The 72,089-nt window shown below is 38.5% G+C and overlaps 3 protein-coding genes and 3 pseudogenes across 5 annotated transcripts in view; 4 read left to right on the forward strand and 2 right to left on the reverse strand.

Annotated features, from left to right (window-relative positions):
• Positions 1-12,262: 12,262 nt before the first annotated feature.
• LOC114310596 (putative L-type lectin-domain containing receptor kinase V.1) lies at positions 12,263-14,294 on the reverse strand (annotated as a pseudogene). The gene has a single exon (XR_014341733.1). The product of XR_014341733.1 is annotated as a putative L-type lectin-domain containing receptor kinase V.1 (transcript).
• Positions 14,295-26,789: 12,495 nt separating this feature from the next.
• On the forward strand, positions 26,790-29,100 carry LOC145800987 (L-type lectin-domain containing receptor kinase V.9 pseudogene; annotated as a pseudogene). The gene has a single exon (XR_014341732.1). The product of XR_014341732.1 is annotated as an L-type lectin-domain containing receptor kinase V.9 pseudogene (transcript).
• A 15,002-nt stretch (positions 29,101-44,102) lies between these two features.
• LOC145800191 (uncharacterized) lies at positions 44,103-44,639 on the reverse strand. Its single transcript, XM_082889835.1, has 2 exons — positions 44,379-44,639; positions 44,103-44,249 (listed from the first exon to the last, which is right to left on the reverse strand). Exons 1-2 carry the CDS (start codon positions 44,637-44,639, stop codon positions 44,103-44,105), a joined length of 408 nt encoding a protein of 135 aa, XP_082745961.1.
• Positions 44,640-62,890: 18,251 nt separating this feature from the next.
• LOC145800192 (uncharacterized) lies at positions 62,891-63,522 on the forward strand. The gene is made up of 2 exons (XM_082889836.1): positions 62,891-62,967; positions 63,075-63,522. Exons 1-2 carry the CDS (start codon positions 62,891-62,893, stop codon positions 63,520-63,522), a joined length of 525 nt encoding a protein of 174 aa, XP_082745962.1.
• Positions 63,523-68,168: 4,646 nt separating this feature from the next.
• LOC145800193 (secreted RxLR effector protein 161 pseudogene) lies at positions 68,169-68,837 on the forward strand (annotated as a pseudogene).
• A 320-nt stretch (positions 68,838-69,157) lies between these two features.
• Positions 69,158-72,089, forward strand: part of LOC114320343 (uncharacterized) — a 9,152-nt gene continuing 6,220 nt past the window's right edge. Inside the window, exons 1-6 of the mRNA XM_082889837.1 lie at positions 69,158-69,415; positions 69,743-69,832; positions 70,779-70,923; positions 71,041-71,151; positions 71,231-71,313; positions 71,393-71,453. Of these exons, the coding sequence (XP_082745963.1) occupies positions 69,158-69,415; positions 69,743-69,832; positions 70,779-70,923; positions 71,041-71,151; positions 71,231-71,313; positions 71,393-71,453 (748 nt within the window). The remainder of the gene's footprint in view (positions 69,416-69,742; positions 69,833-70,778; positions 70,924-71,040; positions 71,152-71,230; positions 71,314-71,392; positions 71,454-72,089) is intronic.

The following is a 72,089-nucleotide window of genomic DNA, read 5'->3' on the forward strand; positions in this document are numbered from 1 at the left end:
GTGCCCGTGTGCACGCATTTCGAGGCACCTCATTTTTATCCGCCGGCATCCGATGTGAGTGTGGCTGAGGCTCACTCATGTTGGTATAAGCCCGTTTGTCATTTCATCACATTTCATCATTGTCTCGGTTTGCGTGCCTGTGTGCACGCATTTCGAGGCACTTCATTTTCTGCCATAGGCATCCGATGTGAGTGTGGCTGAGGCTCTCTCATGTTGGTATAAGTCCATTTGTCATTTCCATGTCATTTGCATTGCGTATGCATCGCCTCGGTTTGTGTGCCCGTGTGCACGCATTTCGAGACACCTCCATTTTTATCCTACGGCATCCTATGTGAGTGTGGCTGAGGCTCACTCATGTTGTTATAAGCCCATATCATGTTTCCATGCCATTTTAGTCATTTTCATTGCATTTACCATCGCCTCGGTTTGCGTGCCCGTGTGCACGCATTTCGAGGCATCTCATTTTCATTGCATTTACCATCTCGGTTTGCGTGCCCGTGTGTACGCATTTCGAGGCATCTCATTTTCATTGCATATCATCGCCTCGATTTGCGTGCCCGTGTGCACGCATTTCGAGACACATATCATCGCCTCGGTTTGCGTGCCCGTGTGCACGCATTTCGAGACACATATCATCGCCTCAGTTTGCGTGCCCGCGTGCACGCATTTCGAGACACATATCATCGCCTCGGTTTGCGTGCCCGCGTGCACGCATTTCGAGACACATATCATCGCCTCAGTTTGCGTGCCCGTGTGTACGCATTTCGAGACACATATCATTGCCTCGGTTTGCGTGCCCGCGTGCACGTACTTCGAGACACATATCATCGTCTCGGTTTGCGTGCCCGTGTGCACTCATTTCGAGGCATCTCATTGCATAGCATTTTGTATGTTAGGATTATATCTTAGTTGCATTTCATGCATATCATGCATATTGCATTGTGTCCGGAGTAGGAGTTAGCCCGGGCACGAGAAACGAGGTACATTTCGTACTCCGAGTGACGGAATGTGTCTCAATTCCCCAGTCACCGACACTCTGGATTATCCATGATGGAGTTAGGTTTTAGCTGTAGTTTCATGTGCATTCATCCTATATTGAGTTGTGCATTTCGACTCCTCGGCCATCATGTCTCGGTATGCGTGATTGGTGGCACGAGGATCGAGACATGCATATATTTGTGCAAATACATTGCTATGCCCCTTTCCTGCTCTCTGTTGCAGCAAAACCAGGAATCAGCAACTTTCCGGGACTTGGCACGCTTTTCAAAAATAACAGGTGTAAACAGAGGCTAATTGGGGCATTCCGGTGGATTTCCGCGCAAGACAGTCCGGACATGCATCATCCACCAGAAGCAAGGCAGTCCCTGGCTTGCACGCCAGTTTATTTGCTTTCTAGTTAATTCATTAATTAATTGGAATTCTGTAATATTTTGGACTGTAATATTCTTTTATTTTGGGGACTGTAATATTCGGACTGTATTATTTATTCGGATCCTCCGAGTGAGGGCACAACTGTAATAAGTGTGCGTGAGTGTGATGTATGTCTTCCAACCCCACGTCTTTCTCCCTTTTATTTATCCGCTTATGATGGTTAGATTAGGGCATATTTCAATTAGCATACAGTATGACAGCATGTTTGCATTCATTCATCTGTATTGCATGCACCGGGCTCGGCGCATCATACTAACTGCATTGTACTTTTAATTCCAAGTTGAATACATGTTAGTTGTAGCATTTCATATGCCATCTTAGAATAGCCGAGCCTACTATAGTTGCATTTTGCATGTGTTGCATTAAGCATTTTTGTATACTTAGGATCATGCATGATTTCTAATGTAGTTCCTATTTTGGCTTGGAGTACTCGGTAAGTTCTATGCTTTAGCATCCTCGCATGCGTGTGAGTGACTGCCATGAATAGCATGCTTACCATGAGGCTATGTGCTTATGTGATATATCTGCCTGAATGCCTGTGGGTGAAGGTTGAGTTGTTTAGATTGGAATAAATCATCGACTGTTTGTTTTAAGCCCACTAGATAGTGGCAAAACCATCTTTTCTAAACCCACCTGCGGGTGGTAAAATCTGCATTTTAAGCCTACTTGCGAGTAGCAAATCATCTTTCAAATAAACAAGCATGAAATGTTTTGTTCCAATTCGGGCGATCCAGTCTATACTTATATGCTGTGTGCATCACATAGTAACCTAGGCTAATAACCGGAATAAGAACTCACAATGTTTTCAAAAATTGATATCATGGTTAGTAGAGGCCGGTCTATGACCGGGCGAGCGGGGGTGCTCACGAAGTGACCTTCCCCAATCGTACCCAAGTTCCCGAGCCGAGGCAACTTTGGTGATGACGGACACGTGGCCTTTTGGCACCGAGTCAGGGTTTCCTAAATTTCCCAAAATAAAATATTTAGGTGGCGACTCTGTATCTGGCAAAGCAGTCCATGTTTGGCACTTCTTTCAAAAATCTGTTTTCTTAAAACGATTTGCCGGATTTGGACTCTTTGGTTCAGATTTAGAACCGTGACTATAACGTCGAGTCCGAGCTGTAGCGAGGTCCCCCCGCGGGCTTGTTACAACGTGCAGCGGTTTGTCTGGCAGAATGTGGTCACGCGGTTTGGCATCCCCAAGATTTTGATCTCTGATAACGGCACCCAGTTTGACGGTCGCCTATTCAGAGGATTTTGTGAAGATCTAAAGATTGAATTCTATAACTCTACTCCGGCTTACCCGCAGTCCAATGGTCAGGCCGAGGCATCAAACAAGACCATCCTGGATGGGTTGAAGAAACGACTAGAGAAAGCAAAGGGAAAATGGGCTGAGGAGCTACCCATTGTCCTTTGGGCATACCGAACGACCCCTCCGCGATCTACCGGGGAAACTCCATTTGCTTTGGCTTATGGCATGGAGGCGGTCATACCTTTGGAACTTGGCATGCCCACCCTAAGAAGTGAAAGTTTTTAGCCCGAACTGAATACCGAGGCCATCACCCTGGAACTAGACCTAGTGGAAGAGCGTCGGGAGAAGGCCCTTATCCACGTGGCCGCCTACCAACAAGAGCTCTCAAGGAAGTACAACAAAACGGTGCACCCCAGACCGTTCAAAGTAGGTGATTGGGTTTTGAGGAAAGTTATGGGCAACACCTTGGTGCCAGGTGAAGGCAAACTAGAGGCAAATTGGGAAGGACTCTACAAGATAACCGGTCTGGCGGGCAAGGGGGCATACCACTTGGAGGATCTAGATGGTAGAGGAATACCTCGGCCATGGAATGCGGCCAACCTCAAACTGTATTATTTCTAGCTCTAGCTTTAGCTTTCTTTTTGTGCAAAGGAATTTTTTGGCTTACACTTCAGAATGTAATTCTTTTTGTCAATATATAGAAGTGTCCTCTTTGCTTTGGCATTTTGATTATTGCTTTGTTTTGAGGATTTCCAACTGAGATGATTCACTCCGATTGGAAGAGTTGATGACTTGCTCAACTTAGGATTCCCAACCGAGATGATTTATTCCGGTTGGAAGAGTTGATGACTTGCTCAACTTAAGATTCCCAACCGAGATGATTCACTCCGGTTGGAAGAGTTGATGACCTGTTCAACTTAGGATTCCCAACCGAGATGATTCACTCCAGTTGGAAGAGTTGATGACTTGCTCAACTTAGGATTCCCAACCGAGATGATTCACTCCGGTTGGAAGAGTTAATGACTTGCTCAACTTAGGAGTCCCAACCGAGATGATCTACTCCGGTTGAAAAAGTTGATGACTTGCTCAACTTAGGATTCCCAACCGAGATGATTCGTTCTGGTTGAAAGAGTTGGTGATTTGTTCAACTTTGTTGTTCCTACCGAGATAGTTATTCCGGTTGAAGAAGTTGATGTTTTGTTCAGCTTAGGTATTCTCAACTGAGATCGTTTATTCCGGTTGAGAGACTTGTTGATTTGTTCAAACTTTGTTGTTCCAACCGAGATGGTTATTCCGGTTGAAGAAGTTCAATTCTGCTACTTATACCGTGATGTAAATTCCGGTCGGATCAGTTAAGTAATGTGGGTTGCCCCGCCGAGATATCTTGTTCGGTTGAAGTTATGACGCTTAAAGACCGTACAAACACTTGTGAAATTAAAGCGTTTTCATTAAATGTGAAAGCAAGTACAAAATGAGGGGCAAAGAGCCCGGTTACATGTGCAAAAAAAAAAAAAAAAAAAAAGTGAAAAGAGAACTACACTAGGGGGGAAAGGTTGGAGAACTCGTCATCAGCTGCTTCCAGGTCAACCGGAGTTCGCTCTCTGACACTGGCCTCGGTTTCTCCGGGCTGCTCCTGGACGCGTCTCTTCTCGGCATTGACCCCGGTTTCTTGGGCAAGCTCTTCCTCGGCCTCAGCTTGTAATGCACTGAAGACGTCGTTGGCATAAGGCACGAGGTAGACCGGTAGGAAGGCAGCCGGGGGAGTGGCAAACACATCGGTGTCGGGACCTTGGCCGAGATGTTCGCAGGCTGACTTCCAGCTCGCTTTGAAATAAATATCTTGAGTAGCGAGGACCTGCTTCTTATAGCTGTCCTCGGCTTCTTTGAAGCCGGTGTTGTTGGCATCTTCGCACTCATTTTCCCCGGATGCCTTGAGCGTGTCCAGCTCGGCCCGGAGCTCCTCTCTCTTCTTCTCGGCCCCCCCAAGCTGGCCGAGCAACCTGTTGTTGTCATCATTGGCCATTTGAAGTGAGGACTTTGCTCGGCCGAGCTCGGTCTGCAGACTCTGGACTTGGCCGGCAGTGTCATTCGCCTTCTGCCGCAGTGGGTGGATTCGCTCCATGACCAGGTGCTGCTTTTGAATGGCCTGCAAGGGGAAAGCTGGATCAAATTAGAAACCGTGCAAACACTCAATAAAAATTTCAGCAAAAGATTGAGACATACCCTGGCCATAGACTTGACTGAAGACTTCACAAGCCGAGTGTCCGGAACGTGGTCGCTGCCGACCACATCGCTTGGTAGGAGCAAGGCTTTTGAGAGATCAAAGGCAAGCAGGTGCTCTTTATCACCCTTGATCGAAGCGTTCGCCAGGATGTCTTTTCCCCGGTGCCTACGCTGCGGTCGCCATGCTGGAGTTAGGTCTGCGGTTTCTGTGGGTTGCTCGGTGGTGAGCTCGGCAACCAGCTCGGCAGATGGGTCTGCGCGAGGCCTTTTGCTAGCCCGGCGAGCTTCTTGCCTGGATTGCCCGGCAGCTGGAGACGCCAAGGCAACCACAGGGCCGCCGGATTGACCGACAGCTTGGGAATGGGGAACGATGCTCGGTATCTCGCCCGAGGTCGTGGTGAGCAAGTTCTTGATGCGACTCCTTTTCGCCATCTCCTCGGCTTCAGTTAACCGGATAAACGGGACGTCTGGCAGAGTTGGGTCTCGGGGAGGAGTTGGAGCATGGAGAAAGTCTGTAACTTTACTCCGGCGTGGTGCTGAGTATTTGTAAGTTGGCACGTAGCCGAGCAATTCGTTGTAATCTCGGTGGCTGTAGCGGAGCACGGTCCGGATTGCTTCTACGTTGGGGTATTGGTAGTTTGCTTGCAAGGCTTGAATTGTTGCAAGAAGAACAGGTTAAGTGCAGAATAATAAAGTGAATTGACCGAACTAGACAGCACGGCTTACATGTGGAACCAAAGTTCTTGCTTATGAACTAGCCCGGTACCTCAGCTGTTTCATAATTGCCGGTTACCGAGAAGAAATCGTCATCGTGCAAGCCCTTGTCTGGTGTTCCGGTCACGATTTTTTCTTTGCCCGGCCTAATCTTAAGGTAATAGGCGAGGCCATCGCCGGTGTGCCCCAGGGTGTACTGCCGCAGTATCTCGGCTAAACCTAAGTTAGTGCCTAGCTGGTTGTTAAGCTTGTGCACACCGTTTATTATTCGGTAGGTGTTGATGGACACTTGAGTGGGTTCTAGCCCGGTGCGGCGCAGGAACTCAGTAATCAATGGATTAAGGGGGAAACGGAGGCCCCCTTTGATGATCGACAGCACAGTAAAGGGGCACTGCTCTCTGCCCCAAGACGTTGTCTCAATTTCTGCAAGCTCAAGAAGGACGTCGGCCGGGATGCCGTACTCTTCCCTGAACGCGGCCAGAGCAGCCGGAGTATCTACCATGAACCGAAATTTTCTCATGTACGGCTGGCCTAAGTTAGCTCGGCTTAGGAGGTTTGGCACAGTGGTGATTGGAGGTTGACCGGTCTTTGTTAACCTCGGTAATGGTCAGTTGTCCACTTGGACTCTGCAGGAAAAGGAGGGCAAGTGTAAGAGGAAGCGCGGTAGCGCGAAGCGAGCTTGACTTTAGCTCGGTCATGAAGAGTGCCAAACCACCTCGGTCGTAAAGGCTAACCAAGGAGCTCGGACACCCAAGCGGACCAGATGTTAGCCCGGTCGAGCGACCAAGTCCTTTGGTTATCCCAGTTTTTACTAAGGATGGGACAAATAGGTTCTTTGCTCGGTCTAAGCGGTTTTTTGGATCTAAGGAGGACCTGGAGCCTGGTCGTCCCTAGATCTTCAAAGTTCATCAAGAAAAATGAAGAACACCATGCAGTAAGGGGTTTGGGATGATTCTGTATGCCTAAATCCAAAAACCTAAGAAATAGGTGCCCTAAAGTGTAGAATAACAAATGTAATAGCGAAAGCTCGAGGAGACTTACCAAGATTTGGTGCAAACGCAGTTCCTTCCAACGCAAACACAGAGCAAGAACGAGAATGGAAGCTTGGCGAGGGCACGATAGCTTCGCAGTGCTTGGAATGCCAGAGAGTCAGTACGAATCAGAGGAAGAAGGAAGATGCATGTTTATAAGGGTGGTGAGGCCGCCCAAATTCAAAATTGAGGGGACGGCTGGATTGGCTGCTCGAGGACCAATAGAGGATTGACACGTGTCACCATTTATGGCAGCATTAGAACTGAAGAGACAGGAATGACAAACAAGGAGTTGAACCGGGCAAGTTTTGAACAACTAGTTCGGTCGCCGTTTTGCATACTGAGGACCGGGGAAGAATTACCCCGGTCAGGATAGGTAATCCTAGTCACGCTTCAGCGGATGGAATTAAGGGGCAATTGAGAGGGAGATTAATGGTATGGAATTGGGCCAGACAGATTTGGGCCGGACAGAGTTGTGCCAGACAGATTTGGGCCGAATAGGTGTTGGGCCGAGTTGTGTGGCCCGGCCTTGAAGGAAGCTGCTCGGTTAAGGCAGCGCGTGGATTGACCGAGCTACAAGGATCCGTGGTTACGAAGCCGGTCAGGTGAAAAGTCCAGCGCCAGGAATGGCAAGGTTGGACCGAGGTACCTGTTTGCTCAGCTGGCGGGTCGACCGCAGACAAGCGTGAGTTGTCCCGAGCTCGGCTTTGCCGAGATTCCGCCGAGTCCGGTCCTTATTTGAGCTTATCTGTTGGAGTACTTGGGCATGAAGCGCAGCATGGCAGACTATGGCCGAGATGGTATTGCCCGGCAGCCGAGCTCCCAGGAGAATGGGCAGGCAGTTGGGTTAGGTGGTGCTCAGCAAGGTTTATGCTGACAGATGGGATAGCAGTGCCACGTGTTGAGAGGGCACTGGGAGTAGATTTGGGGCGCAGAAGGTAAATAAGCATGTCTGCGGCCCCCATACGGGGGCAGATAAACATTTGGTAAAAGAAATACTTACACTAAACTCTCTCATCTCTATCTATCCCCTAGTGTGTGTTCTAACTTGACCGTCGGAGGGGTTTTCCGGCCACACACCGCTGGGTAGCTCACCGCCTTTGTGTACGCAAGTGACCGGATAGAAGCGGACCTTGGAAGAAAGGAGTACGGGCTTGCCTGAATATTTGCTCCCTGTACAATCATAAAACTAAAAAAAAAAAAAAAAATTGAGTCTAGAACATTTTACTAAATTTGGAGGCCCTATTTTTAGGCAAAAATTTTGGGACCTAAGGCACAGGCCTTACTGGCCTTAAGCCAGGGCCGGCCCTGGTTTTGGTGAAGGAAGTTCAGAAAAGAAAGAGAGAAAGAAAAATTGAGAGAGTGTAACTTGTATATATTAGAATGTGGTAGTTATATGAGTGTTAAAGTTAATTTTTTCTACTTAGGGTAGAGATGAAATCCTGACTAAGTAATTAGGGTTTATTGTATTTAATAATTTTAGTTTTGATTTGATTTGGATAAATTATATAATTTTCAGATATTTTTGTGAAATAAATATTTTATTCAAATCATGTTATACAATTATTTTATTACTGTATATTAAAATTATTAGACGAGTTATGTCTAGTAAGACAGGTCGTACATCAATCATAATTTAGTTTAATTTAGTAGTGACGGTCCGTGTTAAGTGAAGATGATTCGTGATTTTCTGATTTTAATATACAAATCTTCTTGACAATGTATTTCTGATTAACTTACATCATATTATCCAAATTAATGATTTTCTGAAAACTAATAAAATAACCCCTAATTATAAAATTAGTAGTGGATTTAAAACTCTGAGAAATTTCTTATTTTATTTTATTTATTTTATGTTCAAAACCAAACTTTTTAAATTACTTTAATTATTATTTTTTTATTAAACCGCTATATTTTGAAATAATAATTATTACTTGATTATAAATAAAATATTTTGATATGTAAATGACGATATGAATCACCTCCAAACTTAGCACACATCGTATTAACACATGTAGATAAGTCCTACGTATATATAGGCACTTACGAAGAAGCATGCTAATGCCAATTCATGATTCCAACCTATATTCTAGCCTAATTCCTTGGCTTGACCACAATCTCAAGTCAATGTTGTGTTTTATAATGTATAATGAAGTCTGTATATCAGTCAGTTAAATGATATGAAATTATTGGTAGCATTCATGGACCAAAACAACCCAAAGGAGTTTTTCTCCTTGCTAATTAATATAACATATTGTCTGTATTTTGTTTTTTTAGCATTTAATCAAATCTAAGATTTATTTATATTACTTTAGCTAAAGTTTTAGTACCTAAATTGAATAGTGCAGCACTTGAAACAGAAATTTTCAGCATATATATTATAGTTTTCAGCACTCACAGTCACTTCCAGAACTTAAACACAACATTTACAAAAAAGTCACTATTTCAGGGGAGCTTCTAGTTACACCCAATTAATATCTCATTACATCCATATGTACAACACTTACTTCATAAAATACAACTTTAACAATGCATAAAATTAGTGTAATGAGATATTTTAATTGTGTAAATAGAAGCTCCCTGTATTTCAGCTTATAAGCTATAATTTCAGCAACTAGTCAGTTTATTGTAGCTTTTGAGCACTAAATTTAACACTAAACTGTTTCAGCTTGTAAACTTTGTTCTTGCAAATATAATCAAGGTATTAACATACAAAGATTATTTCAGCATTGAACAATAATTTTGTACAGAAAATTTCTGGGCTCTTAGTTTTAAATTCACAATTTCAGCATCTACTGAAATTGTTTCAACTTTACGCTTTCAGTTCAACAATTTAGGCACTTGACCCAACTTTCAAACAAACACTAATCACCATTTAGAGAAGCTGTTATAGGTTCTGAATGATTGTTCAACAGCTAAAAATCATGGTTTTTAATCCATAGAGAAATTACAGTTTTTTTTAGCAACTTGATCATAAAAGAACAAAACACCAAAACTTTAACTTACAACAACCTCGTACTTACACACAAAACATGCACAAACCATATTATTCATCTAACCCAAACATCCACATGCTACTGTATAACAAAAGCAATCAAACAAAATAAAATAGAACCAAATATTAACCTTAGCTTTACAATTTAAAAATATAATATGAACTATTAGCAAGAACTCCTGTTAACTCAAACCAATTTCAAAGTTGAATTCCAAGCAACTACAGTTCCTTTACTCATGGCTTGGTAACATTCAAATTTCTTGGAAGTATTTAGATTTTACTCCAAAATCCAGTGGGTTGCTCAAGAATAGTCTTAACCAAAGCTTAAAGGCCCCGTTTGTTTTGGAGTTAAATAGATGGGAGGGGATTAAGATGGAGATAGAGTTATTTAGTGTTGTGTTTGTTTTGGGAGTTGGGGAGGGGATTAGGATGGGGGAGGTGATATAGATAGAGGTTAGAAGGAATTGAGATGGAGATGGTATTAGAAAAATAGTGAGGGGATTAGAATATTTTTTTTTTTTTATATATTGGGAATTTTTTTTTAAATATTAATGTTTAATTTTTTATATTTTTTATTATTTTATATAAAAATAATTAACAATTCCTACACTAACAACTATCATAAAAACAAACACAATTTTACTTAATCCCCTTACTATCAATCCCTTCACTATGAATCCTCTCAATTTTACCTCTAAAAACAAACGGGACCAAAGCATGTACCAGAACAAGGCTAAAGCCTAAGGAATTTAAAACAAAATAGGGGTTTGTGTGCACTGCCTTCACCTCTCTTGTCCAAAAATCTCATTGTCCAAAAATCCTGATAAAAGCAAAATTTTATTTTACAAAGATCCAGATTTTAAAAAAATAAATAAATAAAAAAAAATAAAAAATAAAATAAAAACTCCTTGTCCAAAAAGACTCCTAATAATAAAGGTTGGGAATAATCCTCAATTCTAATTACAAGAATAGAAGAACAAAATAAATTTTACATTAAATATGTTTTAAAACAATAATAATAATAATAATAATAATAATAATAATAATAATAAAACATATTATTGGCATATAGAAAAGGTCTCACATAAAAATTTCACCTTAGGCCTTGTCAAAGATTGGGATGCTCCTGATTGTTTTCACTGTTATGCTACAGCAACCACATCAGCGCCACCATTACCCTTATGGTAGCCACTCCCGTTACTTATAAAACCTCGAGTTGAACTGACAAACAGTGGAACAAAAGCACCATGGAAAGATGTCTGTTGTACAAAACAGGAAGGTAGGTTGGGAATAAAAAAAATGTGGAGAATTGGAACAAAGCTACGATGGCAAATGACATCTGCAACTTATTTCAACTAGCTATTCATTTGAAAGGAGAAAATTTTGGGTTTGCCAAAGGTGCCGAAAATTGTACGTGAACTCTTGAATCTTGGAAAAGCTTCTCTCTGATTATTAAATGTGTCAACTGGCAATGGTAGGACTAGATTATGCTTTCACCTTTGGTTTCATAGAGGTCCAGGTCCAATATATGGAGACAGAGTAATATACAAGACAGGCCTAGGCAGAGCCAGCTCAATCAGTTTGACCAAGGTTACTGTCTGCGGTAGCTTAGCACTGACAGTACTAGGAAACAAGGAAATAACTACTATAAAATTCCAGTTCAATTGTATATTATGCTCCTGGGATTATTATCTACTTTTATACACACTGTAACCTTTGCACATACAATGGAAACCAACTACACTGAAGCAAGCAGCCAAGTCACAGCTCATGTTATGCACAACACCATAAACCACCTGCAAGCCATAAGATAAAGCAATAACAAGGAAATAGCCTCGGATTACCAAACTAACAGGACAGGAGGATGACAAACATACAACTGATTCCAAGCAGAAAGAAACTAGGAAATTCTCATCAGAAGTTAAAAGTCCTTCTGATTTTGTCATCCTGAGAGACAGTCGGCTGCAGCTGAGAAGTGGGAAATTAAGTCAATAGTTGTAGCATTCTTGGGAAACACATAAACATATATGATCCTATCACCTCAATGAAGCTGAATATACTAATCATTGTTGATATGCATGTTGGGGTAGTGGAATTGTGAACGGGATTCAATGAGTTCAAGAAGGATATGAAAGTAATGAGAAGTGAAAATTTATATTTAGGTTCTGCAAAAAATTAATATTCAAAAGGCCTTTTTGAAAATAGAATTATCACAAGGAGAAAATTACAAAGCTTCTTGTTTCCGCCCAAAAGCCCCATATTTACAGTTTTCTGCTTTTGCATAAAAACAGAAAAAATCTTCCTACAGTTACATTTTGCTGCTGCAAACTGGATTAAAGACTGTTTTTGGGAGGCTCATGGAGAGCTTAGACAGCTGGTTCCTCGTCACCTCGTCTTTTAATTATTGCCAGAAGCTGTAGAAAAATCTGCACTTAAATTTTACTAATGTTATCAAAGTATCTGATGTTTTGATATGTTGAAAACAATGCAATTTTTTTAACATACATTGTCAATTCATGTTATAATGTTTAAAGAAGCTATTGGATATAATTAATTGGAGTCCGTAGAACAAAAGTTAAATCTCCATCAAAACAACTTCAGGCAAAGCCCAAAAAATTGCAAAAAGCAGTAGTTATTTATATGAACAAAAACTCACTGATATACTTTAGATGACAAAATCAAAATCTAGGAAATATTTCAGAACTTACAGAACAGCTGCTATTAAAAGAGATCAAGTAATGCAACGGCCTCTAGAGACGAATGGCTCTCTGATTGTTGCTGATGGAACAGAAATTAGTGGCACATCCTCTCCATTTGAGGCTTCTCCGAAATCCTGAGACCTAATAATTTCACTCAAGTTATCAGGTAGTTTAGCTTCACCTTCCAAGTATTTTATTACGACAGACATGCTCGGCCTAGCTGCAGCCACGGCATGTGAGCAAAGCAACCCCAGCTTCAACACCAACTCAGCTTCCTCAACCACATACTCAGTTCCCAGACTTTGATCAATGGCCTCAATAATGTTTCCCCTTTCCAAGCACTCAAACACCCAGTCGATCAAAATTATCTTCTCGGGAGAGGTTCGGGGCTCCACTGTTCTTCTACCACAGACAACCTCTAGCATAAATGTCCCAAATGCAAACATATCAGTGTTCGTATTTGCTTTTCCGGTACGGGCCAGCTCAGGTGCAATTTAGCCGAGAGTACCGGCCACATGGGAGGTTTGAGGATCAGTTCCATGCTCACATAATTTGGCAAGCCCAAAATCTCCCAATCTTGCATTGAAGTGACTGTCTATCAAGACATTGCTGGCCTTGATATCTCTATGAATGACAACCTGTACCCATTGGTGGTGCAAATAAAAGAGGCCTGATGCTACATCTTTGATGATCTGAAATCTTTGCATCCCATTTAGCATTCCCCTGCGCTGGCCATAAAGAAACTTGTCAAGACTTCCATTAGGCATGTAATCATAAACCAAGAGGAGTTCTTGCTTATGCCTGGAATACCCAAGGAGGCGAACTAAGTTTGGGTGACGCAGGCAGCCTATGGTTGCAATTTCTGCTACAAATTCCCTCATTCCTTGTCTTGAATCGTGGGCAACTCTTTTGACAGCAAACTGTGTATTCAATGTTGGTAGCACACCTCGGTAAACTGTACCAAAGCCTCCCCCGCCAAGAAGTTTTCTCTCTTCGAAACCCTCTGTGGCAATAGAGAGATCTTTATAACTGAATCTGTGAGGGCCATATTGGACCTCCCAATCCTCCAGCACGTCAATAAACTTTTTCCTTGAGATTAGAAGACCACCAGCTAGTGAGACTAGGAGGAGTACAAGAAATAAAATGAATGGAAACAAAACTTCCAGTACTGCGTTCGGTTCTCTGTCTATTTCTTGTGAAGGCTGGGGGATCTTAGGAATGCGAGATAGGTCAATCTGTTCAGCTTCACCATTCATCTTAAAACTCCAAGCTAGTATGTAATAATCAGATGCAGTAAGCCTGCCTGTGGAGGTCGAAAAGCCTACATACATGTTGTCAAGTATGACTGGTGAAAGATCTCGCCTCAACGATATGAGTGGGAGGTCAGGCTTGGTTACATTAATAGGAGAAAGGGTAACATTAATTTGCTTTTCTAGTCCATTATATTCCACCCAAACCTGCATTGGGTCACCGTTTTTGAGTTTTAGATCTTTGAAGGTACCATTTTTACCTGCAGGAAAGTAACCTGCACTAGCTGATATGATTGATTTCAAGCCATTAATATCGATGCCAACATGGTTGTTGTCTCTATCATCGAATTCAACGTCTTTGAAGGTGTCTATCTCAACAGCAACAATATGATTTGAACTACTCCCCGTGTTGATATCATTAAAGAGCCCAAGATATCCAGCAGGCCGAGCACCCCTGAACTCTTTGGAAGGTGAAATAACAAAGGCCATTCCATGGCCATCTGAACTTGGGTACTTCTGTACAATCTCAAAGATGAAAGTAGTAGAGAAGGAGATGACCCTACCGTTGTTTGTGGAGTTCTTGAATTGGATGGCATCGTTGTAGAAAGCGTGGCCCGTCTGTCGTGAACTAGTACTATTGGTTAGCATCAATAGGCCTGTTAGTATATACTTGTTCATTAGAATAGCTTTAGCTTTATAATTATTAATTGTATAGCTTTACTTCATACTTTCGGTGTAATTGTTAATTGTATACCTTTACTTTATGCTTTCGGTGGTAGTGGGTCTTTTGGTATCCAATGCCCATATTTCTCTCTATAAAGAGAGACTTCATTCTCTTTGTAAATGATAACAAAAATATAGAAACATTTCAGAGTCTCTCTCTCGCTCTCTAGCTTCTCTCACTCTCTCAAACTAATCTTTCATGGTATCAGAGCCCAGTGTTACATTTCTGGCAATTTTTTAGTCCCGTATACAGTGGCACACTACATCAAACTGTTCGAAATTTTCTCCTGATTCCAACGGCACCAAGCCCGTTCTCAGAAACCCTAACACGCGCTCCCACGCGCCGCCCTTATCCTCTGCGCGTCAACACTTCCGCCACCACTCTCACACGCGCCCACACGCGCCATCTGCTGTAGCTCACTTCCGCCACGCGCCCACACGCGCCCACACGTCCGCGGCTCCCATACGCCGCGCCTGCTACCGTACGCGTCTCGTGCGCCGCTTCGCTAGTGTGCACCCGCGTGCGCCAAACTAGCTAACGTGCGCCGCGCCTGCGCCTGTCTGCTACCGTGCGCCGTCGCCTACCTGCTAACGTGCTCCTCCCTGCACTCTGCTAACGTGCGCCGCTGACATCACTGCTGACATCATCTCTGTCCAGCATACCTTTCCTTGCTATTTTCGACCTTCCGGACTCACTGGTACACTCTGTTTTACCTAATTTTGCTCCTACGGGTCTATTCCTATTACTTTAACCCTACTCAACTAGTATTATGGATCGTCATGATGCCTCCCATCCCATTTCCGTCATTTTAAATGGTTCAAACTATGTTCTGTGGGCCCAAGCCATGTCCTCTTTCCTCAAAGGCAAGAAGCTCTGGCGAATTGTCACCGGGGATGTGGCTAAACCAGTAAAAGACAGTGCCACTACTGAAACTCCTGTTCATACTGCTACATATGAAGACCGACTTGAGGAATGGGACAGTAAGAATTACCAAATCATTACCTGGTTTCGTAATACCTCTGTTACCTCTATCAGTCTTCAATTTGGCCGCTTTCAGCTTGACTCTGTAACTACTCCTGCGAAAGACATCTGGGATTTTTTGAAAGAACGATACCAGACTACTGGTCTTGCCCATCAATATCAACTTCAGAACTAACTTCACCGCATGCGCCAAGAATCCACTCAGTCCATTAATGACTTCCTTTCTCAAATATACTCTGTTTGGGATCAGCTTGCTCTTTCAGAACCAGCCTGGCATGACCCCGAAGATGCCGTTTTATTTACTATCCATCGCAACCAGCAAAGGTTGGTGCAATTTCTCATGGCTCTTACCCCCTCTTTTGAGCCCGTACGTGCCTCTCTGCTTCATCGCCATCCCTTGCCCACTCTTGAACAAGCTATTTCTGAGTTGCTATCAGAGGAGACTCGTCTAGGTACTCTTCAAACTCATCATGTGGACTCTGTTCTTGCCACTCCTCCGTCCCGGCCATCATTTACCCAGCGGACCACTGCTTGCCTCTATTGTCAGAATCGGGGCCTTCCTTCAACCCATCTCCTGGTCAATTGCCCCGTCAGATCCTGCCGCTACTGCAACAAACTTGGTCCTGGTCATCTGCAACAGGATTGTTTTCGCAATCCATCCCGCTGATCCTCCAATAGCCACTCCTCTCGCGGTGGCTCTTCCCGGGGAAGCTTTCATCGTTCCGGCAACCAGTCTCATCACACTGCTACTTCTGCTTCCGGGAATCAGTCTTATCACACTGCTGCTGCTGCTTCTGGGAATCAGTCTCATCACACTGACACTGCCACCTCTGCAGGGTTCTCTGAGTCACCTGCTCCATCTACCCCTCGCTTTTCTCCAACGGATGTAGAGGCCATGCTCAAACAACTTCTCTCCTCATCTGGTACACCTCCTCCTACTGCTTTGTCTGTAATCCCAGGTAACTCTTCTTGGTATTTTGACTCTGCCTGTTGTAATCATATGACCTCCAGTTCTACTATCTTTTCTTCCTTATCTTCATCTCTTCATATTCCCTCAATACATACTGCTGATGGTTCCCTCATGTCTGTTCGTCATGTTGGTACTGTTTCCACCTCTTCTTTATCTATACCTCACGTTTATCATATCCCTGCTCTTACCTTAAACCTTATTTCCATTGGTCAATTATGTGAACTTGGTCTAACTGTCACATTTTCTGCTACTGATTGTTTGGTACAGGACCCTCAGACGGGACAGACTATTGGGATCGGCCGTAAGCGTGGACGTCTCTATGAACTCATTCACCTTCATGTTCCTGCCTCTCCTCAGATTGCTGCTCCTACATCTACTTCCTCATTATCTCCCTTTCATCTTTGGCATTGTCGCTTAGGGCATATTTCTGTTACTCGCTTAAGGTCTTTGGTTTCTAGTGGACAGTTGGGTCATGTAATTCCCGATAATTTCGATTGTATACCCTGTCAACTTGCCAAACAACCTGCTTTATCATTTAATAAAAGTACTTCTGTTTCTCTTGCCCCTTTTGATCTTATACATTCGGATATTTGGGGGCCCTCCCCTACTACTACTATGGGGGGATCCCGCTATTTTGTTGTTTTTATTGATGATTTTTCCCGGTTTACTTGGCTTTTTCTCATGAAAAATAGGTCTGAACTTAAACACATTTATTATCGATTTGCACAAATGGTTCACACCCAATTCTCCAAAGCCATCAAAATTTTTCGCTCTGACAATGCTATGGAATATCGGGATTCAGATTTCCTTTCCTTTCTTCAGCATCATGGTACACTGCCTCATCGTTCCTGTGCTGGCACGTCCCAGCAAAATGGCCGCGCTGAACGGAAACATAGGCATATTCTTGACACTACTCGCGCTCTCCTTCTCTCTTCTTCCTGCCCTGAAAACTTTTGGGGAGAAGCTGCCCTCACTGCTGTTTACACTATCAACTGTGCTCCTACCCCTGCCATCCATAATCAAACTCCCTTTGAACGTCTGCATGGCACTCCCCCTCCTTACGCCAATCTTCGGGTTTTTGGCTCTGCCTGTTTTGTTCTACTTCAATCCCATGAACACACCAAGCTTGAACCTCGCTCTCGTCTTTGTTGCTTTCTTGGGTATGACATTGAACATAAAGGCTTTCGCTGTTGGGATCCTCTCTCTAAACGTCTTCGTATCTCCCGCCATGTCGTTTTCTGGGAACACCAAATGTTTTCCTCGCTCTCCTCCTTTCACTTACCCGGACTTTCTACTACTGCACTGTTTACTAATCCTTCCATTGATCTTTTCTCTGCTGATTTTGATACAGGTTCCTCCTCCATCGAGACGCCCTTGCTCACCCCTGATCCTGTCCAGCCTGCTCTACCTGAAGGTCTACCTCTTGTTGCCACACCTCCTTCTCCACCGGCTCTTCCTCCCACCGATCCTCCTACGGGTCGACCACGCCGGGTAACTCAACCTCCTATCCATCTTCGTGATTATATTGTTGGATCTGCTGCCTTCTCTACTTATGAACCTACCTCCTATCGTGAGGCTTGTACTAATCCTCTTTGGCAGCAAGCTATGACTGATGAACTCTATGCCTTGGACAAAGCTCATACTTGGGATCTTATTGATCTTCCTCCTGGCAAGACTGCGATTGGCTGCAAATGGGTTTACAAAATCAAAACACATTCTGATGGCTTTATTGAACGCTACAAAGCTCGTCTTGTTGCCAAGGGTTTCAACCAAGAATATGGCATTGATTATGAGGAGACATTCTCTCTTGTTGCTCGGCTTACCTTTGTTCGCAGTTTACTTGCTGTTGCTACTGCTCGCCACTGGGGGCTCTTTCAGATGGATGTCAAAAATGCTTTCCTCAATGGTCATCTTCTTGAGGAGGTCTACATGCAACCTCCACCTGGGTCCACTTTTCAACCTCATCAGGTTTGCAAACTACAGCGTGCTCTCTATGGTCTCAAGCAAGCGTCTCGTGCTTGGTTTGCTAAGTTCAGTTCTACCATTCATGACTTCGAATTCACCTCTAGCTCCTATGACTCTGCTCTTTTTATACGGACTACTTCTCATGGTACTACTCTTCTTCTTCTGTATGTGGATGATATGATTATCACTGGTAATGATACAGCTGGTATTCTCCACCTCAAACAATTTCTCCACCAACAGTTTGAGAAGAAGGACCTTGGTACTCTTAACTACTTCTTAGGCCTTGAAGTCTCTCATGATTCTACTGGTTCCTATTTGTCCCAGGCCAAATATGCATCCGATCTTCTGGCTCGTGCTGGTCTTACTGATTGCAAAACTGCCTCTACTCCGGTTGAAAGATTAGTTTGAGAGAGTGAGAGAAGCTAGAGAGCGAGAGAGAGACTCTGAAATGTTTCTATATTTTTGTTATCATTTACAAAGAGAATGAAGTCTCTCTTTATAGAGAGAAATATGGGCATTGGATACCAAAAGACCCACTACCACCGAAAGCATAAAGTAAAGCTATACAATTAACAATTACACCGAAAGTATAAAGTAAAGCTATACAATTAATAATTATAAAGCTAAAGCTATTCTAATGAACAAGTATATACTAACAGCCCCCCGCAAACTCAAGGAGGGAAAGCATCAACCAAGTTGAGTTTGGAAACAAGATCAATGAAGCGGCCAGGAGGATGAGCCTTAGTGAAGATATCAACGGGTTGATCGACTGAAGCAATAGGAAGAAGATGAACAGTGCCACAGGTAACATGCTGGCGAATGAAATGACAATCAATCTCAATATGTTTGGTGCGATCATGAAAAACATCATTGTGAGCAATCTGAATGGCACTCTGATTGTCACAGTAGAGAGGGGTAGGAGCAGATGAAGAAACACCCATATTAGCAAGGAGCCAGCGAAGCCAGAGAAGTTCCTGAGTAGTATCAGCAAGAGCTCGGTATTCTGCTTCGGTGCTAGAGCGGGCAGTGAGAGATTGTTTTTTGCTACGCCAAGCAAGAAGAGAATCCCCTAAGAAGAAACAGAATCCCGTGGTGGAGCGTCGATCCGTAGGATCCCCAGCCCAATCAGCATCGGAAAAGGCACGTAGGTCAAGAGAGGAAGAAGCCGAGAAGTGAAGACCATGGAACATAGTGCCTTTAAGGTAGCGAAGGATGCGGAGTAGAGCAGTATAGTGGGGAGTGCGAGGAGCCGACATGTACTGACTGACAATGTGAACAGCATAGGCAATGTCAGGACAAGTGACTGTGAGATAGACAAGACTGCCGACGAGCTGGCGATAAAGAGTAGCATCAGAGAGAATCAATCTTTGCAGTTCCATCCAGCTTCATTGTGGACCCATTAAAGATGAAATCATCCAAAGGACTACTGGAATATGCAAATTTTAAAAGGAGAAATACCGCCATGATCATGTAAGACATGACTAGCTTATCTTACAAATGCAATAGTTAGTAGTTACAGAAATTGAACTCGAGTCTCCTCATACCCTAACTTTATCCACATGCAATTTTACATGGTGAGAAGCAAGTGTTGAATGGGATCCACCTCACTCAATTTACAACTGACATATAGATATTCCATCAATTGAACAGGCAAATTTCACGTGGTGAGAAGCAACTGTTCAATGGGATCCACCTCATGACATTGACAACCCACTACCCCATTACGAGGTATAATTGATTATGTTGCTCTTGACTGGAGTTGGTGCAGCTCGCCTTCTTGGTGAGGAAAAAATAAAACAAGGGGAAAGAGGTGAGAGTAATTATGCAAACCCATATAAAGAATGTAATGTGACTGACACTGCATATTCTAAACATATAAAAAAAATTAAATAAACAAAATTATTGGTCTGTATTATTTTCCAGAAAACAGGAAGAAAATGACCCACAAGTTCTTTATTCCTTCAATGAGGACAATACATGGATGGTAGTAGTGTGGTTGAAGCATAGCTATCGTAATGTGGGTCAGCTAGCCAAATGAATTAAAAAAGAGAGAAAAGAGGTGTGAAAGAGAAAATGGAAGAACCAAAAGTTCTTTATCCCTTCATTCAACCACATGTTAATTCCCATACAGTCCATCTTCTTCTCTTCATTTTTGAGAGAAGCGGTGGGGTCCATTTTGTTTGTATTTAACAAAAAATGTGAATGTCGTTTCTCAATTTTATTTTTTTATTTATATTTTTTTTGCAATGTTTGTTAAAGAAGTTAAATAGTCTATTTCTATTTGATTTGAGAATTTTGTCAAATACTTGGCATGTTACACTACAGTGTTTTTGTGTCTATACCAACCATACTTTGGCATGTTACATGAAAAATAATATGTATTTCTGACTCTCAAGTATGTCGTGTCCTTTGATTCCATTAAATTGTGTGAAAGAACAGATTCGTAAGTAGTTGGAGACAGAGACACCACAACAAATGGCACTTTTTACCAACCAAATTTTTTGATCGCTAGATTAGTCGTTGAATAATTGTCAAGAAAGGTAATTGGCAACTAAACCTTAGACAATAAAACAAATAAATGAAGAGATGCTGGAAGAAATAGATCCATGATTAAACATACTTGCTTAACATCGATCTGAACAAGTTCGTGTCAGTCAAAGGGGCTGTTCAACATGCTCGAATGAATCAAAAAAGGCAAAAAAACAAAAACCCACATAAAAAATAGATATATAGTTTCTTTTTCTTTTTTTTTTAATATTTATTTTGCGCTCAATATAAAAAAATCACTGCAAATTGAGCTAGTGCCAATCTAAGGGGTAGCTAAGCAAGCTATAATTGATCAAACAAACGAAATAACAAATACCCGGATCATAAAAAATAGGTAATTTGATGATAATACCGTGGATTCATTGTGACAATGACGACAATCGAAGACCTCGTTGCAGCAGGGAGCTCTGATCTTGCATCTTCTATAATGCTTGCAGCTGTAGAAAAATCAAATAATCATCAAATAGAGATCAACCCACCAAACAAAAAGTAGAAGATAATATTTAAAAAAATAAATAAACAGAGAGATGGAGATACCCATAACCCATCTTCCCAAAATCAAGGCTTTCATTAACAGAGACAACAAAAGAAACAACTTTTGTGAAAAAATAGCAGGTATGTGCGATCTGAATAAGGCGCAAATGGGTGTTTTGCAAACTAAGAATGCAGACATCCGGTTATGCCTCTGTAAACGGTGCAAGCATCCATTCATTCTTCTGCAAGCGGTGCACCAAACAAGGATCTAGCACCAAAAAAACCCATAAATATTATCAGAAAATGCTGGCTGGGGCTGTTTTTCAATTATCTGGCTAAATCTTGAATCTGGAACTAGAGTGAAATCTTGATTCTATTAAGAATAAGCGTAATTTTCATTCTTTATAAAAAAAAAAAAAAAAAAAAAAAAAAAGCGCACCCATGAAAAAGTCTTTTATAAAAATGATCATGAAAGATTTGTAACCTTTGAATTATACTTAGAATAAAATATCACAAATTACTCAAGATAATCTAAGGGTCACAAATATTTCATAATCATTTTCATGAAAAAAATTTCATGATCCCTAATATTTCTAAAAAAAAAAAAAAAAACGTAGAGAAGTAGGGAATGGTGGGTGAAAAGTAAAAAAGATATATTGATAAATTTTGATCGACGTGATTTAAATAAATATATATATAAAAAAATATATTTTTTTAATGCATGTCAAACACTTATTTAATATCCATACGTACTAGGATAATTAATGATATATTTTTTATAAAATATTATTAAAAAGTATCATTAATTATTAATTTTTAATAACAGTTTAAAAATTGTATCATAAAAAATGTCATTAATTATAAATTTTAGTGACAGTTTGAAAAATTTCTCACAAAAAATATTATTAATTATAAGTTTTAGCGATAATTTATAAAAATTATGACAAAAGAAAATCACTAATTGTTAATTTTTAGCGATACGTATAAAAAATTATCACAAAAAAATTATTTTTAGAGACGATTTTATTAGGATTTGATGAGAATTAAGTCTAACTATTAAGACCTATTGATAATTTACCCAATAAATTACATGTTCTTTCAATTATTTTTATTGAAACCCATTTCAATCATTGGTTCGTTAATTTCATATAAATCAAAACCCTACACTATAAAAGAAAAAACCTAGAGCTAAAGTGAAATGGGAAAATAGAGAAAGGGAGATAGAAAAACATAGATAGAAAGGGAAAGAGATATAGCAACAGAAATATATACAAGAAGAGAAAAACCTCAATGTTATAACGAGGTGAGCAACAGTGGCGATGGCGGTGGCGGTGTGAGACGGTGAAAGATCCACAGTGAGCGATGGGGGGGAAGTAAAGTGATAATGAGTTAGTAAGAGAGAAACAAGGAGAGCGAGAGTCTTGTTTTTGTTTAGATTAGAGATTGAAAAAAGCAAATATGAAAAAAAATAATAAAATAAAACATAAGTAGCGAATTGTCTCCAAATTTGAAAAAGTTTCTACTAAAAAATTTGCTATTATTGCCAATCAATCTGAATTTTAGTCGCTTATTGTGGCACTTTTGGCGACTACAGATATTTTGGTTACCAAAAAGAAATATTCACCGACCAAATTTTTGGTCACCAAATACAAAAGTAAAATTCATGCTTTTTATTTAGTGACTAAATTATTTTAATAGATAAAATTTACTTTACAGTGACTAATAGTTTTTTGGTCACTGAAAATGAATATTTGCTGATCAAAATTTTGGTCGCTAAAATTAATAGCAAACATTATGCTAGCTTTTTGGCAACAAAATTTATTTTTGTAGGCAAAAACTGATACACCACGACTAAAATAAATTTTAGTAGCCTAAAACATGAATTAATGTTGACCAAAATAATTTTTAGTCGCCTATTGTGAAATGTTTAATGACTAAATTTTTTTTAGTCGCCAATAATTAATATACAGGTATTAAAAAAAATTTAGTAGCTAAAACCACTTTCAAGGTCGACCAATGTAATTTTTAGTTGCTTGTTCTATAACTTTTAGAGACTAAATTTCTTTTACTGGTCAAATTTAATTTCCAAAAATGTAAATTGTTGTACTGATAAACTAGCAGTCTGTAAATTGTTTGAAAATTTGAATGAAAATGACCTACAAGTTCCTTATTTCTTTAATGCGGACATCACATGGATAGTAGTGTGATTGAAGCATAGCTGTCATACTGTGAGTCAGCTAGCCCAATGAATAAAAAAGAGAGAAAAAAGGTGTGAAAGAGAAAATCCTTTCATTCACACCATGAACCACATGTCAATTCCAATACAGTACATCTTCTCTTCATTTTTTATCTTTTTTATTTTTTTCAATTCTAGTTAAAGATGTTAAATAGTCTATTTCTATTTGATTTGAGAATTTCGTCGAACACTCGGCATGTTACACTATTGTTTTTTTTCGTGCGTCTAACAAACACTTGGCATGTTACATGAAAAATAATATGTATTTCTGACTCTAGGCATGTGATGTTCCTTGAATACATTGAATTGTGTGAAAGAACAGATTGAATATATTAGTGAGCAGTTGGAGAGAGAAAAGAAGCATAACCATTTTAGAACCCTTGGGACCTACTTGTTGAAAAATTAAATAAAAAATGTGACCCGCGTTTAGTGGCGTAGTCAGGAATTTGATGGAAAGGGAGCACAAATTAATTATAACATCAGTATGTTTAGTTTGAGTTTTTTAGATTAAATTTTTTGAGAATTGAGTTTTTTGATTTTCATATTTTTTTATTTTTAGTGAATATTTTTAAATTTTTAAATTTTTTTTTTATTTTTTTAGATGCACTTTACTCAGATATATTTAAAAAGTAAAAAATTTGTGAAAAAATATTTTAAAAAATTAATAAATACATAAAAATACAAATAATGTACAGAATTTTCATATATATTTTTTGTATTTTTGGTATTTAGTGAATTTTTAAAAGGTTTTTTCACAAATTTTTTACTTTTTAGGTATATTTATGTTAGATATGTCTAAAAAATAAAAAAAAATTGCTTAAAATATTAAAAAAATTCAGTAAAAAAAACGAAAAACAAGAAAGTAGAATTTTCTGAAAAGTATTTTTGGAAAACTCTAACCAAGCAAATTATTTTATTTTATTTTTATAATAAACAACAATGAGATATTACTAAACTTAAATATTAAGAGTCCATTTAGATAAATGTGAATTTTAAATTATAGGATTTGAGATTAAATTTTATATAAATATTGGGGAGTAACTATTTATATGTAGATTGGAAAATTAAAAAAGAAGATAAGTTGAGATAGAAATAATATATTTTAGTAGAGAAATTCTATAAAACATACCATAAAAAAGAGTGTCTATCATATGTCGTAATTATGATCTTCGTGGTCTTTAGTTATGACACATTATAGTGCTAGATATAATTTAGTTATAACTTCTTGTGGTTGTTATTTTGGCTATTACTATATATCAAGTAATAGTTAGTTATGACTCATTTTGATATTAGTTATGACCACTTGTAATTTTTATTTTTTTTTATAATTGAAGATGTGCTACTTGATTATAATTTAGATAGTGGTCATTTAGTTATGAATGGAAAAAAACATATGGAAGATAAACTCTACATGTCAAATGTACATAACAATTCGATAAATTTCATATATCTTCATTGAGGTTAATTATGTTTGCATGTCAATAATTATAGATATCACCATTATATTGAAATTTTTATAAATAATAATATAACTTATTATAGTCTCTTTACTTTCAATCAAAATATCCATTATTGTTCTCATAACTTTAAAAATGTTATTGATATTTCACTTTAAATAATATTTTTATAAATTTTTTTATTCAAAATATTTTCTTTATGTTTGAAAAAAAAAAAAAAAAATCCAAAAACCCAGGGGGGCACGTGACCCCCCTGGCCCTTGAATGCCTCCGCCCCTGCCTGCATTTAGACTAAGAGCATCTCCAATGCACTAGGCATATAAGAGCATCTCCAACCCACTAGGCATATAATGTTTGTTAGTTAAAATGCCTAATATAACTCATTTTTTTCAACTCCAATGCACTAGGCATATGATTAGGCATTTTAGCTCAACTCATATTCACTAGCTACATGTAGCTAGCTTTCAAGGTTAGGCAAAATGAGTTTAATCATTAGGATCATTTCCCTCCATCTTTGTTGCTGATGTGGCATTTTATAAAATTAATAGTATTTAGATGAATAGCTAAAATAAAGAGCATGGTTGGAGTAGAAACATGAAATAGTTGATAGGCAAAATAAAATATATACTTTATAGTAATATTTAGATAGGTAAAATTAGGGCTGAGCAAGAAATCCGTAAAATCCGTAATCCGATCTAGTCCAGTCCAATCCGATAGGTTTGGATTGGTTTTTTGAATCCGTGGTTCGGTTCCGGATTGAAGAATTAAAAATCTGTAGTCCACGGATTGGTTCCGAGTTGAACCCCACGGTTCCAGATTAGAACCGATCCGGACCGTATACAAATAGTCTATATTTTTATTATACATCCTCCCCCATAGTATCTTCTCTTATTCTATATAAAATCTAAACTCAAACCTAAACCTCGTATAATATCTTCTTTTATTACTTTAGCTTTTTAGTTTTTAGTTTTAATTTGTAATGGTTTAAATACTTATGGTGAAACCAGTTTTTTTATGATTGTTTAAATTCTAGAACATTATGTCGCTATTATAGAAAAATATGTTGCTATTGTAGAACTAATATAGTGCTATGTTTATATTTTTATAAAATTAAAGTGTTTTATATATATATATATATATTTGTTATTTAATTATGTGAATCCGTGGTCCTAAACCGATCCAATCCGTGTTGAAATGGATTGGTTCGGATTGGTTCCAAGATTTAAACGGATTGGATTGGTTCCGATTTTTCAGGAACCGTAAATTACGGATTGGTCCTGGTTTTATCCCAATTCGGTCCAATCCGAACAATGCTCACCCCTAGGTAAAATGCCTATTACCGTTGGAGATGCTCTAATACTTGTTAGTTAAAATACCTAGTGTGATTCACTTTTTTCAATTCCAATGCACTAGGCATATAATTAGATATTTTAGCTCAATTTATATGCACTAGCTACATGTAGCTAGCCTTCAACGCTAGGCAAAATGTATTCAATCATTAGGATCATTTCCCTCCATCTTTGTTGTTGACTTGACATTTTATAAAATTAATAGTATTTGGATAAATAGGTAAAATAAAGAGCATTGTTGGAGTAAAAACATAAAACAGTTGATAGGCAAAAAAAAATATATACTTTATAGTAATATTTAGATGGGTAAAATGCCTATTACAGTTGGAGATGCTCTAAAATGGTACCGGAAGTTTCCTCATGAGCTTCGACGAGACTTACACGCTTCCATGGCGTGGCAAATGTGTGTGGATAAAAATAAGCTATAGTCATGACTTGATAAAAAAAGACTTTCAAGGGGACAGTGGTTTGGTTTGCATTTGTAAGATAAGCAAGTCATGAGGACTTAAAAGACTTCCAAAGGAGACAATAGTTCATTTTTATGTTAACATCTGGAAGATAAGCCAGTCATGACTTGCATGACCATGATCGTGGGGTTATTTATCCTTGTGAAATTTGTATATTCCAGTAGTCCTCTGGATGATTTCATGTTTGATGGACACGCACTGAAGCTGGGTGGAACTGCAAAGCTTGATTCCCATGGCCTATTCACGCTAATCACTACTGCAACGATAGGAATTGGCCAAGCTTTCTGCAACGTTCCCCTCCAATTCAAGAACTCCACAAACGACGGTAGTGTCATCTCCTTCTCTACCACTTTCATCTTTGCAATTGTACAGGAGTACCCAGGACTTGGTGACCATGGATTGGCCTTTGTTGTTTCACCTTCCATAGAGCTCCAAGGAGCTCTACCTTTCCAATATCTTGGGATCTTCAATAATACCAACACTGGGCTTAGTTCAAATCATATTGTTGCTGTTGAGCTAGACACCGTCCAAGACTTCGAATTCGAGGACATAGATGACAACCATGTCGGCATCGATATTAACAGCTTGGTGTCAATCAAGTCTGCTAGTGCAGGTTACTTTCCTACACGTGAAAATGATACCTTTAAGGATCTAAACCTCAAAAGCGGTGACCCAATGCAGGTTTGGGTGGAATATAATGGAGTGGACAAGCAGCTTAACGTTACCCTTTCTCCAATTAATGTATCCAAGCCTGACCTCCCACTCTTATCGTTGACGCAAGATCTTTCACCAGTCCTGCATGAATACATGTATGTAGGCTTTTCAACCTCCACAAGCTTACTTGCCTCATCTCATTACATACTAGGTTGGAGTTTTAAAATGAATGGTCAAGCAGAACCAATTGACTTGTCTCGCCTTCCCAAGATCCCCGGGACACCACAAGTGAAAGAAAATAACACGAGAATACCACAAGTGAAACAAAATAAAAGGAGAATACCACAAGTGAAAGAAAATAAAAACAGAATGTTGGCATTAGCAATTGTTGCTCCCTTCATAGGACTTCTTGTACTCCTAGTCCTCACCTTTGGTGCTCTGCTAATCATGAGAAAGAAAAAGTTCACAAACAAGCTGGAGGATTGGGAGTTCCAGTACGGCCCTCATAAATTCAGTCATAAGATTCTATTCATGGCGACAAAGGGCTTCAAAGAGAGAGAACTTCTTGGCAGGGGAGGCTTTGGTAAGGTGTACAGGGGTGTGCTACCAACGTCGAATATGCAGGTTGCTGTCAAAAGAGTTGCCCACAATTCGAGACAAGGAATGAAGGAATTTGTAGCAGAAATTGCAACCATAGGCCGGCTGCGCCACCCAAACTTAGTGCGTCTCCTTGGCTATTGCCGGCATGAGCAAGAACTCCTCTTGGTTTATGATTTCATGCCAATGGAAGTCTTGACAAGTTTCTTTATGGCCAACCCAAGGGGATGCTAAATTGGATGCAAAGATTTAAGATCATCAAAGATGTAGCATCAGGCCTCTTCTATTTGCACCACCAATGGGTACAGGTTGTCATTCATAGAGATATCAAGGCCAGCAATATCTTGATAGACAATGACTTCAATGCAAGATTAGGGGATTTTGGGCTTGCCAAATTATGTGACCATGGAACCGATCCTCAAACGTCCCATGTAGCCGGTACTCTTGGCTATATTGCACCTGAGTTGGCTCGTACTGGAAAAGCAAATACAAGCACTGATCTGTTTGCATTTGGGACATTTATGCTAGAGGTTGTCTGCGGTAGAAGGCCGGTGGAACACCAGGCTTCTCCCGAGAAGATAATTTTGATAGATTGGGTGTTTGAGTGCTTGGAAATGGGAAGCATTCTTTAGGCCATTGATCAATGTCTGGGAACTGAGTTTGTGGTTGAGGAAGCTGAGTTGGTATTGAAGCTTGGGTTGCTTTGCTCACATGCCATATCTGCAGCTAGGCCAAGCATGTCTGATGTGGTAAAATGCATGGAAGGTGAAGCTCAACTGCCTGATAGCTTGAGTGATATTATTAAGTCTCGGGATTTCGGTAAAGCCTCAAATAGACAGAACCTGAGTGCGACACTAATTTCTGTTCCATCATTGACAATCACGGAGCCATTCGTCTCTAGAGGCCGTTGAATTACTTGATCTCTTTTAATAGCAGCTGCTCTGTAAGTTCTGAACTATTACCTTGATTTTGATTTAATCAGCAAGTCTTTGTTCATATAATTAAGTATACAAACTCTGCCTTTTGCAATTTTCATTCACTTTCATATCCTTCTTGAACTCAGTGAATTCCATTCATGCTTTCACTACCCTAACATGAATATCCATCAATGAAGTGTGGGGATGTAAAAAGCTGTTTAAAATTAGATATTCAATGCTATTGGTTGCAGGCTGGTGAATATTCAGGAAATTGCAAATGTGAAAGTTCCCAAAATCTATTATATACTCTGCCTCTCTTTATAAAATCAAAAGCCAAACTATCTGTGATGAACATTGGTTGTTATCTTTGATTGCCTTCATTTGTTATCAATGGTTTTATACATATTGGATGTACTCACAAAGCTACTGAACTAAAATATTTGTTTGTCATTATTGAACACCATGTTGAAGTAAAGTTAATGAATCAGAGATAATAATGTATTAATTAATCATTCAATATTTTTCTCAAAATTTGACTGAAAAGATAGAAACAAAAAACAAGAATCATCGTATGAACATTTTACAAAATCTCACAAACGATGGCATCCAACGAGGTGCCATTTTGACAATCGAGTTATCCATTAACTCGGCAATCAAAGTCGCATCTTCAGTTGGCAGATCAAGCTGTTCCACCATCTCACCAGAAATTGACAATGTCATGTCTGCATCAAGATCAAACACGAACTCAATTTTCGTCACCTGACCATACATGTAAGCAATACAAATCAAGATCAAACATAATCGTGATCACTTCGGGTAGGACTCATGTGAATTGTGAGATTATACAAATCTTGAACGGGCCCCATATGAAAATGAGCTGAAATACATATTTTCAATGGTTAGACTTGTAACATTTGAGGTCCAAAATGTTGGCTATGTTATTATCATCCCATGTGAGTGGCTAACCCACCTTAGAGAGAGTGGGGTGGTTGGAGACCACTTTAGAGAGAGTGGGAGTGGCACCTCCCCACTAACCAATCCACTCACCATTGCTGTCCAGCTACCTTCCCTCATGATATGTATAAATAGAGGTTGAGAGGGGAGTAGACATGAGTGAGAACAAAGAGAGAAGAGAGTGAGAGATGTGAGGTGGAGAGACCGTCTCTCTCGGTGTGAGAGAGGGAGACGGGTGAGTGGGTGAGTGAGGAGAGTGTGAGCTCCTCCCCTATTATAATCTTTCTGTAATCTCTCCATTGTTATAGTGATAACCGGTTACTCTCCCGTGGACGTAGGCTTTAAGGCCGAACCACGTTAAATATGGTGTCTCCTTCTGTGTGGGTGTGTTTTTCTACTTGGTATAATTTCTGGAAGGTCTTGGGCGGGATCCCCGATCCTAACAAGTGGTATCAGAGCCTCGTTGGTGGCGTTTCGGAACAAAAACAGCGTGTTGTTTGAAACTGCCCAGAAATTACGTTGCTCGAAATCCGATTTTGAGCATACCAGGAGCAAGGGCTCGACGAGAGGAGTCCAGAAACATAAAGCAGACACCCAGAGGAGTCCCCACGCGCTCTCACGCGCCGCCTGAAGAAGGCGCGTGAATCCCAGTCGCTGCACGCGCCCCACGCGCCGTGCAGAGAGTCGGCGCGTCATCTCACTCGCGTGTACGCGCCCCACGCGCGGCGGAAGGAAGAAGGTAAGTGGGGGAGGCGCGTGTAAGGCACGCGCATGCCGCGTCAGCGTGCCACGTCGGCAACACGTGGCGACACGTCAGCAAAGGGATGCCACGTGTCTGCCCCGTCAGCCAGAGGCAGGGAGGGATCCAGTGCTTCGCGGCTACGGTGTAGCCGCAGATCTGAGGTGTACAAAATGTTTTGGCTAGATCGAAGCCATTTGGAGTCCGTTTTTGGTGATCCAATAGTGGTTTCCGACTATTTGGAGTATTCCGGACACATCCGTACGGTCAGATTTTGGAGACGGAGTTTCTGTAAAAGGAAGGCAGATTAAAGTGGCAGACGGCGTCAGGGGCAGTGTACGGAATATTCTGTTGGTACACGAAATATTCCCTGAACTTCTGAAAATTGTAATTTGGCCCAGAATTTTCAGAAAATTGTGGTGTGGCCCAGCTTTCGGGGATAATTTTCAGTGAGGTCCCCGGAAATGCAACGAAGGTTGGTTCTAGCTAAACGGACCGCTCCGGACGCAACCGCGAGGATAGAATAGTGAAATTCTGAACGGTTTGGAAAGATTATCAAAACATGGGTGTTTGTCATCTTCAATACTCGAAGGAAGGTTGCCGAATATTATGGAATGTTGCGGATTCACTGAAGAGGTTAGAATGGGCAGATTCTGACCAGATTGGACAACCAGACACAGATTGAGATAGATCATTGAAGACCAGAGGAGATCAGGCTTGATCAAATGGCAGATCGAGGGAGATCAGGATTGGTCAGGGGCGATCAGAGGATTGCAGACATGATTATCTCAAAGGTCTAGGAAAGTTCTGTCAAAAAGACACTGTCTAAGGAGACTGGTTCTTAAGTGGGACCGGTTGTGACCCCACCAGTCTTTCCTGGGAACTTTCCTAGTTGTTGAGGTGATCGGAGGATCTGGTTCAATCAAAAGAGAAGACCATTCATCGACGGATAGATGATTTGGCAACTAGTACAGGCTCAGGGAAATACTGTGGCTGTTGGAGCTACTGTATACGAGTAGGTACTAATGGTATGTGGACATGTAGAACAATAGTTGCAGAGGAACATACTAAGCGCAGAAGTACAATTGCAGACGTGCAACAGTGCAAGGGTACGCTAGAGTGTCGTACAGAGGCGCGAGAAGAGTGTGTAGCAACGGGTTGTTGACAGTTCACAGGAACTTCCAGACAGAGAAATTGAGACGAGTAAAACGCAAGAGTGCGCGCCAAGGAGCGGCAAGTCTTATTTCTCTATGGTGGTTTCTTTAGTTCCATGGCAGCAGATGATAGAGTTGATGCAGATCTCTCAAGCAAGCTTGACGCAGGGAGACCAGAAGCCATGGGTGCGAGCACTATGCACGGAGTTGCATAGTGGTAACTTGTACAAAGCGGTGGAAGTTGTCTTGGCAGAAGAGCTAACTGTCAAACATCAGTACGGACGTACAAGTGAGACAGAACCGAACATCAGGGATTGCAGCACAGTCAACGGGCGTATGAGATCGCTGGGAAGTTTTTCTGAAGTGCAGAAAGCAAAGGCTGGTTGTTCAAGAATAAGCTCCGAGCAAGGAAAATTGAGGATGTTGATGTGTCAAACTCTGAAGTTTTCTAGTTGCTCCAGTGTTCATCATGCAAGGAGTTGCACGGTAATGCAAGGAGTTGCACGGTAATGCAAGGGTATCCCGAGCAGGGGGTGCAGGACATCCAATCAGGGGGTGTCAAGATATCTTGGTTGCGCAAGTTCAAGCATAGCAAGTGAAGACATCCGAGACAGGAAGCGTAGAAGAGATCTGAGGGAGATAGGAGCAGAGGCTCTCTCCAAATCAGAGAGTGGTATGAGTTGAGTTGAGGATGTAGGATTCCCTCCTCTTCTTGTATCTCTGGTGTATTATCTTTAGCTTCAGGGGATGTAGCGTCTCAATGAGGAGATGAAGATTCTGTTGAAATTTGGGCGTGACAAGATTAGCAGCAGTGTGTGCAGTTTATCACCTCACATGGGTTGAGGGGGTGATTTGTTGGCTATGTTATTATCATCCCATGTGAGTGGCTAACCCACCTTAGAGAGAGTGGGGTGGTTGGAGACCACTTTAGAGAGAGTGGGAGTGGCACCTCCCCACTAACCAATCCACTCACCATTGCTGTCCAGCTACCTTCCCTCATGATATGTATAAATAGAGGTTGAGAGGGGAGTAGACATGAGTGAGAACCAAGAGAGAAGAGAGTGAGAGATGTGAGGTGGAGAGACCGTCTCTCTCGGTGTGAGAGAGGGAGACGGGTGAGTGGGTGAGTGAGGAGAGTGTGAGCTCCTCCCCTATTATAATCTTTCTGTAATCTCTCCATTGTTATAGTGATAACTGGTTACTCTCCCGTGGACGTAGGCTTTAAGGCCGAACCACGTTAAATATTGTGTTCTCTGTGTGTGTGAGATAATTCTCCGGGTGTCTTTGCTCCTAACACAAAAAAGAGAAGAGCATAAAACTAGTTGTGGCAACTCACCAAACAAGTTTTTTGCCCAAGAAAAAAAAAAAAAACAGAAAACTTGTTCTCTTTTATGAAAACGAAAAAACAAGAAACTTGCAACAATGTCAAGCAACCCTCTAAAAACCATTTGTTAATTGTTTGTTGCCAATCTATTGTTTATAGAAGCCAGAAGGAAAGAATAGAAGAAAGGGAGATGGAAATATATATATTAAAAAATTAATTATATTTTCTAAATATAATTTTATATTATTTATAACACGATTTCACAAAACAACAATCATATTAGTTTGGTAGCAATATTATTAATTTTGCTGAACTATTTTGTTAAAAAGAGAATTGCATTAAATTAGTTGGAATTTGGGATGGTAATATTACACAAAGCTTACCTTGCTAAGGGCAACACTTGTGCAGTTATTTGCTTATATCACTTTCTTGTGGCAAACATTATCTAAATGGAGTTGCTTTTCTAAAACAAGATCCTCAAATTAACCTCAAGATATAATGAGTAACGTTTGGTTGTAAATTGAGACAAAAGTCGAGTTATATATAAGAAGAGCTGACTCCTTTGCTTGACTAAGATCCATCAAACCATCTTCTCTTCTCTGTAGCCTAATCATGAAGATTTTATCATTTCCTTCATTCATCTTTGTTTTGACCATGTTTCAAACTTTGGTTTCGATTGATTTACTAACATAAACATGTTACGAACTTACGAGGCATATCCAAGTAATGAGCTTTGTCTCTCAATTATAAAATCCGACCATGGAAGCAAAAATGCAAATTAACAAGGGCTAAGTCTCATTTTGTTTTCTTAAACTTCAGGACTGAGTTTATTAAATCCAATCCAAAGTTGCATCGAAAGGTAAAAGCTGCCTTAACTAAGTGTAAGGAAATGTACATTCCAGTTGTGAGAGATTGGTTCCTAAAAATTATTCAAGCCATAAATCGAAAAAATTGCAAAGCTACTGCCAATGCATTTGACAAAGCTAGTCGTTGGAGGTGGAGGTGTAGACTAGGTTTGAAAAATATACTAGACAAAGTGTCACCAAATATTACAAAATACATTTGGGATCAAAGCAACATTGTTACAGATTACATGGAAGTAAGCTATGCTGTTTTATTGCAATGGATGTTGTAAAGAATTCACTTTGAAATAATAATAAAACAAAAACTATTAAGTGTTGCATCATTCTCATTGTTCACTTGATTATGGATATAAAAGTTTCAAATTGATTTACTTTTATAAAATGCAAATCCATATATAAATGTTATGATGAAATTAGAGTAAATGGAAGGATAATTTTTTGAAGAAGAAATTGTTTTGGAAAAACTTAAAGATGACATGTCCAAAATTACCTAATGACATGAAGAAGGTATAAATAATTAGGGGAAATTACAACAACAATGACAAAAAAAAATCTCAAGTTTGACCCTTATAATAAATTTAGAATTTTTAATTTTACTATTTAAATCCTAATTTTTTGATTTGTTTTCAATCTAAATTATCTGATTATTTTCATTATGTAAAACTAATGAAAAAGTGTATATATATATTTTTTTTGTCTTTAGTTAATCTTTTAATTTATTATTATTATTATTTATTTTTAGAGATTTCTAATCTACTGTAAGGTCTAAAAATTAAGAGTTTACTAGATTTTTTTTTTAATTTACTAAAAAATAAATAAAAATCAATGAACGCTTGTACTGGTGGAGGATTGGGAAGTCCAGTCCAGAATGACCCTTACAAATTCAATCTTAAAATGGTTAGTCTCCTAGTCTCTTCTTTCACACAAATTCATAAAACACCACATAGATGGCCTTTTTCCATTTAAAAATGCTAAGTGTGCGTAAAAATTAGGTGTGTAACTCGGGTTAGGTTGGGTTAGGAGTTTGTTTAAGCCAATCTAAATTATGTTGAGATCTGTTTAGACCCGAATTGTAACTTGAAGTTGTCTGTCCAAATCCGACCCTGAGTTAAACTTGAATTGTCCGAATTACCCGAATTCCCAAATTATAAATAATATATATATATATATATATATTTTGCAGCGAAATTATTAAATTATTGAAATTAGACTTTATTTATATATTTTTTAAAAAATCATTAATAACATCAAAACAAATAATTTATATAATGTAAAAGAGATGCCGCTATAGTAGTCTTTACAATTAATGAGTGAGAATAAAAAAATATACGATTTTGTGTTACTTGTATATATAATATATATTCAATATGATTTAATAATCTAAATTACATTAATATCATGTAATGGCTAATATTTTATATGTATATTTAATATTTTTATATATGTATATATGTCAAATTCGGATTTCGAATTGCTCGAGTTGTTTAATGTCTTTACCCAAATCCTCTCAAATTTAATTTGAACTTCTAAATTTTTGTCTAAGCTTGTACGAATTTAAAAATATTTTATTCAAATTTTAAAAAAAATCAAGCTAGACTCGAATTGTTTGGATTAAGCCCATTCAAATTGCACATCTAGTCAAAATTCCCAAATGAGGTTTATTTTGTTTTTTTTTTTTGTTTTGATCGGAAGAAATATTTCATTAAGAAAGCCAAACGGCACTTACAAGAGTCCAATCAACGCAAAACTTACACCAAACAAAGTGAAAATAAAGCAAGAAGCACTAAGGAAGAAAACTATGATAATGTTCAAACGTACATATCGTACTCGTGCTGGTACTGCAAAGTAGAGCCGATCAAAGACGTTCGGCAATAGAGCATGTCCGAGATAAATCATAGATCCCAACCACAAAGAGGGTAAGCTTAACAAATCTGCACAGATGGACTCTAAGAGAACCAAACAGACCCAAAACCAGCACACAAATTGTAGGAAAAGAAAAACAAAAGAAAACAACATAGGACTAAAACCGAACAAACAAAACAAAACAGACCCATCACCAAAACAAATCCGGCAGCGGTGCCGGCGAATCCGACGATGGAGAAGAATGGCGAGGAAGAGGCGGCGGAGAAGAGTGGAGGAGGCTGAGAAGAGGAGGTGAAGGTGGCGGGAAAGGCGAATCCAGCGTTGGCGAATCAAACTATGGAGAAGGCGACGGGGAAGAGGCGGTGAAGGCGCGGATCCAATAAGGCCACTCCCAAAGTGAATGGATGGGAGAAAAACAACTCACAAAGGAGGGAGAGGATGAGAAGCCAAAGTTTCCAAGTTATGGGAAAACAAAGTAAGGTAAGGAAAGAGCAAAAGAGGGGTAAGGAGAGGGAAGAGGAGGCCGGAGGCCGCCGGAAATCCCTCCCCCACCGCCGGTAGCCACAAACTTTGAAAACCCTAAGAGGAGAAAAGTTTAGAGAGAGGCGCTTTCAAACTAGAGAGAGAAATGCATTCAAGTTGTTATTATGTGTAAATTCCCAAATGAGGTTGTTGACACAAAAAAAAACACAAATGTACACACTAAGTATTCGATAAAATTCTCAAATAATGGATAATACACTATGGATGTAACAAACTTATGGTTCATGCACTTATTTCTTTTTAATCAAAAAGTAAAAAAGGTTATCAAATTATTATTTTTATCTTTTTGTATGACTTTTTATAAAAAATTAATTCTCAAACACTCCTTTAAAATTGTGTAGAAATAAAAACTCCACATGGCACTGACGTGTCACATGAGAAAGACCAAAATTACTTTGACCAAACAAAAAAAAAAAAAAAAAAAAAAACCAAAAAATATTACATTTTTTTTTCTTCATCATCTTATAATCTTGGTCATCACCAGCTCATGTTAGTCATGCCATCTCATCATTCATATCTAATGCCTCATCAGTAATACTACAAATTCAAATTTAATTATTTAAAATTATTATTTAATAGTTCAGATTTATTCTATATATAAATTTCACATTACACAAATTCAATTTCAACTACACATTACCATTTTGGATAAATTCGAGGACCATAAGTCTGCATCCCCAGAATTATCCATGCCTCATGCAATTTTTTCTTGTTAGTTTTAAAAAATTTAATAACTCTTCTTCGGATACGACGGTGCTGGTCAATGGCAAAGCTCGATATTCCGATGCGTTTCTCTTAGTTCCTCCTTTTCGATTCTTCCTCTTCTTCCTCTTTCTTTGAATTTTTTTTTCCAGATTTTTTTTCCTTCTTTTTTTTGCAGCAAACAACCAAATTTGTCCAACATCTGATTTTTTTTTTTTTCTTGTGAGTTTTCTTATCTCCTCTTGTAGCTAATCTACTTTTCTTTGATTATCGTTTTTTCTAATCCTTCCAACCTCTATTTTTTTTTTTTTGATATAGTACCTAGTGTATGAAACTCTCGCTTATGCGAGATCTAGGGAATGATTGATGTATGCAACCTTACCCCTACAAACAGAGAGGTTGTTTCCGTGGCTTGAACCCGTAACCACCAGGTCTCCAAGGGGTAAGTTTACCACTACGTCAGGTCTGCCATTCAATCATAATTATATAAAATAAAAGATAAAAAAATTTAAAATCTAAGAAGAGAAAAGAAAGGAACATTTAAATTTAGGGTTCATAAACTTATTCTGATGTATTTATTTCATTGTAATTATTTTTATAATATTGATGGTTTTAAATTGTCATTTGAATATTTGAAAAATTATATACTCGAATGAAGTGAAAGAATTCACAAATTATTTTGGTTTTGTAATTTTTGTTTTTAATTATGATATTAAATTTGATTTGTATGTTAGATGTTTAGTTATAAATTATAAAAAATAAAAAAATAATTGGTGTACTTTAGCCGTACCCGTACCCTTACCCATATCCTACTTTTTAAAGACTTTGTCGTATCGTCATATCCGTATCGTACTCATATCCATACCTGTACCCGTGCTTCCTAAGTTTTTAGTGACCATTTCACAAGCACTTCGAGTGTCAAGAACCTGGAAATTAATGGTAATTATTGGATGTATGTGTTTATATGAATGTGTAGAAGACTTCTGTATTATATATCACATGATATTTTATTGCATATATAGTTTATGAAATATTTTACTTTTTGTTAGGTTTTTATTCTTGACAATCCTGTTTGACAAAACTCCTTTCAGTTGTAATTTTATTCGTTCGTTTATTTAAGTGAGGCTATGAGTATTTAGATGCGAATTCAACCCAAAGTGTGCCTATGCAAAGGAGTTTGTGATCTTAATCATATCAGGTTTGCCACTTCGCTGACTATGACGGGGATTGAGCGGCTGTTTGTGCGCTCGAGCAAAGAATGTTTGGTTCCAAAAGTACTGGGAGTTGCATTTTTTCGCTCGAGCGGAATTTCCAGCGCTCGAGCGTCAGTCCGCTTGAGCGCAGAGCAGCCATTCTTGCGCTCGAGCAGAGATCGCAGAACAGATTGCTATAAATATGTGTTTCAGTCAGATTTTAGGGTTACAGCTTCCCGATCTTCTTTTTGGATATTAGGGTTTATATTTGGAGCTATTTTGCTAGTTTTCTTTGATGTTTGATTGAGTATTCAACTTATGGTTTAAGAAGTATACATCAAAGGATTGTTTGTTTATTCTATACAAAAGAGAGTGTTCTTCTTCGGTGGATTCTAGGGAATTCGAGCCTGAAGCTTTGGTGGATTTTGGAGTGGCTCATCATCGTGATTCGACATCGGTGTTGTGGATTCAACGTTGGGCAAGACAGTTTTGAGGTGAAGACCATGGTGGAAGAGGCATATAGGGGTCGGTTCAATTTGGGCGTGGATTTGGTAGGTAATTGAGAGTGCACTTGTGTAATTCCTTTTGCTTTCTTAGTGGATTGTTTTCTTAGTGGATTGTTTTGTAGCTTTGGCCTGTGATTTTTATCACAATTAGAGGTGCTCTAATTATGGTTTTTCCACGTTAAAATCTTTGAGTTGATTTGTCTTGATTGTTTGATTGTAATTGTTATTTACTGCTTAAAATTGATACATAATCACAAATCAATATCTAGAGGATTTCTAAATTTTTCACTTTTTATGCTTTCTGATCAATTGATGTAGAGATGTAAGTGTGAGAAATAAAATCCAAAGCATTCTGGACATTATTGGTAATATAAACTAGTTTATCATTTGTCTTTGTAATGATGAAATCATGAAAACATGCGGCAATCTTGTGAACTTTATTTATGTTCCCTTTAATTTTAAATTAAGAAATTCTTCCAATGTTTCTACATTTTTGTGTCCATGACTTTTTGAAGTTGATGAATTTTCGCTAATCTGGCTTTGCATCCTATGGTTGAAGAACATTTTGAGCATGTGTTATTGAAGATAAGGATCAGAGTTTAAGTGATTCTGATGCATCAATAGCTCCACCGTCATCAGAAGATGATCACTGATGGTGAGAAAATCTAAAAACGAATCATGAGTTCTAAGTTGAATGCATGTACTTATAGATTGTTTGTGTTTATTGAGTTGAGATTCTAATATATAATTTGTAACCCATGAAGTTTCAACTTGCCCTTCGGTGCCTAATTTTTGGAAAATTATTTAATATTCCCGGAGTATCACATGTCTGTACTCCCTAATCAATCATCATTCAATATGCTCCTCATGTTCTCCAATCACCCAACACAATACCCCACCTACACACCTTCTCCACAAATCATAATACTATAGAATAACAGGTGTTCATACTCCGAAATTACTGAATAATTACCCCTAATTTTCAGTGAGAGGGGTTCAGTTATCCTCAAATGGCATGTAGAAGTACAAACATTTGGATTTTATGTTAAATCTATAATTGCAGATCCATGGGACAAATTTTTTTTTGCTTGGTTGGTTAAATGAGCAATCTCATGAAAGTGATATTCTCAAACCTCTATGTTTCGTTAACAAAACCTACAGATTGTATGGAGTATAAGATGAGCGACATGCAGAAAGCATTTTGGAACCATGTCTCACTTGCGAAGGACTCTCTTCCATTAGGCGAGGAAGGGTAGCAGATTTGACAAATGAGCAACAGGTTTCATGTACTCTGAACGTGTTAAGTTGAGACCAGGAGTAAGATTGAGAGATATTTTCATTTCTAGAAGCTTATCAAAGAATAGGGAAAAATGGCGTGAAAAGAGAGGGATTCAATCATTGGGGCTAAAGCCAGATAGATCGAGTTTTAGCGGCCCACGAGTTGTGGAAAAAGATAAGGAAGAGGCAGGTGGTGAATTTCAAATGTAAAATGAAGATTGGTTCATGTTTGTATGGGATATTAGTTCATCCTATTTTTGATGACTCAATGAAGAACACACTGTTCACAAGTAAAAGCCAAGCAGACATGACTCGATATGCGTATTCGACTAAACCCAACATTGTATTGGGTTCAGATGTACTGAGGATTTATAATTCAACTTGCCCAGGGATATGGGAAAGCATTGAAGGCCTTAACTCTCCCCTCTCTCTCTCTATATGCTCTTAATTCTAGTGAAATTTAGCATTTATCCCCTCATTTAATCCCTTTAGATACTCTTTTCATTTGGCCAATTGCACTAGCCTGGTTAGTTACTTGTGCTATTATTTATTCATACTCTTTCTTATGGCAAGCAATTATCTGAATGGATTTCCTTTCTTAAAAACAAGATCCACAAATTCATTTCTAGATAAAATCACAGAAAATTAAGGTAAATTAATAATAGTTGCATATGACCTTTAAAATCTTAAAATTGACATTATCTAAGTTTGGTTGCAGATTGCGACAAAAGTTGAGTTGTATATAAAATAACTGACTCCTTTGATTGATGAAGATCCATTAGACCATCTTCCTTCCTATATTTTTTCACAGTGCAATTGTAGCCTAATCATGAAGATTTTATCATTTCTTTCATTCATCTTTGTTTTTACCATGTTTCAAACTTTGGCTCAGGTTGATTTAATAACAAAAAAAATGTTCCATGGCATATCCTCATATTGACCTTTGTCTCTCGACTTTAAGGTCAGATTCTCGAAGCAAAAATGCAAAATTACAAGGGCTAACCCTCATTTTTACTGAAGCTGCAAAAGACAAGGCCATTGTTTTTTTAAACTTCACAACGGAGTGTATTAAATTCAATCCAAAGCTGCATCGAAACAAAAAACTTAGGGCTGAGCAAGAAATTCATAAAATTCGTAATCCAATCCGGTCCAGTCCAATTCAGTAGGTTTGGATTGATTTTTTGAATCTGTGGTTCGATTCCGGATTGGAAATTTAAAAATCCATAGGCTACGGATCGGTTATGGATTGGAATTGATTCGGACCATATAGAAATAGTTTATATTTATACTATATACCCTCCTACATAATATCATTTTTTCTCTTATATAAAAGCTAAACTCTAACCTAATTCACGCCACTCCTTCACTGTCTCTCACTCTCATCTCTCTCTCAGTACTCTCTCTTTTCTCTTTTCTTTCTCATCTCAGATCAGACTAAGTTCTCTCTCAGTATTGTCTCTCACACTCATCCATCTCAAACTCAGATCAGATCGGTGAGCTGCTTGTCTCTTTCTCGGTGAGCTCTCTCTCTCTCTCTCTCTCTCTCTCGATACTGTCTCACACTCTCATCTATCTCATATTAGATCGGTGAGCTGCCTGTCACTCTCTCGGTGAGCTCTCTCTCTCTCTCTCTGTGTGTGTTCTCAGACATAGTCAGCTTAGATCATCCATCTCATCTCAGATCATCCATCTCAGATCAGATCAGTAGCTGTATCTGCTTGTCTCTTTCTCTCTCGGTGACACTATTTTTGTTCTTTTGTTCTCAGACGCAATTAGCTCAGATCATCTATCTCAGATCATATCGGTACCTGTAACTGCTTGTCTCTCTCTCTCGGTGAGCTCATTCTCTCTCTTTGTCTCTCTCTCTCTCTCTAACACTCTGAAATGGATGTAATCTCAAAGAAAAAACATACACTGTTGTGATTTCATCTTAGATCGGTGGATTTAATCTCAAATCGATTGTTCATTTCATCTACAATGGATTCGGTAAATGTAAGTAAAAAATCTTTATTGTGATTTCATCTCATCTTTCTTGTAAGTAAGGGGGTTTATTATTTTTTGTTTTTATTTTTATTTTTTTCTGTTTCTGAAATTTTTTTTTCTTTGATTTCTGGTATGATTTATGTGGTATGAATAGAAACAGTGTATGTAGAGACAAATGATTTATGTATTTCTTTTTCTTGTTTGATAGATGTCAAATACTGGAGAGACAAATGATGTCATCGACCTCTCTCAGTCTCAATCTGAGCCAAAGTATGATCCTCAGCTTGAAACTCCTTCAGGTTCTTGTCTACTACTGCTAAATTTTGTTCTCACTACTACTGAATTTGTTTATTGTTATCTCTGTTGTTGTCTACTGCTGCTGAATTTTGTTCTTGCTGTTTGTTTAAACACGGATTTTTTTTTTGTTGTTATCTCTGTATGTTTGTTGTTTACTATTGTTACTGCTGCTTTTGTTTACTTTAAATGTTCTATATATATATATATATATATATATTACTTAACTATGTGAATCCGTGGTCCTAAACCGATTGTATTAGTTCTAATTTTTCAGGAACCGTAGGTAACAGATTGGTCCTGGTTTTATCCCAATCCGGACCATGCTCACGTCTAATAAAACTGCCTTAATTGAGTGTAAGAACATGTACACTCCAATTGTGAACATTGAGTTCCCAAAATTTGTTGAAGCCATAAATAGAAATAACCGTGAAGCTGTTGCAATTGCATTCGACAGAGCTAGTGATTGGAGGTGGAAATGAAGACGAGGTTTGATAAATATACCAAAGAAAGTGTCACCAACTATTACAAATTACATTTGTGATCAAAACACCATTATTACAAATTACATGGAAGTAAATCTTGATGTTTTAAAGGAATGGATTCGTAATCCAAAACTCACTTTTATGTGAACTCTTGAGCTATAATTGAAATAAATAATAGTAGAACAATAATTATGAAGTGTTACTTTCTTCTCACTCTTTGCTTGATTGTAGATATTATAGTTCCAAATGGATTTGTTTTTGTAAAATGCAAAGCTATATATAAATGTTATGATGACATTAGAGTAAATGGAAGATTTACTTTTCTGAAAAGAAATTGATATATCATTTTTGCAGAACATGTAAAATGATTACATTGGCATATCAAGTTGTCATAGGAGCATTTTTATAGGTGTTTAAAATTTGTACAAAGACACTCTATTATTACTTTCATATAGTTAAAATCACAATAACAATATTTTTCTTTAAATTTAATCAAAAAATGTTTTAGGGGTTTCATTTTGAAAAAGAAAAAAAAAGATAGAGTGTCCCATTTTTTAAGAATATCCAAAAAAAATTGACACAAAAATTTATCCCTAGATGTCTAGTCAACTGTTGTGTCTCAATGCATTGTGAGGACAACCAGCTATGGATTTCAAGATAGAGAAATGCGAGAAACACTACCATGAGAGCGCCTATGTGAGATCCAAATATTAGATCACTTATTGATCAAAGGTGGTGATCGACTACACTAAAATTGAGTCAAATAAGAGAGAATTGATCATAGGGCATCCACGCAAATACTTCTATGTTTGCTCGCAAAAAAGCTTCAAACTCCCTTTCCTCCTCATCGGCTAAGCGTGAGCTGAGAAGGAAGAAGCGCTCTCTATCATCTTCGTGGATCAAAATCTTCTTCAAAGCCTCCTTACTCTTGTCGGCCGGTTATTTACCGACATCATCTAGGACCTCCATGTCTTTGTCTTCAATTTCAACTGTCTTTGCTTCTCGTACATTGTAGGTGGACTTTATTGCTGCCATGGAGTAATTTTTTGCCTGCACCTGATCCCCTCTAACCTCCTTAATTTCATGCTCCGTTGGGAACCGTAACAGCTGGTGTAACGTTGAGGGAACAACCCTCATTGCGTGCAACCACGATCTTCCCAAAATAACATTGTAAGGGGAGAGGGTATTAATTACTGTAAACTCCGTGCTTACCTTCTTCGTGCCTTCCTGCACCTCTAGATTCGTGGCTTTTAGAGGCCACGTTAAATCCGACCATTGAGCTGTTGGATTATTCCAGATCATCTGGGTGAAGGCCAAGTTTCTTGTAACATCTAACATACATAATGTCATAAGAACTGCCTTGATCTACCAGTATGTGCCTCACCTGGCACTCTCCAATCTTTAGGGTTATCATCAGGGCATCGTTGTGGGAATGCTGCACCATGTCCAGGTCTGTCTCAATAAAAGAAACCATTGGACCCTGGTACTCATTTGTTCTAGGCTTCTTTTTCTAGACTTGGTACATATGTTATAGGTGCCTTGTCCTCTGAGTTTCCCCTCGTACATCATTCTCATTGACCTTCGAGTGAATTACATTGATCACCCTAGGTCCTTCTGCTTGCTGCGGTGGTAGTGGTGGAGGTGGTGCTGCCGGTGCCTGGGGTAGCCTTGCTTGCTCTTCTCTTGTCCTAGCCTCATCTACTAGGTCTCTCAGGTGACCCTGTCTGACCAAATCCTCCAAGTGTGTCTTCAGAGCCCTACATCCTTGAGGCAAGTGCCCATCTTCATTATGGTAAGCACAATGCTTCCCAAGGCTCCTTCCCATAAACTCACCGGGATCTTGTTCAGTGCTCTGTAGTATGGTTGGTGTCTGATCCTTTCTAGAACTTTGTAGACCGGGATTCTGAATACAGTGGTGATTGCCTATGCAACCCTCAACCCTGTTTCCTGCCGGTTGAAACCTATATTACCTCGGCCTCGCTTCGGCGAGCCGTTTCTCTTTTCCTACTTTGGTGCATTTGATCCATGTGTGTCTTCCTTTGCTCTGGCGTGTTTCTCAATTCGTGCCATGAGCTCCTCCATACTTTTTAGTAGAGTTTTTGCAAGTGACTTTTGAAGCGGGCATTCATCCTTCAAGTCGTTTTTGAAAGATACGATTGCCAACTCTTGGTTACATATCGGTATTCGGTTGAACACCTCATAATATCGTTTGGCATAAGCCCTAAGGTTTTCACCCTCGCTAATGTTCAAAGCTAGCAGGGAGTCTACCCTTAGTGGTTGCAGCTGATTTGTTACAAACCTGGCCATAAACATCTCAGCCAGGCCTTCCCAACTCTTTACAGTTCCTTTCAGCAACTTGTGAAACTAATCCGATGTGATTTCCCAAAGAATGAAGGGAACATCTTGCACAGTAACTGCTCATTCCCGCTATACAAAGCCATTGAATTTAAATATAAGCCGACATGAAGGTTCGGATCAGACTTATTGTCATAAACCTGGAGCCTCGGTATATAGAATCTCTCTGGGGCCTCAAATCTATCCAACTCCACTGAAAATGCTGTTCTCGGCTTGACGAGGATGTTACCTCAGTGTGGAGTTGCTTCCTCTGGAGGTAGTCCCACAGATCCTTCTTCGTTCGGCCAGGCGCTCGGCTATCAACAGATTTTAGCCTTTTTGGCGCGCTGCTCTCGGCGTCATTGTGCGTCCTTTTGGACTTCTCTTCATTTGCTATATCGAAGCAAAGTCCCTTCCCTTGGATGTGCTGAGGTTCTTGGGCATAGGTTTCCTTGGTTTGTGGTGTCCTCTGTGACTTACCTCTCACCGAATCTACTTGCCCAACATCCCGTGAAGGCTGATGTGAGCGCTCTTTGTCCTTGCCATGCTGTGGGATTGCTGGGATTATTTTCTGCCCCCCTTTCTGGGCGTCAGTTTTGGCCGTTGGTGTCGGCGTGTCGTGCAATGTGAATGGTGGTTGCATCACATTGTTCTGCATCATGAAGTTGACAACCGATTGTAGGTCTGCCAACTTTACCATTCCTTTCATCTCGCCATCCCTCCTCAGGCATCTATCCTTCCATATCTGAAGGTCGCTTCATTGTAATACTCGTCCTGGCCTACTTTCTTCGAGACATTTCCCTCTTTGCAGACGTCCTTCTCCCCAGGATTCAGATCCTATGTTCCTTTATTACAGTTTTCCTTCCCGACATTAAGATTTGCATGTTCACAACTCTTGCTGTTTATGTCATCCCCAATCTTTTCTTCTTGTCTGTCGTTGGCCATTTATTATCCTTAAGTTCCCACAGACGACGCCAAATGAATGTCAATATCTCCAAGAGCAGGTACCTGGTTTCTGCACTTGTTAGGGTTTTACTTATATAGTATACCGCCTTTTGTTCTCCCTCATCTTCTCGGATTACTATCGCCCTTACTGCGTGTTCTGAAATTGCCAAGTATAGAAACAATTCTTCTCCAGGTATTGGATTTGACAGAACTGGAGCTATTGTTAAGTACTTTTTCAAGTCGGCCAAGGCGACTTCACACTCTTCTGTCCACAAAAAATCTGTGGCCTTCTTTAACAAACTAAAAAATGGTTTACACTTATCTAAATTTTGGCTAATGAACCTGTTTAAGGCTGTAGCCTGGCCAGTCAAAATCTAGACCTGCTTGGCTGACGTCGGGCTCTTTAAGTCAAGAATGGCCTTGATTTGATCTGGGCTTGCCTCAATTTCTCTTCTGGTGACCAAGTATCCCAGGAACTTACTAGACCCGACTCCAAATGCACATTTTGAAGCATTGAGTCAGAGCCGATTTGTTCTTAGGATATCAAAAACTGCCTTTAAATCGGCTAGATGGTTCCCAGGCTCCTTGGTCTTCACGACCATGTCATCAATGTAGACTTCTACTGTCTTCCTAATCAGATGCTTAAACATTTTGGTCACTAACTGTTGGTAGGTTGCTCCTGCATTCTTTAACTTGAAAGGCATTACTCTGTAGCAATAGAGTTCTTTTGGAAAACGTTTCAATATTTTGTGGTAAAAGTTATGTGGCAAAGTTATAGTTTGCACCAAAAAAATAGGAATGAAAATGTTACTTTTTTTATGATAAAAGTTAGAGTATTACTATTTAGGCCAAAAAATTAGACCCACTTTCTAAATTTAGTGATGTGTCAAGAAAATGATTATTTAATAATTAAATATTCTCTAAATTCAATGCTTGTATTTGTTTTTCCGGTACGGGCCAACTCAGGTGCAATATAGCCAAGAATATCTGCCATGTGAGAGGTTTGAGGATTGGCTCCCTAGTCGCATAATTTGGCAAGCCCAAAATCTCATAATCTTGTGTTGAAGTCACTGTCCATCAAGACATTGCTGGCCTTGATATCTCTATAAATGATAACCTGTACCTGTTAATGTTGCAAATAGATGAGGCCTGATGCTACGTCTTTGATGATCTTAAATCTTTACATCCAATTTTAGCATCCCCTTGGGTTGGCCATCAAGAAACTTGTTAAGGCTTCCATTAGGCATGAAATCATAAACCAAGAGGAGTGTTATCTCAGGTAGGCAACCTAAGAGTGGAGTGGATTGGGTTTTTAAATAAATTGCCAAATTAAACATATTAACCCAAATAATAAAAATAAATATGCTAAATAATATAAAATAGAGTAATGAAATAAAATGAGTAAAGGGAAGAGAAAACAAACTCAGCAATTTATAGTGGCTTGGCACACCGGGTCTACGTCCACTTCCTAAGTATCCTCCCCGGGTATTTCTCCACTAGCTTTACAGGTAATAGTGAACCTTTAACAACAAGTAACCAAATCGAATCACTCCGACTAGTTTCGACTTTGGTGTCTGGTCACACCTAACCAAGTGATTTTATCCCAAAAAGTCACTCACAAAAACTCTCTCTTTTACAAAAATAATAGGAAGGGTGTGAAAACCCTTTTACGATTTTTGCTAAAATTCTCAATAAATTTTCTCTCATAAAATACAACTCAATAAAGCACAATATAATATTTGAGAATATTTCAATATCACAAAATTCTCTCTTCTTCATTTCATATTTTTCTCTAACCAAAATACTCCTTATATAGCAGAAAAACTATTCATTTGAGTCTTTTGATCACGAGGCGCTTCACGTGGAACACGGGCACGCTTTTTATCTTTCACAAAAATTGTAGGCAAAGGTTGAAATAATAAGTCTAGGGTCGCTTTCGATGAATAGTAATGGCTAATTTTTCAAAACATTTCTCGTAAAATCAAAGGGTACACAGTGCCTTGCATAGTAACTTTTCTATTAAAATATTTGAAAGCACAGTAAAATCTCTTGAAATAACATTTGTATTAGATTTGAAAATATATACCCCTTTTATAATTTTTGTAGTTGTTGTAGAGATTTTAGATACACTCTAATGAAGATAACCCACCACCAAGTGGGTGTATCAAATTTGTCAAATAATGAATAGTAATCAATTGATTATTTTCAAACGTGAATAGTAATATTAATATTTATGCATAGTAACTTTCACGAAATTCAAATATGCACAATACTTGCACGATAAAATATATGATCCAGCCGAAATCTATTTTCATATTTTGTGACAAATGATTGTAAAATATGTAAATTAAAATAATCATAATTTATCAAATAATATTTTAGATATCATCAAAATTAAGCCACATGATTATCAAGGAATTCTTACTTACGTCGTGAATAGACAAGGAGGCGAACTAAGTTTGGGTTGCGTAGGCAACCTATGGTTGCAATTTCTACTACAAATTCCCTCATTCTTTGTCTCGAATCATGGTCAACTCTTTTGACTGTAACCTGTATATTCGATGCTGGTAGCACATCTCGGTACACTCTACCGAAAACTTCTTTACCAAGAATTTCTGTGTCTTTAAATCCCTTTGTGGCAATGGACAGATCTATATAATTGAATTTGTAAGGGCCATACTGGACTTCCCAATCCTTCACCTTTGAGATTAGAAGGGCACCAGAGATCAGGACTAGGAGTATAAGAAATCCTATGAAGGGCAACACAATTGCCAATGCCAATATTCTCTTTTTGTTTTCTTTCTCTGTTTAAGTCCGAATGATTTTGTAAAGGCGAGACATGTCAATCAGCTCAACTTGACCATTCATCTTAAAACTCCAACCTAGTATGTAATAAGATGCGGTAAATATGCCTCCAGAGATTGAAAAGCCTACATACAATCGGTCAAGCATGACTGGTGAAAGATCTAATGTCACTGACAAAAGTGAGAGGTCAGGCTTGGGTACATCAATTGGATAAAGTGTAACATTAAATTGCTTGTTTACTCTATTATATTCTATTCAAACCTGCATTGGGTTGCCTCTTTTGAGGTTTAGATATTTGATAATACCACTTTTACTAGCAGGAAAGTAACCTGTACGAGCAGATATGATTGATTCCAAGTTGTTAATATTGACGCCAACATGATTGTCATCTATGTCCTTGAATTCTAAGTCTTGAAAGTTGTCTAGCTTGACAACAATAATATGGTTTAAACTATTCCCTATGTTGATATCATTCAAGAGCCCAAGATATCTATCTGGTAGAGCTTTCTGGAAATCATTGGAAGGTGAAATAACAAAGACCATTCCATTGCTACCAATATCTGTGCTCTTTGGTATAATCTCAAATATAAAAGTAGTAGAGAAAGATAAGACACTACCATTTGTGGAGTTCTTGAAATGGAGAGGAATGTCATAGAACTGTAACCCATCTGTAGGAATGTAGTATTGTATTGGTTAGCTTCAATGGGCCTCCATTTTCATCCAACTTTCAAAATTTCTAGAAAAATGTAGAAAAATATTATGGACCTCCATTTTATGTAAAAATCTTCCTTAATAAGTTATCTTTCGACTAAAATTGGTTTCATTGAAAATGAGTGAGCGATTTGTGAGAAAATCCAATTTTCGTAATGATTGACGAATCTAGACAACGTTGGAGCATTTCTTAAATAACTAAAAATCTAGAAAAGCTATTCCATTTCTGAAACATGTTTTGAAAACTAGATTAAATTCTCTACAAACCATAGGAAGGCTGAGTTCGGAAAAAAAAATCTGAAATAGCCCTTTTGATTTTAATCTTTAAAAGCTATTGAATCTGGAAATTTAGTTTTGCATGGGTGTTTTATGCTCTTGTGTACATGAATATGCTTATTAGTTTATGATCATGTCTTGGTATGGTATTTCATGTGCTATGGTTATGTTCCTTATCTTCTTTATTTTAATGATGCTAATGCTTATGTGGATATTACTATCTTGTTAAGTTTGTTCTAACTTGACTTAAAACATTGATCCAAACGGAAAACTTAATTGGGATGGTATTGGATTTTCGATCACTTGAATAATGAAGAGATGATAATGTGTTATGTATGGATTGATGGGATGTGCTCCCTAATTAGAGGTTAAGTCTTGCGCAAGCGGTTGTCGTGTAAACCCTAGAATGGAACGGACGTATTCGGACTCTTTGCAATGGTTTGATTGGTGAGATAAGGTTAGGTCCGGATGAGACATTCAGGAGGATAAAACTTTTTTGGAAGGATAAGGTTGGATTTCGGAGATAAAACCTTTTTCTTTTTGCTGTCCCTTTTGAGGCCCTGCGGTTGGCGCTACGCAGTATATAACCGTTGGTAGGCATCCGAGATTAGTTCTGCAACAAAGCAACAAAATGGGGGGTTCCAAATAGTTCGGTGTTCAATTCTTGTGATTGGGAGGATGAAATCTCTTTGGGGGATTTCTAGAATACTAACCACTAACATTATAACCTTTGTTATCTATTTGAATGACATGTTCCTTTCCTCTATTATTGAAATTGCTGTTATTGACTTGAATATCATGCTTCACTACTTGCTTGCTATAAATGTGATGGTGTATTGGATTGGGAAAAAGAGACGGGGTGCGTGTGCATTTACTGGGCATTCAAAGCTCATGGCGTTTCATGCCAGGTATTGAAGACTATTAGACTGATCGAAGGCAAAGTTGAAGCATTTGAGGATGTACGGCTACCCTAAGAGGATTAGAAACTAGTTTTTAAACGTGTTTTGAGATTGTAAGTGATAGATCTCATGTTGTATTTAAGACATGATTTTGTAATTTGTATATATATAACATTTGTAACCTATCCTTATACTCCGTCAACTCATGTAGACCTTGTGTTAATACCTTGTCAAGATCTGTCAAAAAGGTAGTTTTGCTATCTAAGGTGGTTGGACTTTGAAGGAAGGCTATTTTGACTCCTCTGACATTCCTAGGATCTTGCTTGGTTATTATCGAAATGACTCATTAGTAATGTTTCCTACTCTTATAACCTTACATAAACCCCGCATTTAATAGTTAATGTATTATCTGATGTTCCCGACTTTTGGGGCGTTACAATGAAGATTGAAAGAAGTAGGAGAAACTTCAAGAAAGGCCACCATTGTTGACTGTCAAAACCTCCACCATAAAGAAAATGAGAAAAACATGGAAATTAAGCTGTACCTAGCTTATAGCTATCAGGTGTTCAAACTTGTGCTTAGGCCTATAAATAGATTGATTGTATTGATGTTGATGAAAATGGGCAAGATCATGAGATGGGGAAATAAAATATTCCATTAGAAGAATTAGAGATACTATTTGTATCCAAAATTCATCAATAAAATTGAGTGTGTTTTTCAAATTATATTCTTAAAATACATCATTGGGATCCTATTTTCATGTCTCATCAGTGGTATCAAAGCTAGAAGAGCCTGAATTTATCAGAAAATTGAAGAATAGAGCAAAGTCCAAAATTTGTCTAGAAATCAAAGTTCTCAAAATTCATTTTTGAGTATACCAGATTGAAGTTTTCGTTGAGAAAATTTTAACAAAGAAAAAATTAAGCAAATCTGAGCTAAAACGAAGCCGTACGAGCTGGTTAGAGTTTACCGACAAAAACTACACGCTGCTGGAGAAGATGAACCAGCAAACAAAAGAAATTATTCAGTGCATTGCAGGTAGAGTTATAGCCGAGCCACCGAGTTGAGCCACCAAGTCAAGCCTCAGAGTCAAGCCACCACAATAGGCCTTTGACATCACGCTAACACGCGCTGACTGATCCAGGAGAAATTATCTACAGCATTGCAGAGCACAAATCTCAACAGATTTGAACCATCAGATTATTTTTGACTAAATCTAAGCCATCTGAATTCCAATTACAACAATCCAATAGTCATTTCTAGCTATTTAGATTATTCCGGACGTATCCATGCAGTCATAATTTGTAAATTCAATTTAGAAAAATTATAGATTTTATTTGAAGACCCGCAATAAAAAATGAAGTACAAAACGAGCGAGCTTTACACTTATTTTTGGAATATGTGGTCACCCGTTGCAATTCTATCCCCTATGAAAGGCTTTGGGCGAGGGGATTGATAGTCTAGGCGAGGAGATGGTATTAGAAAATAGTTTGTTTGGCTTAAAGTGTTACCAGACAATATTTTTGTTTTTTGTTTTTTTTACATGTTGGACATTTTTTTTGAACATTAATGTCTAATGTTTTTGTATTTTTTGTTATGTAAAAATCATAATTTTATTTGTTTTATTATTTTATAAAAATAATTTAACAATCCTCACACTAACAACTATTATAAAAACAAATACAATTTTATTAATCACATCATTATCAATCCCCCTCTTATCAATCCTTTCAATTCTACTTCTGAAAACAAACATGTCCTTAAAGATGAACTCATCCCAAGTACCATTGGAAGATGCAAATTTCAAGAGGAAAAAAAGCATCACGATCATGTAAGACATGACTGGCTTATTAATAGTTGACTTCTTCTTATAATTGATTTGATGGTTATCAAAGAAAAAATAAAATGATTGTGATTTGAATATTATTAATTATTGTAGCTTATTTTGTCTTTATTGACTAGTTTAGAAAAAATTATTTTCCCAAACACCCTTTAATGATGATGAGAATGTAATAAAATTGACAATTTAATAAAATATGAAAGAGAGATAAAAAGAACTCCATAATTTCTAAAGATTATAATGTATAAATTTTGGATTTATGAATAAAAATAATAAAAAAATAAATATAAAATAGATTTTTCTTTATTTGTCATTGTTAGGAAAAATTTAAATACATAGGAAAGGCTATGCACCTTATTGAAAATGACATAATTTTATATTTTTTGAGTTATAATTAAAAAAATAAAAAAAAAACTCTTAACCAAATACATAAAAATCATAATTAAAATTTTAAAATAATATCATAATTAAAAAAATATCATAACTAAATATACATATGATCTGAGAAGTGTATAATAGAACTCTCCTAAATATATATATATATATATTCCATAGCTACGATGAATAGAATTAAAAAAAAAAAAAGGGTTTTGCAGAAATGAAAATACAACCAAATTAAAAGGTTGTTTGACCTTTCCTATTGTAGCACATTTTAAATTTTTTTTTTATCATATTGGATTGTTTTGAAAATTTTGTTAAAAATTAATTTTTTTGGACTTTTTTTAAACGTATAAAAAAAGTATAGAGCTGATATATCTCAAAATTAGTTAAAAACCATCTTTCTAAAGAGTAATGCTAGGAACTCCAAATAATTTATCAAATATTTTATTAAATCTCTCATATAGGTGTAAAATCTACACATAAATTTGTGTGAATCTCACACCCATATAAAAAGATTTAATAAAAAATTTACTAAATTATTTAGAGTGCATAGCATTTCCCTTAGGAGTGTGCACGGATCAGTTCAACTCGGGTTTACCTATAGCTCGTCAGCCGAACCGACAGCATCGAGTGAGAAAATCTGTTATCCATTTCTGACCGTTGTGAAGTTCGAAATCGACCGAACCAAAGAACACGGTTTAGCGGTCGGTTCGAGTGATTTCGAGAATCTGATCAAGTGTGGAAAAAATCTGTCCAAAAATGAAATCAAATTTCAAATCAAAAAATAAACTCATATAATATATATATACATATATATACTTATAGATCTGTGTAAGAAAGAGGGAAGTGAAAATTGGGAGAAAAAGGAGAGAGAAGAAATCACCACTCTTTTCTCGTCGTTGCTTGTCGCTCCATCAACGACATGGTCTTTGCTCATTTCAGCAACAATCGCCAACCACCGGTCGCAACCACCCCGACCGCCATCGCCCAACATCTTCACACCCTTGTTCACAACACTTCTCCATTACCACCACCATTAAAGAGGAATTTAAAGATTGATGGTGAGAGGTAAAATAGTGAGAAACAGATGAGTAAGAGAGATGAGAGTTGCTTTGTTTTTTGAGAAATCGTTTGTGAGAGAGAGAGGGGGAGAGCAGATATGAAGAAAAGAGGTGAGATCGAGATTGAAGATTAGTTTTCTGAGAAATTTCTTAGGGTTTAGGAGAGAGAGAGAACTTTGAACGGCTATGGAAAAAATAAAGTTGCATTTGGTAGAGTTTTCTAAATATGATTTTAGAATATAGTTGTATTTTGAGTTTGTGAGTTTTGGAATTATGATTTGAGTGTGGAAAATTTGTTTAGTGAATGAGTTTTGAATTGAGTGGGGAATTTTTGATGTGACATGATATTTGATACAAAAAGTTACAACTCATAACAAAAAACACAACTCAAAATTCTATTAAAGTTCATAAAATTTTTTAAAAAATTCAAAAAATATTTTTTATTGAATATATAAAAATTAACATGTGTCAATTGCAAAAAATAAAAAAAAATAAATAAAAATTACACTATTCTGATCAACTGGCCGGACGACTGGTCAACATAAATTCTCCCGCCTTTAACCACGTTTTCAAAAGTGGGTGTGAAATTAATTTTTGAAAATCTTAAACAAATACTATGCTTAAATCAAGCTCTGGAACTAACGTTCCAGAGTACCACCAAACAGAGCCTAAGAAAATAGGACAGTCTGTCTCAAACTTTATGATAAGGTTGAAATTGAGTTACTCTTTGTATCAAACTCCAAAGTGATAAAGAGAGATGACAGACTTGTATTTCCAAGGTACATATAAAAATATTATATGAAAAAGTGGACTACTATCTATTTGAATATATATAATATAATATATATCTCGGTCGGTTCGGTTTCGATAATTATTTTTAGATCAATTCATTGACCAGCCGTTAGATAACAAATTTATAGAATATGAATCCATTGCCGACCGTCCAAAGTGACGAAGCCGACCATGGAGCCTCGATTCTATTCGGATTCCTTGCACACCTTAATTTCCCCTTTCGAAAATAGCCTCGTTACCAGTTTGCAAGTCACCAAAAGTGGAGAAGCCCAAACAATCCCTAAACTAGTTAAAAATCCAAACCCTAGCTGCTTCTCACTCCTCTTCGCGGGAAATTCTATTTACATACACCAAATTATGTCTGTTTACATCTTTTCTCAATCCATACATTTAATAATTTGATTTTTACTTCTTTATCTCAGTCCACTCACTTCACATTCCAAATATACCCCCACATTCTCTGTACAAACCCTCTCCTTCCATCATTTCTCAATCCAAAAAACCTTAATCCTAACTACACCAACTACTGGCAACGGCAGCAACGACGACATAAACCACCGCCCATTCCTAGCCTCTCAGCCATTCCTGCACAACCCCTCATGTTGCCGCCACCTCCATCGCGATCATCGCCGGTCGCCGCCACCTCTATTGCAATCATCACCGGTCGCTGTCACCTCTGCGATCCACATTCACCTCTGTCTAATTTTTGTCACTCTTCTAGTTAAGTTGATTCTTCTCACCTTTGGATGTTAGATGGCCTTTGTGGTTAAAACTACTAATAGATTCATGTACGACCCTTCAGACACAAATCTTGAATGAAAATAAAAATAGGATGAATTAAGTGTGTTGATTAACAGGATTTCAAACTCAAAATATGAGGCTAATTGATAACTTATATATATATATATATATATTCTTCTTTTGCTTATACATGTAAAATGTGATCGGTAATAAAGTTTGATGATATGTTGATATAACATCATGATTAAATACTACTTTACAATGCCCGTAACTGAACAGAATTAAAGTGGGAAGATTGTAAATTAATAAGTAAATAAAATAAATCACACACTGATTGAGTTTAATTTTTGTTTTGTTTCGTTTTGTCCCCTTTTTTTGGTTGTCTTTGTTTTGTCTGACGAGATTGCAGAGTTCCTGGAAGCATAGAGACTGGCAGGAAGTTAACCAATATGATAATGTTTTCTGGTTAAGAAGAATTTAACTGCAGTCACTATAGCTGACGAAATGGGAAGGTTAGAGACTAAAAAGAGTGGGGAAACTGAAAGAAAATGCTATGTATGGTTGAGTTTTGGGCATGGAAGGCGATGGCCAACAGTGAAGTGGCTGGTGAGATGGTGGTGGGTGAGATGTGTATGGAGAAATTGTGAGATGTGTGTGTGAGATGGTGGTGGGTGAGATAATAATTTTGTTAAAGAATAAAATTGTGATTCTGAAAAAATTCATTAAGTGTCTGGAGTAAGGAAATTTGGTGTGTGGAAATAGAATTTCCCCCTCTTTGCGCTCTTCTCTCACTACCGTTGTTGTCTCCTCTCCTCCTCCTCCTCTGCTTCTTTTGACGGCGTAAGGACAGAAGGCGAGAATAGTTTCAGATACTATTGCAAAGTTTGAGTCTTTCATCTATGTGGTCTCTATTCTGTTTCTATTTATATATTTTGCTGAAAATTTGTTTGTATTGTTGTTTGGTTGCTGAGAATTTGAGGGAAAAAAATTAGAAAGAAAACACATTAATTCTCCCCATAAACATGCAAATTATAAAAGATTCTACTTACAAGAAAATTTATACTTACTTTCTTTAAGATTAGTCTCTCAGTCCTTTTGGTTCTTTGCTTCTTAATTTTTATGAATAATTAAAAAATATTGTATCAATGCTTGTTAAGAATTTTGTTGAGTCTTGTCCTGTTTGTTCTGGCATTGACCACTTCTTTAGGAGCTGAATAAGTCTGTTGTAGACTTGGTAGAATTTAAGTTAGTTCCTTCTTTCACGTTGAGTTAGTTCCTTATTTTGAGGATATTCAGTTGTGTAAATTTCTATTTAAACAACATCAGTGCAATGAATAAACTAAGACTTTTGATCTCTATGTTACTGTGAGTTTAACATTGTGGTATCAGAGCTTCCAAGAAATTCTCCACAGAAGCAGCAGTCTTCTTACTTGCAATAGCAATCATTCATGGCTGACAAGGTAGTCGATAACTATGTCCAGCCGGCTATTCCTCGCTTCAATGGTCATTATGATCACTGGAGCATGTTGATGGAAAATTTTCTAGATCCAAAGAATATTGGACTCTCGTGGCAACCGGTATTATGGAACTGAAAAGTGGAGTAGTTTTGTCAGAAGTAGAGCAGAAGAGACTCGATGAACAAAGGCTGAAGGATCTCAAGGTGAAAAATTACTTATTTCAGGCCATTGACCGTACAATTCTGGAGACCATTCTCCAGAAAGAAAATTCCAAGCAGATATGGGACTCAATGAAGAAGAAATATCAAGGCACATCGAAGGTCAAGCGCTCCCAACTCCAAGCACTTCGCCGAGAATTCGAGACCCTTCAAATGAAATTTGGTGAGAGTGTTTCAGATTATTTTTCAAGAACAATGGCGATTGCAAATAAGATACGGATCCATGGTGACCCGATACAAGATGTTACCATCGTGGAAAAGATTCTTCGCTCCATAACTACAAAATTTGATTACATAGTGTAAGAGGAGCTAATTTGAGCCCACTAAATTATTTAGGCCCAATAGTCCAAGATTGGTGGGTCCGGATTTATTGCCATCAAACAGGCCGAATCGCTCTAAGCCTCGAAAGGGTTCGGATCCACGAACTTAGAGACTTACTTGGGCCCGGACTCAAAAGGGTATTGAGCAAGCCTAGAGATCCGGGGAACTCGGACTCGAAAGGATTCGAATCCACGAATCTAGAGATTTGAAGCACTTGGAATCGAATGGATTCAAACGCAATCTAGAAGTCGCTCCGTTAATGAGTCCCAGAACACTTGCGGGCTCGGAGCTTTCCAGGATCTACGCACCAGAACCATGGGCGTAATGGAGTCCGAACAAAGGACCCGATCTCGAGGACGGTGAGTGGAGATAAATTCACTCTTCGGTTAAACTAGCCTATACCCGGGTCGAGGTGGCATGATCTAGGGGGTCCCTGAGACTCGGCAATATTTGCGACAGAGTGTTCTCTTGAACTATTTCACTAGGACATCCTACAGAAAAGTGCCGGACACTTAAGTTTAGAAAGAAAGTCGAAGCAGATGAGCTAGAGTTCAAAGAACAAGGGCCCCAGGATATCTTAGAAGACGTGGCTATGATAGTGTATGACGGCCACAGCCCGAGCAGCTGGTGAAAGCTTTCTAAATGACCTTGCAACTCTAGAGGTAAATGTCAGCATTCCGCAGAAGAAGTCTATCTATGACATTTACAATTTGTATTTACGGCGTTGTCCAAGAAAATTCTATCTTTCTTATGTTATGAAGAAATTTGTTTCCTCCATATTGTGTATTTCCATTAGAAGTTATTTTTTTCTATATTGTGTATTTTCATTGTGTTATGTTGCTTGAAATAGTTTTCAATTTTCGTTGCCCCTCGAAGAAGAAAGAGGAATAGTAGACACGGTTACTAACCTGAAGGGACCTTTCTTGACACAGTAGAAGTGTATTCCCACTCGAACTTCCAAGAGACGAAGTAAAGTGTACTCCTACTCGGACTTTCGAGAGACAGCCTTCATTAGTTATTGAAATAATGTGTGCTCCCACTTGGACCTCCGAAGAGTAAGCATTGATTCCATCAATGCAAGCTTTGAGGGTCTTTCTTGCTGAAGTAGAGTGTGTGCTCCCACTCAGACTTCCAAAGAATAGCCCTTACTTCCGTCAATACAAGCTTCGAGGGTCTTTCTTGTTGAAGTAGAGTGTGTGTTCCCACTCGGACTTTCGAAGAATTGCCCTTACTTCCATCAGTACGAGCTTCGAGGGATCTTATTTACCAAAGAAAAGAGTGTGCTTCCACCCGGACTTCCGAGGGACATCCCTTGCTTCCATTTGGACTTCCAAGGAACAGACCTCGCTTCCATCAGTACGAGTTTCGAGGATCTCTCTTGTTGAAGTAGAGTGTGTGCTCTCACTCAGACTTTCGAAGAGCAAATCTCGTTTCCATCAGTGCGAGCTTCAAGGATCTTTCTTGTTGAAGTAGAGTGTGTGCTCCCACTCAGACTTTCGAAGAACAGACCTCGCTTTCATTAGTGCGAGCTTCAAGGATCTTTCTTGCTGAAGTAGAGTGTGTTCTTCTACTCAGACTTTCGAAGAACAGCCCTCGAGACTCAGTGGCCTATCAGAAGGGATCTTCTTGCCAAAGTAGGGTGTGTGCTACTATTCAAACTCCTGAGGGATAGCCTTACTTTTGTTTGGCCTTCCGAGGGACAGTTCTTGCTCTCATTAGTATGGGTCCAAAGAACAGCCCTTACTTTCATCAATACGAGCTCCGAGGATCTTTCTTTTCAAAGTAGAGTGGACTCCTACTCGAACTCCCAAGGGATAGCCTTTGCTTCCATTAGCTGCCGAAGTAAAAGTGCGCATCCACTCGGACTTCTGAGGGACAGCCTTGCTTCTGCTCGGACTTCTGAGGAATGGCTTTACTTCCGAGAGATAATCTTTACTTCTGTTGGTGCAAGCTTGGTAGACTCAGTTGCCTTTCAAAGGGATCTTTCTTGCCGAAGTAGGGTGTGTGCTACTCTCGGACTCTCGAAGGATAGTCTTGTTTCCGTTTGGACTTTTGAGGAACAACCCTTGCTCTCATTAGTGTGGGTTCTGAGGGCACCGAGGTCGTGGAGGTCTTACAAGAATTCATTTGCCTGAAATAGTAAAGCCGACAAACTAGATAAACAATATCAAGTTCAGATTATGATTCAAGCGTTACCGAGATAGATGCTACATCAACAATATATGGTCTTGCTCTTTGCTATGGCACTTCATCATTTCAAACAAATTGTTCGCTAAGTTCGGGTATCGAGAATTCATTCATCGATTACGTGAAAGTCAAGTATGATGTTCTTACATTATCAATAAACAACAAGATCATTATATTTTTATGAGGTCAATGCTATTGTTTCAATATTCTTAGTAGTAGCAACAATCAACACACAGCGCTTATTTTCTACACACAATCATTCAACAACAAGAGTTCAAACAGTAACTATTCCAATATTCACAAGGATGGTGATGGATAAATTTGCCAGAGACAACCAACGAATGCTCAATATTTTTCAATAGCTCTATTTGTATCAAAATTATCAAAGCACGGGCTCAGGTTTTACAGATTAGCAGGAGTGCAATGTCATGAAATTTAACAGCCTGGATCAATGGAAGTTTAGATTTCAAAGCTTTATTCAAGTTCAAGCTCCATACATGGATTTCAAAGGAACATCTCTTATACAAATTAGAGTTTGCACAAACAAAGATTTAGCAAGGAACAAGAATTGCAGGCTTCAAGATCTAAATCAAATTTCCACCGAAGTTCACAAATTCAAAGTTCATCAGAGTATGAGTTTCATCGGAACAACGAAAGTAAGGAAGTGATGCAAACCAAGAGACACATGCAGAAGTGATCTGGGACGCAACACAACAGCAACCGAAACAGGTTGGTGGCGAAGTGTGCTGATGGTCGTGAGCGAGTCGATGACGTTGGTAAGCTGCACCGCTGATTTGCTGCACCGCCGGCGAGTGGGTTAATGAGGATAGTATTGATTGGCAAGCTGGACTGGTGATAGCGCGAGTTGGTGGCGTTTTGGGTCGCAGCGTCAATGGTGTCCGGAGCCGCAGCGTGAGCAGTGGGTCGGCTTCGCAGTGATGTTGCTGGGGACGTCGCAGAGCAATAACATTGCAGAGAAGTCGGTGTCGGTGCTGGTTGGTGGAGCGGAGCTCCGGTGTGTCTGGGTCTTTGAGAAGCTGCGCCGTTACACTAAAATGAAGCAGCGACGGTGAGCAGCGGCTTGGGTCGTGATGCCCACGTCCGTCGGAGCTGGGACAAGGCAGTGGCTGGGACGCGATGTCTGCGGTAGTCAGAGAGAGTAGGCTGAGGTCGGCGGCATTTGCTTGAAGCTGTGATGAAGATTAGTGTGCAAATGACAGAGCCTTCTTGAAGAAGAAGAGAACTGGGTTGGCCTCCCTATGAAGAGAGAGAGAGAGCCGAAATGGCTATGCAACGAAGAAAAAGTGAGGGGCTATTGATTAGGGTTGCTACCCCTTTCCTTAAATAAAAAAAGAGAGGTGTGATACCTGGAATATCCTCTCAAATATTCTATATATATATATATATATATATAAAAGGGCCAAGCAGTTTACGGGTTAATTTTTTTTTTTTGGCTGATTACATTTCAAAAAGTGAGCTCACATCTGCCCCCCAAAAAAGAAGAAGATAAGGATGGTGGATTTTGTCCTTAACTTCAATATATATAAATAAAGAGGCCAAACTTTTTAAGGTTTGTTCGTTTGACAGGAAGAATTTATTTCCTTGATGGGTTTGTAGCTACGTGGGCCCAAACAGCACAAGATGAGACCCAAAAAAAAAAAAAAAAAATTCAAGTTTTGATTTTCTTTGAAAAAAAAAATAAAAAATCAAAGGTGCAAAAATATGTTTGCCAAACATGGCATAAAGACAAAAAAAATATTCTTTATTATCTTTATTAATTGTCAATTTTATCCATACATTATGAGTCATCAATTTTATCCAAAAGTCACATGAATACCAAATATTCTAGAAAACGTAATGCGAAGCATGGCTGACAAGGTGAAACTATGTATGTTCGAGAAAACTATAATTTTTCATACACGCGAGGGGCAAATGTAAGAGGAGCTAATTTGAGCCCACTAAATTATTTAGGCCCAACAGTCCAAGATTGGTGGGTCCGGATTTATCGCCATCAAACAGGCCGAATCGCTCTAAGCCTCGAAAGGGTTCGGATCCACGAACTTAGAGACTTACTCGGGCCCGGACTCGAAAGGGTATTGAGCAAGCCTAGAGATCTGAGGAACTCGGACTCGAAAGGATTCGGATCCACGAATCTAGAGATCCGAAGCACTTGACTTCGAATGGATTCAAACGCAATCTAGAAGTCGCTCCGTTAATGAGTCCTAGAACACTTGCGGGCTCGAAGCTTTCCGGGATCTACGCACCAGAACCATGGGCGTAATGGAGTCTAAACAAAGGACCCGATCCCGAGGACGGTCAGTGGAGATAAATTCACTCTTCGGTTAAACTAGCCTATACCCGGGTCGAGGTGGCACGATCTAGGGGGTCCTTGAGACTCGGTAATATTTGCGGCAGGGCGTTCTGTTGAACTACCCCTGACCCTTATGCGGCAGGACGTCCTCTGGGACTACCCTTGGCCGTTTGGGATGATTGGGGATCATTGGTTAGGTGTGGCTAAGAAGAAGGGTTCGCTGAGAGGTTGATCTCCTCTTCGGGGTTGTCTCATCCTTGGAGAGGTCACTTCATCGGACAAGGTGATTAGAGAGAATATTCCCCATGTGCCTTGCACATGGGCTCCATCCTACATCATGATGTGCCTATAAATAGCACCCACCCATAGCTTTACAAGGGATGGATTTTGGAGAGATTACTCTTGAGCAAAGAACTAGTTTTCTTTCTCCATTATCAACCTTGAGAGTGAAAGTGAGAGTCTTGCCATTATTCTCTCTCTAGCTACTTTGCCTTTTTCTTCACCTAATCTCTTATCTTCACCATCTCCTTTGCTTTTGTGTTCTTAGTTGAGACTATTGAAGAATCTAAGCCTCTCATCATCTTCTAGAGAATTCGAATTTTTCTTCAAGGATCTTCGAAGATCTTCGAATTTTCCAACAACTTTTCTAAACCCTCTCATACATATAGTCTGTTCTATTGAGGAGTCCAAGGACATTGATGAACTAATGGTTGATGAGTTGCAGAGTTCGTTGCAGGTCCATGAGCAAAAACTCCACCAAAGGATCACTGAGGAGCAAGCCTTGAAGGTCTCAATAAATGGTGAATCTTCAACAGCAAGAGGTCGAGGACGAGGCTGAGGTCAAAGACGAGGAAAAGGCAGAACAGATGATCAAGTTTCTGAATTCAAAGGAAGAGGCCTCAGACGCAACGCTGATTATGCTAAAGCCCAAGAATCAAAGTCCTTCGACAAATCAAATGTTGAGTGCTTCAAATGCCATAGGTATGGTCATTTTCGTTCTGAATGCCATACAAAATTACCTAACGAGAAAGGAGGAACATCAAATTTTATAGAAAAGGAAGATGATATTACTCTTCTTATGGCTTGCAATACCATGGAAGAAACTTTTCCAAACATGTGGTACTTGGACACCGGATCAAGTAACCATATGTGCAGAGACAAGTCCATGTTCTCTGAGTCGGATGAATCTTTTAATAGCTCTGTAAAATTTTGTGATGATTCTAGATTATCTGTTATGGGAAAGGGAAAAATTAGCTTCCAAATTTCAAAACATTCTCTTTCAAATGTGTTTTATGTTCCTGGTTTGAAGAATAATCTGTTAAGTGTGGGACAACTTCAAGAAAAGGATTATGAGATTATTATGAAAAGGGGAACTTGCCAAATACAACATCCGGAAAAGGGTTTGATTGCTCAAGTTAATATGACTTGAAATCGGATGTTTCCTTTATATCTTTGCAATGATACCCTTCCTTGTTTTGCTGCTATGGTGAAAGACCAAACATGGTTATGGCATCTTCGTTATGGCCATTTGAACTTCAATGGTCTAAAGATTCTTCATCAGAAAAATATGGTGTCTGGTCTTCTGCAGATTGATCACGTTTCCCAAGTATGTGAAGGCTGTGTTGTTGGCAAACAACATCGTAATGCATTTCCAAAAGGGAGAGCATGGAGAGCCAAGAAAGTGTTGGAGCTGGTCCATTCCGATATCTATGGGCTATAAATCCACCATCCAATAGTAATAGCAGGTATTTTATTACCTTTATCGATGACTTTAGTCAGAAAACATGGGTCTATTTCTTGCAGGAAAAATCTGAAGCTTTTTCAGCATTCAAAAATTATAAGGCCCTTGTTGAGAAAGAAGTTAGGAAAGTTATCCAAACTCTTCGAATTGATCGGGGTGGGGAATTTAACTCATGAGAATTTGCAAATTTTTGTGAGATGCATGGAATCAAAAGACAGCTTACAGCTTCCTATACCCCGCAGCAAAATGGTGTGGCGGAGCGAAAAAATCGTACCATCTTAAACACGATACGGAGCATGTTAAGCACATCTGGTCTTCCAAACAGTTTCTAGCCTGAAGCAATCTTGTGGAGTATTAATCTCTTAAACAGAAGTCCAACAATAGCTGTCAGAAATATGACGCCCGAAGAAGCATGGTGCGGAAGACAGCCTAGTGTTGCTCACTTGCGAATTTTTGGGTGCATAGCATACGCACATGTTCCAGATGAAAAGCGGAAGAAGCTCGATGATAAAGGTGTAAAGGGTATTTTTCTCGGGATTAGCGAACAATCCAAAGCCTATAAATTGTACAATCCGATCACTGAAAAAATCGTCATTAGCCGTGATATGGTGTTTGATGAAGATAAGACATGGCCATGGTGTCACGACCCAAACTCGCCCCTATAGGTTTAGCATCATAACCGGCCAGTAATCCTTGGATTATCGAAGGCCTCTGAACAGATTGACAAAATTGAGGGGCTAGCGGAAGCTAATACATAAATATAGTTGTCCAATGAGCTGTGCTGACTTATATGAAACGAAAAATTTAGAAACTTTATATACATAATCAAAAGTCATTCATACATTATACCCACATACATTAAAGTATCTTAAGTACAGCCAACAGAACAACCGAGTCTTATATATACAGAAACAATAGAACTTAAACACTTGAGAGACTCCAGGAACCTCCATGTAAGGCACAATGGTTGGCTGACAACAGAACACAAATCCAGACAAAAGCCTTCAGGCTCGATCTCCAGAATGCCTACCTATACATATATATACACACAGTGAGCTAAAGTCCAGTGAATAACATCAATGTAGAGAGGTTAGTGAACGAAATCTGAACATATCATAAGCGTAAAACAGATCATAGCATAATCATTCTCGTATCAGAACATAATAATGGTACATCCCATAGAACACATCACATAACGTCTTCCGCCTAGAGTAATCGGTTCTGGATACCGATTAAACACATATCACCACAATGAAATGGCTAACGAGATCTCGTAATCACATGAATGTCATGGACCCGCATTAACATGCCGTCCCCCATGACTTGGAACTATCTGTGGATGTCATAATAGATTCAAACATGGAACATTCGTTCACGAAAACAGATATTATTTCAGAAATGGTAACTTATCATAGTTCAGTTGAAACATAATTCATATGAACGTATTTTTACAATAACGTTACTCACAGTGGTTCTCGCAAACGGTCAATCAATCTCCAGACGTTGACCTATAGACACAAAAGCACATAACACAAACATATCTTATCATTACACATTCAGGTGGCCATTACGGCTTAGCTTTCATTACAATAGCTCATATTCTTTCTTATCACATTGCTTAAAACACACTCTTATAAACTCTTAACTTAGTACATTCTTTCTCTTAGTGTGTTTCTAATCCATAACCTCATTACTATGGCTTAATTAAGGCTTAGGAATACCTAAGATGCAATGAAGATGCCAAAATGGTTTGGAAAACACTTAGTCAAATTTTCTGAAAATGAGGTCCCCGCTCAAGCGTAACTTTCCTCGCTCGAGCGAACATGCAAAATGTGGGTGGTCGCTCGAGCGCAGATTCCTTCGCTCGAGCGATCTGCAAAGATATGAAACTTCTGGGAGCTTGCAATTCACGCTCGAACGGACTTTAGGTCGCTCGAGTGGAAGTGCACGCACAAAGAGTGGTCGCTTGAGCGTGAACTCCCACGCTCGAGCGTGGATGCAAATTCTAGAATTTCAAAATTGCATCTCCAAGCTCAAAATTTGAATCTCAATCTTCAAAACACATCTCTTGGGCCCCAAAGCTTGAGATAACACAGAAAACTTGTAAAACATGATGAATTAAGGATTATTTCATAAAATCATGGCTCAAGAGTTTGCCAAAAGCTCATAATTTCAACTTAAACTTTAAGAATGTTCATGAACACAACATGCATGGATTTTCTTGATCTTGAGCTTCTCAAAACATGATCAAATACCACAAAACAACTTGAAACTTGAAGATTTCCCATAATTAAGATGAATATCAAACATGCATGAGAAAATTCTTGGGAATCATGCTCAATTTGTAAAGAAATAGACATGCATGCAAAACTTTCAAACTCTTTTCTTCCAAACTCATGAAACTAGCAAATTGAGTTCATAAACTCCATGCATGAGGGAAATCCTTTTCAAAACATGAATTTAAGTGAAGGAACATAATATTTCAAACATGGATGATATGAATCATGTTCAAAATGATGAAATTAAACTAAACTAAGCATGCATGTATGAATTAACTCTAAATTCATCATCTTTGGTCCAATTCTTGTACACAATCACAAATTCTTTTTGAAATGATCTACTTGATGGTTAAAACTCATAATTAAGTCTTAAATCCTTACCTAGAGTCTTGAATTACTCTTGTTCTAGCACAATCTTGGTGAATTCAACACAAAACCTTCAATTCTTCTTCAATCTCTTCCTTTCTCTCTCTAGAATTGTGCTCCCTTTCTCTCTAAAATGTCTCACCAGATTTCCACTCAAAGGATAAAAGAAATGAGCTCAAAATGAGCTTATATCTCACATATATAGCTATGATGTTAAAATACATTAATTAGAATATAAGGATAACCAAACACGACTTAATTAATCAGACTGAATCAATTTTTAATAAAATTTGCCATATGGTTCTAAAAATTTCAAATAACATATTGACGTAATCAATTTCGGTTTCGGATGCCGATAAGGCTTTCAATTTTCATATTAAAGCGGAATTCCAGACAGGCATTTTTACAAGTAACAGATAGAAAGCCAAAATCGTGCAAAACACAAAATAAACACATAATTTATTTTAATTCTCTCATTAGCATCATTAATCACGGATTAGCAGCTAATTACGGATCGGGGTTATTACACATGGACTCCTACTATTTCAGGGCAGTCCATTCCTGTCCATTTTGAAGACGAGGAACAGTCACAAGTTTCTTCCGAACAGCCACAAGTTTCTTCTTCGCATCTATCGGGCACTTCATCTGGAGAAGACCAATCTGAAATTTCAGAACAGACATGGCCTCAACGCACGAAGAGTCGACCAGCTTGGATGCGAGAATATGAGGTAACTGGAATTGATCAATTTGACGATCCCATTACCCATTTTGCTTTACTTTCAGATTGTGATCCAGTAATATTTAATAATGCGGTTCAAGATCCAAAATGGCAGCAAGCTATGGATGAGGAAATTCATGCAATTGAGAAAAATAATACTTGGGAATTAACTAATATTCCCAAAGGCCACAAGTCGATCGATGTTAAGTGGGTGTATAAAACAAAGCTGAATGCACAAAGCAAAATTGAAAAATACAAAGCTCGTTTGATCGCTAAAGGATATAAACAACACCTTGGAATCGACTATAACGAAGTTTTTGCTCCAGTTGCAAGGCATGATACCATCAGATTGGTAATTGCATTAGCAGCACCAAATTCATGGCCTATATTTCAATTGGATGTTAAATCAACATTTCTCTATGGAGATTTGCAAGAAGAGGTATACGTTGATCAACCTCCAGGTTATGTATGTCAAGGGAATGAGACTAAGGTGTATAAGTTAAGAAAGGCTCTATATGGATTAAAACAAGCTCCCCGAGCTTGGTATAGTCGTATAGAAGCATATTTCTTAAAGTCAGGCTTTCAAAAGTGCCCATATGAGCCTACTTTATTCATAAAATCAGAATCTGATGGCAAGTTACTAATTGTATGCTTATATGTGGACGATTTGATCTACACCGGAAATGATAGTGCAATGTTTGATGCATTCAAGTCCTCGATGATGAAAGAATTTGCAATGACTGATCTTGGCATGCTACACTACTTCCTTGGCATCGAAGTAATTCAATCTTCTGATGCTATTTTTCTCTCGCAGCGAAAATATGCTCAAGACATTTTGGCCAAGTTTCAGCTGCAACAATGCAACTCAGTTGGTGCAACAATGCAACTCAGTTGGTACACCAATTGACCTTGGTTTGAAGCTAACCAAAGATCCTGAAGGAAAGAAGATTGATAACATTCTATACAAGCAAATGGTTGGAAGTTTAATGTACTTGACAATAACCAGACCTGATATAAAGCATGGAGTTAGTTTGATCAGTCGATACATGGAACACCCTACGGAGTTGTATCTCCTCGCTGCCAAGAGAATTTTTCGGTACTTGAAGGGAACAACAGATTTTGGCATATTGTACAAGAAAGGAGAACAATCTGGTCTAATTGGTTTCACTGATAGCGATTATGCTGGTGATTCCAATGATAGGAAAAGTACATCCGGTTACATTTTTACGATGGGCTCAGGTGTGATCTCATGGTTATCAAGAAAACAGCCTATTGTCACTTTGTCCACCACTGAAGCAGAGTTTGTTGCTGTAGCTTCGTGTGCCTGTTAAGCTATCTGGTTGAGAAGGTTACTTGAAACACTACAGCATCCTCACAATGGTTCCACTCCCATCTACTGCGGTAACAGTTCAACGATCAAGCTTTCAAAGAATCCTGTTCTCCATGGCAGAAGCAAGCATATCGATGTACGATATCACTTCTTACGTGATCTAGTCAAGGATGAAACTCTAGATCTGAAGCATTGCAGAAGTGAGGATCAGCTCGCAGATATTCTGACTAAACCCCTCAAATTACCTGCTTTCTTGAAGCTACGACATCTACTTGGAGTGTGCTCTGTAGTTAATTCTGATGTGAAATAACCCACTAAACTAAATGTTTGCAGTACACTCAGTTTAAGGGGTGGTGTTAAGAATTTAGTTGAGTCTTGTCCTGTTTTTTCTGGCATTGACCACTTCTTTAGGAACTGAATAAGTCTGTTGTAGACTTGGTAGAATTTAAGTTAGTTTCTTCTTTCATGTTGAGTCAGTTCCTTATTTTGAGGATATTCAGTTGTGTAAATTTCTATTTAAACAACATCAGTGCAATGAATAAATTAAGACTTTTGATCTCTATGTTACTGTGAGTTTAACAATGCTGATCTTGTTTTCTTCTAAAAAAAGTTTAAAGCTTGAACCACAAAATGGCACGAACAGAACCACGTAAACGGAAGCGTAGAGAAGAGAAATATGATACAGAAGACATAGAACAGTTTATGGTAGAGGAAATAGATGGGGTAATGGGTAAAGAGGAGATAGAAAATGCACCAGATGAAGAGAAAGAAACAGAAAATGTAGATGAACTTGCCGGTATTCCAATTCAACCGTATGATCACGAGGCCCAGACTGGGGCTATTTTCATTCTTGAGAATGCTTCTTTGGAAGTTGTAAAACTCGGAAAGGTCTGTATAAATTTTATTATCTTTGTCTTTTTCGATTTCTATATTCTTTCTTAAACTTATTTTTCTTGGGTTTAGGATTATGGTGCTTTCAAACTTTTATTGTAGTTGTGTTTCTTGAGGGTTAAGGACTTAGGCTTGAGCATTTTGGTTGGGATTTCATAAGGATCTTCCGTCATTGGGGAATGTTTCAAATTTTTTGTTCTAGTTTTGTGTTTGGTTGGGTTTCTTAAGGATCTTCCATCATTGGGTTTAGAGTATCTCTTCATCTGTGTGCACACACACATGATGCATGTAATTTTGCCTAATAGCTTTTTTATATCCATACAGTTTTACCAGCTTTTGAACTCAGATCATGACAAATTTCTGAGAAGTAATAACAAAAATTCTGCTGATTACCGGCCAGATATTGCTCATCAGGTACTGAACTTTGGTGTTACGGTCCATATCCTTTTGTTGAAAAGTTCAGTTGTTTTAACTTTTTTGCTGTTTACATATGGTCGACATTGGTGTGTATAAGTCTAAATCATGGTTATCAGGAAACACCAGCTTCCCAACAATTTATGTTCCCAAAACATTGTACATTTTCATTTGAGAACACCCACATTCAGAAAACATTGGATCACCTTCATTCTAGAACACCGAGTATAATGATTAGAAAAAGCTGGTTCTTATTCTTTGGTGTAATTATCCTATTATAAGACGAAACATTCGAAAAGGATAAAAAATAAAAATAAAAATAAAAAAAAACTATGGAATAGAGGATTTTTGGAGGAGATAAATAAAAGAGGGCCATAGTGGAAGGAGAACTACTCCACGTTTAGAACTGTCTAATTACATTCCAACTATGTAATCTGTGTAGCGTTAAAACCAAGGTATTTTGAGTGTTTATACCATATTCCTGTCCTCTTTGTTGTTTTGTGAGGGGATTGGGGACAGTCATGGGCCGTATGGGGTGGGTTTGTGGAAGAGCATTATGAAGGTGAGATGAATTTACTAAGAGAATTGTTTTTAAATTGGGTAATGGGAATAGAGTGAAGCTTTGGCTTGACTGTGGTATGATCACCATTTGGAGGATTTTTTTTCCTGATTTATTTGATTTGACAATTGGTAGTGAACAAGGATGCTTCAGTTCAGGAGAACTTGTTGGTTTCAGCCTCAAAATAGTGCAGCGGTGTGGAGTTCGTTGGCCATTTTGATCGGCTTACATTTTATTCTACATAGTTGCATTGTCCAAAAAACTTAGTTTCGTTACAATATTTTTAGCAGCCAGTTGGCTACTTCTCTAGTTAGCATTTATGAGGCTTATGTTAAATTGTATTAACTTGTTTTTCCAACCACATTGATCATAAAGTTATGCTTTCCTGCTATCCTAGCAATTTTAGATAGCCCCCTAAATAAAGCTGGGAGATTACGAGCATTGTATGTGAAAACGGAAAACGGTGTTCTATTTGAAATTAAACCATATGTTCGTATTCCAAGGACATATAAGCGCTTTTCTGGTATCATGTGTAAGTTACCCAAACACTTATTTTGCTATATATACTATCATTTCTTTCCATTGTTTTGCCTTGTAGGAATTCCATTGTCTTTCTCCTACTTTCTAAGTCTCTTAATAATCATTTCAGCGCTGCTGCTACAAAAATTGAGTATAACTGCTGTTGGTGAGAGTGAAAAACTATTGCGTGTGATCAAGAACCCGGTGACACAATATTTACCGCTCAACTCTCGTAAAATAGGTAAGCAATCCTTTTAAGTGTTCTTATCTGATGAATTGGCATCAAGCAGAAATGATAAAATTGCTTTCTTGCATATCAGGCTTCTCCTATATTTCAGAAAAATTGGTTGATATAAGAGACTATGTGGCTGCTGTTAGTGATGATGTGAATTTTGTTTTTGTGGTATGTCTAAAGCTACTTATGCTTTAAAATTTTGTATGCACTTGATTGGTACTACATTCTTGGCCCCATGAATGTACAGGTTGGTGCAATGGCCCATGGGAAAATTGATATTAAGGATTATGCAGATGATTTTATCTCAAGTAAGCTAATTCTGAATTTTTTTTCTTAACTTTCTTGAATATATATTTGTAGTAGAAATTACGCGTCCTACACATATCTTTTCGCATCTAATTTCCTCTCTTTGGTGTAATTGGCATCTTTGTCAGTGCTATCTAGATGGTAGTGGTTTAGTTGGTTTAGCATCTTATTTACATAGTGCTGAAGGAATTGGTATATCTTGTGTGCGGACTATTGGAGATTGAATGCCTATTTAAGAAACACGAACATGGACATGGGACAAAATGATTTAAAAAAATAAGACATGATCATGGTGGGAATATGGCAAATTTTTCAATATACTTTTGTTTGCTATTTATATGAATATAAATTTAGAACACAGACAAAGTGGCATCAATATATATATACATGTGGGTGTATTTTTTTACTTTGATCCAAATCAACTTTCTAAAATATTTATGAAAAAAAAATTCACTGGAACACAAGACACGCGTGTCAGTGAAGTGTCCCCAAAGTGTCCTATAAGAAAAAAACAAAAAAATAGGCATGTTTGACACGTGGACACATGTGAATGTGGCATGTCAGTGTTCCGATACTTGTCGGACATGTACACAACATCTATTTTGGAGCCCCCCGTGCTTCCTACGTATTGGACACCA

This window comes from Camellia sinensis, chromosome 10, assembly GCF_055761805.1.
Source record: "Camellia sinensis isolate YWXY chromosome 10, ASM5576180v1, whole genome shotgun sequence".
Classification (NCBI taxonomy): Eukaryota; Viridiplantae; Streptophyta; class Magnoliopsida; order Ericales; family Theaceae; genus Camellia; species Camellia sinensis.

Bases quoted from the DNA above. Each gene is read 5' to 3' on its own strand.
- LOC145800191 (XM_082889835.1), bottom strand. From the start codon at position 44,639: ATGGGAAGGAGCCTTGGGAAGCATTGTGCTTACCATAATGAAGATGGG. The intron at 44,250-44,378 runs GTACGAGGGGAA...GACATGGTGCAG, and splicing joins CGAAGGTCAATGAGAATGAT to CATTCCCACAACGATGCCCT.
- LOC145800192 (XM_082889836.1), top strand. From the start codon at position 62,891: ATGGTGAATCTTCAACAGCAAGAGGTCGAGGACGAGGCTGAGGTCAAA. The intron at 62,968-63,074 runs GTTTCTGAATTC...CAAATGCCATAG, and splicing joins AAGGCAGAACAGATGATCAA to GTATGGTCATTTTCGTTCTG.